The 72,089-nt window shown below is 41.3% G+C and overlaps 3 protein-coding genes across 4 annotated transcripts in view; 2 read left to right on the top strand and 1 right to left on the bottom strand.

The window, feature by feature from the left end:
* The window catches only part of sntb1 (syntrophin, basic 1), a 46,674-nt gene extending 40,424 nt beyond the window's left edge, over positions 1-6,250 (top strand). Inside the window, exons 7-8 of one of the 2 annotated variants that reach the window (XM_036596316.1) lie at positions 3,863-4,050; positions 5,507-6,250. In XM_036596316.1, coding sequence (XP_036452209.1) covers positions 3,863-4,050; positions 5,507-5,596 — 278 coding nt within the window. In that variant the 3' untranslated portion in view covers positions 5,597-6,250. Of the gene's footprint in view, positions 1-3,862; positions 4,051-5,503 lie in introns of both variants that reach the window. The other variant, XM_036596307.1, reaches the window with a different exon arrangement.
* A 6,589-nt stretch (positions 6,251-12,839) lies between these two features.
* On the bottom strand, positions 12,840-53,355 carry LOC118825599 (MDM2 binding protein). Its single transcript, XM_036596282.1, has 22 exons — positions 53,058-53,355; positions 50,987-51,070; positions 50,802-50,875; positions 50,430-50,572; positions 48,802-48,860; positions 47,666-47,804; positions 45,620-45,734; positions 43,696-43,806; positions 41,686-41,780; positions 37,897-37,963; positions 36,593-36,710; positions 35,944-36,114; positions 30,753-30,869; positions 28,730-28,894; positions 27,857-27,944; positions 26,585-26,743; positions 22,687-22,782; positions 20,169-20,417; positions 16,879-17,113; positions 15,870-15,983; positions 14,478-14,543; positions 12,840-13,128 (listed from the first exon to the last, which is right to left on the bottom strand). The coding sequence occupies exons 1-22, from the start codon at positions 53,119-53,121 to the stop codon at positions 13,093-13,095; spliced, it is 2,565 nt and encodes an 854-aa protein (XP_036452175.1). The 5' UTR covers positions 53,122-53,355; the 3' UTR covers positions 12,840-13,092.
* A 57-nt stretch (positions 53,356-53,412) lies between these two features.
* mrpl13 (mitochondrial ribosomal protein L13) lies at positions 53,413-70,674 on the top strand. The gene is made up of 7 exons (XM_036596295.1): positions 53,413-53,544; positions 54,823-54,946; positions 55,569-55,662; positions 58,549-58,609; positions 61,090-61,176; positions 61,451-61,572; positions 70,567-70,674. Exons 1-7 carry the CDS (start codon positions 53,518-53,520, stop codon positions 70,589-70,591), a joined length of 540 nt encoding a protein of 179 aa, XP_036452188.1. The 5' UTR covers positions 53,413-53,517; the 3' UTR covers positions 70,592-70,674.
* Positions 70,675-72,089: the final 1,415 nt, after the last annotated feature.

Here is a 72,089-nt window from a genome sequence, read left to right as displayed (position 1 = left end):
ACTGCATGATTGCAGTACTGCATCACCACATGTACATCACTGCACCTATTCACCATTACATTGCTGCATCACTGTTACTGCATCACTGCATTACTACGTACCCGTGCCGATGCATTACTGCATGACTGTTACTGCATCACTGCATGACTGTTTCACTGCACCCATTCATCACTCTGTCACTGCATTAGTGTGTCTCTGCATTACTTTGTTACTGCATCAGTGCACGACTGCGCCGTGGCACCCATGCATCACTGCATTGCTGCATTACTCTGTTATCGTCTCACTGCATGAGTGCGGTACACATAACTGCACCCATTTATCACTGCCACTGCATTCACTGTCCCTGCATCACTGTCTTACTGCATCACTTCATTATTACATGACTGAACCAATGCATGACTTTGTTACTGCATGCCTGTATTACTGCTTTACTGCATCCCTGCATCACTGCATGACTGCGCAGGCCGGCGTCGTTACAGAAGCCCCGCTCTGTAGGAGAGTCCTCTGCTCGGCGGGTTAATGGAGGGCTTTTGTGTCGGGCTGAAAGCAGCAGCAGTAGTGAGTTCTCCGTGGTGGTAAAGTGAGAAGATCCAGGCTTTCAGGTGGAGAGTGGGACCGCAGAGCTGTTAAGCAGAGCCGAAGAACGAGGAGGAGAACTAGAACACTGTCAGTGCAGATCTGCATCAAAACAAGTTAATGTATGAACAAAGACAATCACTCAAAAGAAACTGTTTCAGTTACTATTCACTTCTTTAGCACTTTACCATAAAACTACCTTTATAAAGGGTTTATAAAAGGTTTTAAATTGTTAATAAGCAGAAGTTATGAGGAGTGTTTCAGTCTGGACTGCTTTTTGAATGAGTCAGCAATCAGAATGGTACTTATTTACATATATCAATCTCAAAGGCACAGTAACAAATACGGCCTGTCGTAAGAGATAAAAAGAGGAAAGAAACATGTAGAAATGAAAACCACATAAGTGGAGCTCAGAATACGTGAAAAATGTCTGATATTGGCTCTTTAATGCAAACTTAGTGCTCATTTTAAACAGTGAAACACTGAACAGAGGCTGTAATGATTGTGCTCCTCTAATATTTTGCCTTTAAGCACAAAATAATGCCAGAGATTCTGTAACAACCCTTATAACTCTATTATGATATTTGATTTTAAACCTCAGCTGCTCGCATGTAAAATCCATCCCAGAGCTCTGCTGTGTGTCCAGCCTGTGTTCCCATGATCCCTCTGTGCCTGTGCTGTACAGTACGTGCTGAAATCAGCTCTATTGTGAGTGTTCCAGTAAATCTACCTGCTCGGCTCCTCCGCTCAGCCTGAATCTCTCGCTGAGGGACTAATTGCGCGGTTTCTTTTCAGAGCGCGAGGCTTTGTGTGATCTCACGATGTCAGAGTTACAGCGCTGCTCCGGACATTCACACATTAAACTGCCCCCACACCGTCCAGGAGACCGTTCTGCTGAACAGAACACAGACGAGCAGGTTCTCCTCCTCATACAGAGACTCATGACTTAAAGAGACCGTTTCATACAGTTTTCTGTTTTCCCTCCGGAGCTCCACTGATGTTGTGATTATATGTATCAAAAACTGTCATCATTCATTTCTACATTACCATTTTGCATCTCCTCTCTGTCCTTTACACTTAAAATAGAGAGGGTGGGGCTAAACTGATATAGGCTGAATGGGAGGGGCTAAATTGCTGTATGATGAAGGGGCGGGACTAAATTGCTTTAGGCTGAATGGGTGGGGCTAAACTGCTGTATGATGAAGGGACGGGGCTAAATTGCTGTAGCTGAATGGGTGGGGCTGAATGCTGTAGGCTGAATGGGTGGGGCTAAACTGCTGTATGGTGAAGGGGCGGGGCTAAATTGCTGTAGGCTGAATGGTGGAGCTAAACGGCTGTGGCTGAATGGTGGAGCTAAACTGCTCTAGCTGAATGGTGGAGCTAAACTGCTGTAGATTGAATGGGTGGGGCTGAGTGCTGTAGGCTGAATGGGTGGGGCTAAACTGCTGTATGATGAAGGGGCGGGGCTAAATTGCTGTAGGCTGAATGGGTGGGGCTAAACTGCTGTAGCCTTAATGGGTGGGGCTGAGTGCTGTAGGCTGAATGGGTGGGGCTAAACTGCTGTATGATGAAGGGGCGGGGCTAAATTGCTGTATGATGAAGGGGCGGGGCTAAATTGCTGTAGGCTGAATAGGTGGGGCTAAACTGCTGTAGCTGAATGGTGGGGCTGAATGCTGTAGACTGAATGGTGGAGCTAAACTGCTGTAGACTGAATAGTGGAGCTAAACTGCTGTAGACTGAATGGGTGGAGCTAAACTGCTGTAGCTGAATGGTGGAGCTAAACTGCTGTAGCTGAATGGGTGGAGCTAAACTGCTGTAGCTGAATGGTGGAGCTAAACTGCTGTAGCTGAATGGTGGAGCTAAACTGCTGTAGACTGAATGGGTGGAGCTAAACTGCTGTAGACTGAATGGTGGAGCTAAACTGCTGTAGGCTGAATGGGTGGAGCTAAACTGCTGTAGACTGAATGGGTGGAGCTAAACTGCTGTAGACTGAATGGGTGGAGCTAAACTGCTGTAGCTGAATGGTGGAGCTAAACTGCTGTAGCTGAATGGGTGGAGCTAAACTGCTGTAGCTGAATGGTGGAGCTAAACTGCTGTAGCTGAATGGTGGAGCTAAACTGCTGTAGACTGAATGGTGGAGCTAAACTGCTGTAGACTGAATGGGTGGAGCTAAACTGCTGTAGACTGAATGGGTGGAGCTAAACTGCTGTAGACTGAATGGGTGGAGCTAAACTGCTGTAGCTGAATGGTGGAGCTAAACTGCTGTAGCTGAATGGGTGGAGCTAAACTGCTGTAGCTGAATGGGTGGAGCTAAACTGCTGTAGCTGAATGGTGGGGCTAAACTGCTGTATGATGAAGGGGCGGGGCTAAACTGCTGTAGCCTTAATGGGTGGGGCTAAACTGCTGTAGCCTTAATGGGTGGGGCTGAGTGCTGTAGGCTGAATGGGTGGGGCTAAACTGCTGTATGACGAAGGGGCGGGGCTAAATTGCTGTAGGCTGAATGGGTGGAGCTAAACTGCTGTAAGCTGAATGGGTGGAGCTAAACTGCTGTAGACTGAATGGGCAGAGCTAAACTGCTATAAGTTGAATGGGCGGGGCTAAACTGCTGTAGGCTGTAGGATGTAAATCAGTGACCTCTTAACGATTCAGTTCAGCGATTCAGTGAATCATCAAATCTGTTGATCTCTCTGCTCGGTACAGTCTGCAGACGGTCATTCGGAGTGTTTTACAGATGAGAAATACACACATAATTCACATTATAACGTAAAAAGAGGTAGAATAGAAATCAAAAACATGATTAAAACAATAGATTTAACAGAGAAGAAGTTAACATTGAATTAAAACTCATATTAAAGCTGAGATGATTATCATAGAGCGGCGTTAGAGGAGAGAAGAGCAGTAGAGCTAACAGTGTTTAAACTGAGCTGAAAGCTGCTCTAACAGGATCGTTTTCAGGCTGGTTTAAAGTGTCCAGTGTCGGGGCTCTTCTAATGCTCTCTGTCCACTGGGTCCATTTAAGAGCAGCACAGTATCTAAACGCTGCTTCTCCATGTTTAGTCTCCACCTTCGGCAGGACTGACTGACCAGTTCCTAATGATCTGAGAGTTCTGCTCGGCTCATATCGCTGCAGCAGGTCAGATAAATACGCTGCTCCTGACCATTCAGACATTTATAGAGCAGGAACAGCTCCTTAAAGTCTAAGTGGGGGTCCTGGTGAGTCCTAGTGAGTCTTAGTGCTGTTTGATGGTCCAGTTAGAAGACCAAATCCTTACTGTTTGTGTTTCAGGCTGCATGTATAAAGGTCTGGACTGCAGGCTGGTCATTCATTATGAGCTGGGCTTCTCCGTGCTGGCCGAGGGGGACGGCTCTCACGGGCAGACGCTGTTCAGTTACCCCTTCGAAAAACTCCGGATGTCCTCAGATGACGGAGTGCGGATGCTGTATTTGGATTTCGGAGGCAAAGAGGGTGAAATCGTGAGTAAAATTATAATAAACGATTATTTATTAAATATCTAATGAGCTGATATCAGTACAGCCTTATACAGTCTTCAGTCTGGCTGGACTTTTTTTATAGTTGATTTGATTCTCTGAGTGTAAATAAGTGAACACACTTAAATACGGCATTTTTCTGCCAACTTTAGATCACAGTTTCTGTTCATTTGCTGAATTTGTGCTCAAACTTCTGCACAGGCCACACGTTGTGTTTTATTTTCCCCCAATATGTTAAATTCAGTAAATAAACAGTAATCGAGTGTTAAAATGTGCAGACGTTTGTCTCTGGAGAGGAAGTGTAACTTATTTACACTTCAAATCAACAACAACATGGACTTTGACCAGGGTGCTCAAACTTTTGAAACATTTCTAGAAGTATATGATGTCATTAATTACTAATAATGTTTTAACCCAAACAATTATTACTTTCTATCTTGCCAGTATTTTGACATAATAAGTTATCAGTTCAAGTTATTAACTCAACATTTTCAGAAAATAACTCAATTTGACAGTTGGTTATCTTGAGAAAATGTCATTTTGTAAAAATTGAGAAAATAAATTTTTGAGAAAATAAGTCATTATTAAAAAAATTAAGACAAAAAAGTTACGTTAACAAACTGGTGGTTTTTGAGAAAATGAGTAATTATTGAAAAAAAACAGGATTTTTTTTGAGAAAATGTCTAAAAAATTTAAGACTCCTTTAAAGAAAATAAATCATTATTTAAATTAACTAAGACTTTTTTGAGAAAATAAAGTCATTATTTAAAAAAACTAAGATATTTTCTCAGAAAATGTAATTGTTTTAAAAAATTGATGTTTTAAAAAATGTCATTCAAAACTAAGACTTTTAAAAAAGAAGTCATTATTTAAAAACTAAGACATTTAAAGTCGTTTTGAGAAGTTTTTATTGTAAAAAACAGCCTTTTTTAATAATGTCATTATTAAGACACTGAGAATAAAAGTCATTATTTAAACTAAGGGATTTTTGCAAAGAAGGTATTATTTGAAAAAAAAAGATTTTTTTTAGAAAATTTGAAGACTTTTTTGAAAAAAAAGGGAATATTTAAATAAATATTTAAAAAAAAGATATTATCTCAGAAATGTCATTGTTTAAAAAACTGATGTTTGAGAAATAAGTCATTACTAAAAAAAACTAAAAATAAGTCATTATTTTAACTAAGATATTTTCTCAGAAAATGTCATTATTTTTTAAAAATATTTTTTGAGAAAATGTCATTTTTTACAAAAAACTAAGACATTTTGAGAAAATAAGTCATTATTTTTCAGAAGTCCCAACCTTGCCACACTGCTGCCGTGAAAGGAGAGATCTGATGTTGTTCCTCCTCTGTTTGTTTGCAGTAAAGTGATGTCAGAGTTTCTATTCTCCTCAGTTTCTCTTTAACCTGCAGAGCTTCTGTTTGTGTTGTGTTCACAGCAGCTGGACCTGCATTCCTGCCCCAAACCCATCGTCTTCATCCTGCACTCCTTCCTCTCCGCCAAGATCAGCAGACTCGGCTTAGTGGCCTGAGACCACCTGAGACCATCTCAGACCACCTGACCAAAACAGACTGTAATCAGACCATAGGAGGAGGAGGAGGAGGAGGAGGAGGAGCTGAAGGACTGTAGAACAAACAGCTGAGGAGCTGAACGTCTCACTTTTTAGCAGCGATCTAATTCGTATATTTTACAGAGATGTTAATTACAGTGAAACACAATCATTTCCACATTCAGTGATTTTGCTAAGCAAAAATAATCAAACTCAGAATGAACACTAACTCGAGATCGGGACCAGAAGAAGTACCGTGTATTTACTCTAGAGTCTCTGTTCTGCACTTAACCTTAACTCTGATCTCACAGCGCAAACCGAGGGAGGCTCATCTGTACCACAGCTGGAGAGTGACAACATCTGTATTAGAGAGAGAGAGAGAGAGAGAGAGAGAGAGAGAGAGAATGATAGAGAGAGAGAGAATGATAGAGAGAAAGAGAGAGAGAGAGAATGATAGAGAGAGAGAGAGAGAGAGAGAGAGAGAGAGAGAGTTTCCTTGTAAATTCACATGTAAATCTCACAGTGTGGAAGAAGGGCTCTGTGTTTTTGTGCTGGGGTCTTTAAAGGACCGATATTGTGGAAAACTAAGCTCAATTTTTTGAATAAAAGTTTGATGTAGTAACATTATGATGTAAACATTGTTAAAGGTTTGAAATGTACTGTTTACAACACACACAGACCATAAACACGCCCACTCAGTCTACAGCAGTTTAGCTCCACCCACTCAGTCTACAGCAGTTTAGCTCCACCCACTCAGCCTACAGTAGTTTAGCTCCACCATTCAGCTACAGCAGTTTAGCTCCACCATTCAGCTACAGCAGTTTAGCTCCACCATTCAGCTACAGCAGTTTAGCTCCACTTGTTCATACTGAAGTTATACAGTGTTTCAGTCCAGACTGCTTTCTCAATGTGGCACAGCCAATAAGAACAGAGCTCATTTACATATATCAGTCTTAAAGGCACAGAAACAATAATAAGAATAAAGAGAGTTTAGAAAATGAACATGTAGAAATAATTTAGTAGGTTTTGGTACATAAAACTACATAAACATGATCTGTGGAGCTCAGAGGGAAAACACCAGAGAAATGCAGCGAATGGGACTTTAATTCCAGAGTGTTGAGCTTTGTTCCTCCTGTTCTTTTGGGGTAAGTGGTCAACAAGGACATTCTGAACACTCATCAAAGGGGCGTGTCCACATGCTGTCCATCACGTTCACACGGCCTTCACGTCCAAAGAGAGAAAAAAATCAATGCAGAGCTTCAGAAACATCTGCTGTAACACAGAAACGACAGCACAGTCGTCGACCACACGCCGAGCTCTTTATCACAGAGAGACAGGGCTAAAATGTGGCTTTTGGTTCCTGCATTTACTTCCTGTCTGCTGTGTTTATCACCAACCTGTACTCAGATGGTCACTGATAGATATCAGCATGTAAACTAAATATAAAGGCTGGACGCTACAGCACAAACCTTGCTGTCCTCCAGGGCATCTGAACGAGACACGATAGTTTTTTCGAGGTTTGTGAAAGTTGGAATGGACAAATTGTGTCAGCAAATCACCGAGTGTGTTTACATGCACTCAATAATCCGATCAGAATCAGACTTCTGCAGTTATCCGATTATTCAAATGGTCATGTAAACACCGTACTCCAATCTAGAAATCCGATTAAGAAATCGGTCCCACTTTATATTGTGTATCTAACAACTATGTAGTTACACATGAATAACCTATGCAACAGCACTGTAACTACTGATGATTTAGTCAGTGTTACAGATGGATTACAGAAGTACAGCCTATGTAATTACATGTGTATCAACTTCAGTTTTGCCTCATGTAATTACACATGTGCATCTTCTGTAGTGCAGTGTTAGTTACACTGTAAAGTAAGTGGACAGTTCCTGTGTAGTTCTTATGTAGGTACTGTGTAATAATGGAGTGGTAATGTAGACGCTGCTTTGGAGGAAATTACACGTGTAATTACATAAGGTGTAATTCTGTAATCTGTAACAGTGACTAAATCATTAGTGGTCACATTGTTGTTGCATATGTTGTTCAACTAACTACACAGTTATTATAGACACTTAATATAAAGTGGGACCAAGAAATCTGATAAAGAGGCTGGATTTTAGCTCAGTAATCAGATTTCTCAGTGCATGTAAACTCTTACTCTGATTTCTTTCGGATTTCTCAGTCTGAGCATGAGCAAGATCAGACGGTGGATGTCGAGAGACGCAGCAAAACACTGTTGGAGCGGCGCTGAAACCAAACAGGAAATAAAGGATTTAAATATTCTTCATCTTCTAGACGATGTTTGTTCATATCTTCAGGTAAAGTGGTGCAAAAAAAAGCCACTCATGAAGTTTGAGTTTTACGTCTCGTCTTCTTCTGTGAGTTTATTGGCTGGTTGTAAAGCAGAAATCTGATTACTGTCTGATTCTTGTAGACCTGGAGTTTCCCCATTATCTGATTACTCAAGTGCATGTAAACACGTTAATCATACATTATAAGGCAGTGTAGGTCTGCGCTGTTTATCTCTATGGGGAAAGTGAACAGTGTTGTCATTATAAACGGCTGCCGTCTCACTCTGGGGTGAATAAACACTCCAAACATGATACCTTTTGTCCTGCGTCCAGTTTCCCCCTGTAATGTATTCAGATCCTCTAAATTATGAGGTTGTTATGGAGTCAAAATGCTAATAATGCTACATACATGCTGCAGTTATGCATGAAAGTAAGTCTACTATTCAACTTCAGCACTATTACATACCAACCACAGCTCCTCAAACTGCAGAGTTCAACATGTTTTCATGTGGGGAAAAAAAGACATAAAACGTGGTCTGTGTAAAAAAAGAGGGCACATTTTCTTTTATATCGCTGTTGTTGGAACAAAACCTCGTATCTCCAAAATGGTGACTTTACAGGAGAAGGAAAAAACATACTTTACTTTTAATGAAAGTCAATGGAACCAGAGTTTTTTACAAGTCATTCTGGATCATTTCTTTTGGTCCATTCATCATGAAATTTACACACAATGTAAAGGGGAACAGGTATTTCCAAATTATGGCAAAAATGGAGATACAAGGCTTTCTTCCAACAGCAGTGATATTTTTATATATAAATGTTTTATATTTTTATACATGAACATTAACTGAGAATTGAAATGTGCAGAACAAAATGGAATTAGCTCGGGGCGCCTAAAGTATTGCACACGACTGTAGTCCTACCCTCTAAAGGCTGTCGCCCGCAGGACGCACCGTGTCGACTCGCGCAGCGTCTATAAATTTGAAACCATTGTTTTTAATGGAGAAATATAGCGAGTATAGCGCAGAAAATAAATAAGGCCAAAAATTCTTATAAAAGCTGTAAACAAGAATGAAAGAATACGAAACTTTAGGACAGCTAAGATTAACAAATCAATCAATTAAAGCCATTAGGCACATTAGTAATAAGAATAAATAAATAGTACCGATAAATAGACCATAAAAATTATAATAAAAACAACAAACAAAATAATAAATCAGCAAAGAAAACAACTAAAAAACAAATGAACCATCGCACAGTCAGAAAAGAGTATCGAGATGGAATTAATCGCAATATCAATAATATCGTAATACTGTGTGCCTGTGATATTTCTCTGTCCTGGAGTCCAGGTGGTGGAACGAACTCAGACCGGCTGTCCGAACAGCAGAGTCTCTTCAAATGACTGAAGACACGTCTCTTTATGTAACACTTAAATGAGCGCTGAGTTAAGTACTTAAACGTATTGTTTAACTCTGTTCCTTTGCTCTGGGGCTCAACATGGGCAACAGGGCTGGATTTCTCTCTAACCTCTTGGTAACTAGCAGAGATACTTGCTCTGAGTGACAACAAAGCACTGTCTGTCAGTCGCTCTGGATAAGAGCCTCTGCTAAATGCTGTAAATCTAAATGTAAATGATATGAATGAGGATGGTCAGTGAGGAGTCAGTGGGCAGGTCGCTCCCAGAGAGCTGCTGGACAGTTTTGGGTTTGGGGCCTCTGTGTGACGCCTTTGTCCCGCTGTAAACTGTCGCTGCCGCATTCCTGAGGACCAGACAGGCTCTTACACGCCTCTGGCCGGGTCAGCGGAGGCCCAGGGGAACCGCACAGAGATCAGCTTTCTGTGGCGCAGTGTCGGATTTCTGAACCCCTCATTGTGCTCTGTGAATAGGAGGCAGAGCGGCCGTGTAAACGAGGTCCCTGAAGCAGCAAATCGAGCTGTATCAGGTTCTGAGACGCAGAGCACAGCGCTGTTCTGTTCCACAGAGAAAAACAGATACAACCATAAATCCGTACGCCACCACTGAGGGGGCATTTCTGGTCTACTGTGTATCGTCACTGTCCAAATAGAAAAGCATCTCAATTTGTTGCAATTTTTGTTTTTCTGCATAGTTGGAGCTCAGCAGTGGCCCTTCACACTGTGTGAACAATTCATGATGAACGGACCAATAGAAATGCTCCAAAACTGCTTTGAATTAAATCTCGTCATTAACTTACATTGAAAGTGAAGATGGTTTTGCCCTCTTCTGTAAAGTTACTAATTTGGAGATATCTGGGAATCTTTTGGACAGCAATGATAAACCCATTGCTAACAGGTGTATAGAATCAAGCACCTAGCCATGCAGTCTGCCTTTACACACATTAGTGAAAGAACGGGTCTGAAGAGCTCACTGGATTCCAGCGTGATGCTGTAATAGGAGGCCACCATTACAGCAAGTCAGTTTGAGAAATTTCTTCCCTCCTAAATTTTCCACGATCAGCTGTGAGTGTATTATTGAAAAGTGGAAGAGTTTAGGAATCACAGCCACTCAGACACGAAGAGTCAGACCACGTAAAGTTACAGAGCGGGTCGCCGAGTTCTGAGGAGCACAGAGCATAAAAGTCTCCAACGCTCTGCTGATCAATAACTGCAGAGTTCAAACCTCCTCTGGCAGCAACATCAGCACAGAAACGGTTTCCATGGCTGAGCAGCTGCATGCAGGCCTTACATCACCCAGCACAATGCCGAGCATCGGATAGAGTGGTGTAAAGCGCCACCACTGGACTCTGGAGCAGTGGAAACGTATTCTGTGGAGTGACCAATCAGCTTCTCTATCTGTCAGTCTGATGGACGAGTCTGGCTTTGGTGAACCCTTAGTTCCAGTGAAGGGAATCTTAATGCTTCAGCACCAAGACATTCTGGACAGTTGTACATCTTTGTGGGAACAGTTTGGGGAAGAACCTTTCCTGTTCCAGCATGACTGAGCCCCAGGGCACAAAGCAGCTCCATAAAGGCCGGACTGGGCGAGTTTGGTGTGGAAGAACTTGACTGACCCTCACAGAGCCCTGACCTCAACCCCATCAAACACCTTTGGGATGAACTAGAACGGAGATTGTGAGCCAGCCCCTCTCGTCCAACATCAGTGTCTGACCTCACAAATGCTCTTCTGGATGAATGGGCAGAAATTCCCACAGACTCTCTCCAACATCTTGTAGAAGCTTCCCAGAAGAGTGGAAGCTGTTAGAGCTGCAAAGCGGGGATCAACAGCCTGGAATGAGGCACAGCCAATAAGAGTAGAGCTCATTTACATATATCAGTCTTAAGGGTAGAGTAATAGCCTGTTCAATTGTAAGGAGTAAAGAGAGGCAGGAAAACGTTATTAGTAGAGCTCGGAGGGCAAAAGTAAAATACAAGAGAAATGGAGGACGTGGGCCCTTTAAATACCTAGCCTTAATTAACTACTTAATCAGAGCTTAAAAAAGGCCACACAATCAAAATGGGCTTAAGGGAACAATAGTGAAGCACACAGAGGCTTCCAGACACTCCACAGTGATTTGCTGGACAAATGTGTTCATAAACGTTTCATTAATCAGGTGAATATTAATGGCCGATTTGTTTTTAATCGAGTTTATTTGAGTAATTATGACAATGAAGTGTTTATTTTAAACAGTCGTCCGGTTTGGAGTCTGTCTCAGTGAGGTCACTCTGTCTCTGAGGGTCGTTCGGGCTGCCAGCGTGTGGTGTGACTCCCCGTTTCCCATCACCCCTCCGGGCGCCCAGCGGGGAGAGAGAACAATACGCCTCTGTGGGGATGGAATGTGCCCACCGGAGCTGCCAGGAGACCCCCAGCCTGCGCCGAGCCCGCCTGCCCTGACCTTTACTGTGAGAACCTCACATCAGTGCTGAAACCCTGACAGCAGAACCGCAGTGGAACCTCTTACAACATCCAGCATGTCTGAGAGAGACTGAAACTGGATTCTAAGCACTGACAGACCAGACTGCACCCATATTCGCATGTTATCATATTCTAATATTATGTTCTAATATTCTTTTATGTTGATGCAGCTGGAAGCTCTGAATGTTCAGACTGTTAAACTGTTTCTCACTTCAGCTTCAGATATTTTACTTAACTTTCTTATTTATTCTCCATGAACTTAAATTTATTTTAAATTAATTCATTCCTTCATTTTCTTTAACTTTTCTTTCTTGTTCTTGTTTCTTTCTTTCCATCCTTGCTTCTTTTCTTTCTCTATTCCTCCCTTTTTTCTTTTTCTTCCTTTCTATTTTCCACAGTTTCCTTTATCGTTTTTCTTCTCTTCTCTTTTCTTTCCTTTCTACCTCCTTCTTCCGTCTTTTCCTTCTCCCAGTATTTCGTCTTTCTTTGTTTCCTTCATTTCTTTCTTCCTTCCTTTTTTCCTACAGATTAACCGTTCTTACCTACCCAGCCAAAAAGTGTATATTACTGCTCTGGTCTAAGACTGAGGTGAACCTCAGTGAAGAAGCAGCTCACAAAGTTACCTTATCTGGAAAAATTATCGTATGATATGCATCAAAAATCCTCTAAATTCTAGAAGATTTGGACACCTCTGTGGCTACACTTGGACAAAGTGATGTGACCTGTGTTGTAAGTCAAAATCTCTCTTTTCTCTTTTTTTAAACTTAAGGTGGCGCCTCACAGCAAGAAGGGTCTGGGTTCGATTCCCCGGCCGGGTGACCAGGGCCCATTCTGTGTGGAGTTGAATGTGAGTTCTGTAAGGACTGGTTTGGTGAACCATGATTATTATTGTAACCCTATGAAAACCCATAAAAATAAAAATTAAAAAATCTAGTTCACAGTGGTGGCGACGGGAACCGGATGTCAAAATCTCAGTGTGAATCAAAAGGGCAATAAAAATGTCATTGTTTTGAAATTAAAAAGTCAACATAAGTTCTGCTGCCAGAAACAGATGTTTAGTTTAAATCTTTAACTAACGATGAGAATCATTAGTGTGTGGATGAAAAAAAGAGCTTTTCATAAAAAAAAATTAAAATAAACTTTAATGCATACTGATATCAAAAGTCAGCATATTAGAACATATAAAGATAAACACACAGAACAAACGTGGGACGTTTATAACAGAACCTCCTCTGGTGCTGTTATTGAAGAGGAACTGAGGAGCACTCAGGATTTAAACCCTCTTCAGATCTTCTGTGTTCTTAGGGTCACTTAGAGTTTCTCTCCACAACCCAGTCGATGACCTACAGAGCACAAACAGTTACAGCACAAACTCATTCACAGCAGCAACAGTCCACAGAGTGAGCGCTCAATACGTCAACTAGCAAATTACAACACAATCATATCAGAATCAAATAAATATCAGACATTTGTTAAAAAGAATCATCAGACAGATGTTTAGATCAGGTCGATATTCCAGACTGATATGTGATGAAGAGCAGAGTGTTTTGGTGATTATGGGTTACTGCACTAAAATATTTGTATTTTACTGTATATTACAATATGCAGTAATATATATATATATATAACACAAAAATAATAATTATAAAAAAACAGAGAAACAGGTACATGTATCCATAAAAATGTTTATATAATCCTTAAAATTAGAAATTGATTGAAAAAAGTGATCAGTTTTGATGCTTTTGTAATATTAGATATTCACAAAGGTCCATATATAATTATTTTTATATGACAAAGAAAAGGAAGCCAAGTTCGTTTTTTATTTTGAGTTTATTTATTGCTGTTACACATATTAAACCCACCGACAACCAGTGCTGTGCAGTGATGGAGGAGGGGTGCATAGATGGAGGAGGGGTGCAGTGATGGAGGAGGGGTGCAGTGATGGAGGAGGGGTGCATAGATGGAGGAGGGGTGCAGTGATGGAGGAGGGGTGCAGTGATGGAGGAGGGGTGCATTGATGGAGGACTGGTGCAGTGATGGAGGAGGGGTGCAGTGATGGAGGACTGGTGCAGTGATGGAGGAGGGTACAGTGATGGAGGAGGGGTGCATAGATGGAGGAGGGGTGCATAGATGGAGGAGGGGTGCAGTGATGGAGGAGGGGTGCATTGATGGAGGAGGGGTGCAGTGATGAAGGAGGGGTGCATTGATGGAGGAGGGGTGCAGTGATGGAGGAGGGGTGCAGTGATGGAGGAGGGGTGCAGTGATGGAGGAGGGGTGCAGTGATGAAGGAGGGGTGCATAGATGGAGGAGGGTGCAGTGATGAAGGAGGGGTGCATAGATGGAGGAGGGTGCAGTGATGGAGTAGGGGTGCAGCGAAGGAGGAGGGATGCAGCGATGGAGGAGGGATGCAGCGATGGAGTAGGGGTGCAGCGAAGGAGGACTGGTGCCGTGATGGAGAGGGGTGCAGCGATGGAGGAGGGATGCAGCGATGGAGGAGGGATGCAGCGATGGAGGAGGGATGCAGCGATGGAGGTGTGCGCCCCTCCCCATCACCGTTACCCTCCTCATTCACTGCACACCTCCTGTTTAACGTGGGAGTGGGGTTGTTTACCTATTTAGCGGTGGTGGGGGAGTAGTTTACCAGTTTGGCATGTAGAGGGCGTGTTGTTTTGGGGGTGGGGGGGTTGCTTACCTGTTTAGCGTTCCTGCCCGCTGCTTTCTTCATTTCCTCATGCAGACCTCGAGAGGTTTTCAGATCCTGTTCCAGAAAAACACAGTTAATAAACAGTCACAGCTCTAAATGAGAGTCTAATCACAGCTGGGGGGGGCAGCAAAACGCTAAAATCACTTTTCATAATTGGAATAAACACAGAAAAACATTCATATCTTTACAGCTTAATTAACACGTCTGTTTTTCTTAATACAATCTCCTTCATTCAAATGCAGGTACAGTATAACCTGCTAATTTAAACAAAGAGCTAAATTCACTGAAAACAGTGGAAGTTAGAATATTGTTTGCCAAACAGCAGAACTGAAAACGTATATCTGGATAAACACTTTCTAAACATAAACGGAGAGACGTGGACCAGAGTGAGCGTTGGCATGTTAACAGTGTTCAACATTAGTAGTGTTAATAATTCATGGCACTACTTTGAAAGTTTGGAATCAACATTAAAAACAATAATAATAATAATATATATTATTTTAAATGCAACAATAACTTATAGACTGTGCTTTAAAATATTACAAACTATTTGCCAAAAGGTCATTTTTAAATGTTTTATTTAACATTTCAAAAACCTAAAACTGTTTTCTTTCTAAGTAGGTTAATTTTGCTCATGTGAGCCACAAAATACATTTTACTGTTTTCCAATTTCCACTAAATGGCTGATGTATTTTTCCAAAATTCTCCTCTTTTGATGTAAACTGCACAGTCCTAATCTTGGGTAGTGCTTTAAGTAGGCAACGTCCTCACCAATCACAAGGCTGATGCGATTTGCCCCGCCCACACAGCTTTAAAGCTTTAACAAAACTGTGTTCAGTCTCTCTGTGTTTGAGTCAGAGAAACTTAGAGAGAAAGCTAACCACCACGCGAAAGCTAACCACCACGCGAAAGCTAACCACCAACCTAGATCCTGTTTCACATTACTCAGCTTCACTCATGCTATCGTGTTTAGCTGTGTTTCAGTGCTTTAGCAGGCTGCAAGTGTTAGACTGAGAGCTGTCAATCACACAAAGTCATTAGAATATATGGCCACACCCCTCAGTTCACAGGTAGGTCTGGTAAGCACATTTTTTCTTTTAATTTAAACCTGTTTAATGTTTAGCATAACACTCAGATACCTGTCTCAAGATTTGAGCTCCACTTCTGAAATACGGTGAATTTTGGATACTAATTTTTATTGCAAATGAATTCTGGATATCAATTTTACTATTTAACGTCTTCCTTGTATGTTCTGAATGTGTCGTGTATGGAGCTGAAGGAGATCCACAGTAGGAGGTTTAATGTCCGATGAGGTGTGGAAACTGTAGAACGTTTGAGAACGTCTGCTCTAGTGGACGTCCGAGTGACTGCGACCGATACCTTCAGATAAAGCTTAGAGACGTCGAAAAGCCTCCGACTGCAGGCCTCGAAACACTCGTGCTCAATGGAAATCCCATGATGCTTCAGCGTCTTCAAAACCACCTCCTTCAGCATCTGAAAAAAACCAGCACAGAATTTCAATCACGCCATCTTAGTCCTGCTCCAGGAGACGAGCCTCGCTACGGCGTAATAACAGCACCGTGTGGAAGATATTCAGCACCTGGACGATAAGGATCTGCACTCTCAGTGGAAAACACAGCGTAACGCTTCTTTACAGTGACTAAAACCTGAATCTCATGCTTGAATTGTTTGTTCTCAGAAATGTTTAATATTTTCCACAGTTCAGCCTCAGTGACTAATTACAGAACCAAATGTGTGGCTGAGTTAAACCACCTAACCACCTCCCCACGCAGACAGCTCTAACAGATAAATCTCAATTTAGACTTTCAGAGAACGTCAAAGCAAGAAAACAGCCTCCGACAATGAGGCCTTATAATACAGAGAAGCTCTATAATGTCCATATGATTCACACAGTCACTCTGACAGACTGTAATACACTACAGGAAGTGTAGGGGGCGATATGGCTTCTACTGTTTCATTTAAAAAGCCTCTATAATGTCCATATGATTCACACAGTCACTCTGACAGACTGTAATACACTACAGGAAGTGTAGGGGGCGATATGGCTTCTACTGTTTCATTTAAAAAGCCTCTATAATGTTCATATGATCCACACAGTCACTCTGACAGACTGTAATACACTACAGGAAGCGTAGGGGGCGATATGGCTTCTACTGTTTCATTTAAAAAGCTCTATAATGTTCATATGATCCACAAAGTCACTCTGACAGACTGTAATACACTACAGGAAGTGTAGGGGGCGATATGGCTTCTACTGTTTCATTTAAAAAGCTCTATAATGTTCTTATGATCCAAACGTGAAGTATAAGAACTGATTAATCAAATAAAGTTTGATAAATGATTTGATAGGTGCTGTTTGTGTTCTCACCCGGTTGTGTTTCTGTGAGCGGGACTCGGCTTGTGGGCGGGTCTCGGCCTGTGGGCGGGGCTCAGCCTGGCTGTGCTTCTGACCGGCATGCGTTCGGCTGTGCGTACGTGTAGCTGGACTGGAGGTGGACAGGGAGCGTCCAGCCTGCTGCCGCAGAGCCTTTACTGCGGGGTGAGTAACGCTGCCCACACTGCAGTGTGAACCCACAGACTCGCTGCTCTCAGACTTCACCAACCTGACGGAGAACAACACCACAAACACATCAAAACAACACCGGAACACACAAAAAGCACGTAAGAGATTCTAACCTATGGGCCGCGGACCACCAGTGGGCCGTGAAGCACCCGCTAGTGGTCTGTGGGAGGAAGTAATTCGTAATGGGCCGGTAACGTCACTGTGAGTCATAAAAACATTGGTGGAAAAAAGATTGACCTTATAATTAAAACTCTAAGAATGAAACATTTTTACATTATAACTGATATAAATATTAATAAAGTTGTACAAATAAAATTGTCACAGTAGTGGCTAATTAAACGTCATCAGTCTGAGACGGTGCAGCCGCAGGCTCGCGCTGCAGACAGCGAACCAGTCATGGGATTGGGTCTGCAGCAAACAGCTGAACTGGTCCAGTAAAACCCTGCAGGTCTCGGTCCGCTTCAAACCGAGCCCTGTTCGGTTCGCTGCTGATGGAAACGTGCTCTGCAATCAGATGAGGGAGTTCATCTCTTCTGGAGGCACGACGGCGCCGTACAGTCAGCATAACGACTGTTTTAACGACTGACTCTTTACAGACTCTCAGCACCAGCTGCTCTTAAAAACAGACATACAGTAACAGCGATTTCAACTCATCGACGTGAGTGCTTGAACTCACTGCTAGAACAATGACAAAGAAGCAGATATCAAGTAAGATTCATCATTATTGCTTATTGTGACAACACTAATCCAAAAGCCCAGTGAGTGGAGTTTGGTTTATTTCAAATGAATCACAAAAACCCTCAAAACTAACATCCCGAGACCACATAACTACTCATGGGAAAGTCCACATCTACCTCATATATTTCTATTGTTTTCCCTCCTTTTTAACATCAATACAACCATGTGTTCAACATGTATTATGTTTTTTAACATACTTGAAAATTTTGCGAACCTACTGACAACGAAAAATGGCCATCCTGATCTTTTTCAGGCCCTAATTTTCAGGTTTTTCAGTGTCAGCATTTAAGAAAAGAAAAATAAAATTGTATTTAAAGAGCTGATTTTAGTTTTCCTGTGGGCCACTAGGCTTTGTAGGTCTAGACAGGTGGGCTTTGGGGTGGAAAGGTTGAGAACCCCTGGTGTTCGTTACAGGTGTGATAAGACTAGCTACATTTCTGAGAGCCCTACAATATTTCATCACCCACACGCAGAGATTGATATTCACTGCAGCGCTGCTCATTTTCAGAGCAGTGAATTTTTAATCTGCAGTTCATTCCAGTCTGTCTGATAAAGTCATCAAACACGGATCTGTATTTGATTTGATCAGGAGCACCGCATGGTGAATCTTAATGAGGTCGGTATGGAACAGGGTGGAGAAAATCTTCTCCACACGCCTGGAGAGGTCAGTGGAACGGCCGGTGAGGGTCACTGAGGGTCTGGTGAGGAGACGCTGGTGGAATATGAAGGAAGGAGATGAACCTTTTCAGAACCAGCGCGGTTTCAGTTGCAGTCCTGCACCGTTTATCCAATCACATGCATTACCATTAATGACTTTAGGAAAACAGAGACCAGCTACAGAACCAGATATCAGATCAGAAAGAGAATTATTTTAACTAAGCTTTAATAGATTTACTTATTTATTTAACTTTATTCACCGTTTCTGATCTCGGTAATGAAGCAGTTTGGTAAAGAAGGAAAGCTGACGTTTATAAACAAATCAACCAAGAACTCTGAGTTTTCCTCCCTGTTTGGTTACAGCCTTGACACAGAAGACCACTGAGAAGAGTAATTCCACCAACTGTTTTCAAAACTGTCTGCATAATTAAATGGTTAAGATGTAAACTGAGTCATTCAGAGTGGTTTGGTGTGAAATGCCCAGAACTGTTCACAGTGGTGGTGATAGGAACCAGACGTCCACCTCTAAAAGAAAGTTCCTACATGAAATGGTTATGAATTCACTGCCTGATGACTGAGACACTGTTTTATGATAGTTTAGAGAACTTAAACTCCATTCATGGTGGAGGGATACATGCAGGGCGCTGTGAGGCAAAATAGTCCCCAAAGAAAACTGATTATTTCAGATTTTCCACTATTTTCCATCATCAACATTCCATATAAACTCAGAAGACTCGTGTAGGTTCACTGGTGGTTCTGGATAGTAAATAAAATGTCTATATTTGTGTTGTAGTCATGGCGACCCCTGGTTCCTATCACCACCACTGTAAAGACATCTGAACCATTTCACACCAAACCACTCTGAATCTCTCTGATTACATCTCATGAATGAGAAGCGACTTCAGCTTTGTCATTTTTTAGTGTTTGTCAGTTTCTCGTTGCAGATAAAACGTATCAGGAAACCAGCTGGAGTGATTCTAAACACAAATAAGTCCATTTGTCTCTAAATTATCGATGCTCATCTTAAATCTCTCTCTTTGTCATTTCGTTAGCTACTAGCTAGACGAGACTGTTGTCTGTGTTGCTATGGTGACCAGCAGTCTGTGCTGATCTTCAGGGTTAAAGGGTGAATCAGCAGTTCTACATTAACTCCAGAGTTTAAGACCATTTATTGTTAAACTGTGTTGAACGATCAGCAGAGCTTTATTTTACTGTAAAGGAGGATTATTTTATTTTTACCTACTAATCTGATTCAGCTGTGGAGCAACAGGACAGTAAAAGAGCCACATGTGGCTCCGGAGCTGCACGTTGGCGACCCCTGCTCCGTGGCAATTAAATTTTCAATTTAGTCTTATTTCACTTTTATTTGTTATTAATAACTGATTAATCAACTGTTATAATCTTAACTGATGTTTTACTATTTTTTTTTATTTTACTGCTTTTACTGATTACCAGTGTTTTTGAGACTCTTAATGCATCTGCATGAAAGTAATGGAAGCTTACCCCCCACCAATTAGCATGGCGCTAACTACGTTGTCTAAATCATCACTCACCTCATACCATGTGGAGCTGTTCAGTGATCTCTATTAGACTTAAGTGGTTTCTGACACTGCAGGACGTTATTAAGGACTGTATCTGGATGATCAGCATGTAAACGTTACACTTTAAGTTTTAAAGCGATGAATGCAGGACGCTCTGACCTCTTGTGCTGGTGGGTGTGCGTGTCTGTTTCTCGTGAGCGGCGTTTGAGTTGCGGTGGATCGCTCTGCAGACTCTCTCCGTCCTCAGAGGGCGCGGCGGGCGAGGGCGTGGGCGCCGGACTCAGTGCCAGCGGCAGCGGGCACGGCTCCTTACAGCACGTCGTCTGGGTCTCGAAGCGGATCAGCCGCGACTGCAGCCGGACAAAACCCCGATCCCTCTCCAGAGCCTTCCGCTCGTCCAGACAAAACCTGCCGGACACACACAGACACAGACGGCAGATTAGAGAAGCATACACACCCGCAGCAAGCTGGACCCACAGTGGAGCTGATAAAAGGACACACTACAGGGCCGTAAATGTGCAGCAATGTGTCGTCATAGTGATTCGACTGGATGCATTTCTGAATTAAATTATTAAACTGAATATAACAGCACTTAATATAAGTACTTCAAAGTATGCATTTATACATTTTTTTCTTTTTTCTTTCTTAATTTTAGTTGAACAGTTACATGTTACATTTTCAGGTCTCTTCACTACAGTTGGGCGTCTCAGTCAAATTTGATAATTTGTATTGCAACATTAAAAATATTGCCTTTATGTCCACCTCTAAAAGAAAGTTCCTACATGAAATGGTTATGAATTCACTGCCTGATGACTGAGACACTGTTTTACGATAGTTTTGAGGCGATTTTGGCATTAAACTCCATTCATGGTGGAGGGATACATAATATGTAGGGTGTTGTGAGGCAAAATAGTCCCCAAAGAAAACTTATTAAATAAAATAGCTTATAAAATAAAATAGCTGCAATAGTCTTTAGACAGTATGTGGTAGTCTTTAGACAGTGTGTGGTAGCCTTTAGACAGCTGCAAAGGTCTTTAGACAGTGGGCGGTAGCCTTTAGAGGGCTGCAACGGTCTTAAGACAGTACGCCGTGGTCTTTAGAAGGTGTGTGGTAGTCTTTAGATGGCTGCAGCAGTCCTAAGACAGTGTGCAGTGGTCTTTAGAAGGTGTGTGGTAGTCATTAGACGGCTGTAGTAGTCTTTAGACTGTGTGTGGTAGCATTTTGACAACAGCAGTAGTGTTTAGATGGTGTGTGGTAGCCTTTAGATGGCTGCAGCAGTCCTAAGACAGTGTGTGGTGGTCTTTAGAAGGTGTGTGGTAGTCTTTAGATGGCTGCAGTAGTCTTTTTACAAAAGACAGTGTGTGGTAGCCTTAAGACGGCCACAGCAGTCTTTTTACCGTAGACAGTGTGTGGTAGCCTTTAGACGGCCACAGTAGACTTTTTACAGTAGACAGTGTGTGGTAGCCTTTAGACGGCCACAGTAGTCTTTTTACAGTAGACAGTGTGTGGTAGCCTTTAGACGGCCACAGTAGTCTTTTTACAGTAGACAGTGTGTGGTAGCCTTTAGACGGCCACAGTAGACTTTTTACAGTAGACAGTGTGTGGTAGCCTTTAGATGGCTACAGTAGTCTTTTTACAGTAGACAGTGTGTGGTAGCCTTTAGACGGCCGCAGCAGTCTTTTTACAGTAGACAGTGTGTGGTAGCCTTTAGATGGCTACAGTAGTCTTTTTACAGTAGACAGTGTGTGGTAGCCTTTAGACGGCCGCAGCAGTCTTTTTACAGTAGACAGTGTGTGGTAGCCTTTAGACGGCTACAGTAGTCTTTTTACAGTAGACAGTGTGTGGTAGCCTTTAGATGGCTACAGTAGTCTTTTTACAGTAGACAGTGTGTGGTAGCCTTTAGACGGCCGCAGTAATCTTTTTACAGTAGACAGTGTGTGGTAGCCTTTAGACGGCCACAGTAGTCTTTTTACAGTAGACAGTGTGTGGTAGCCTTTAGATGGCCGCAGTAATCTTTTTACAGTAGACAGTGTGTGGTAGCCTTTAGATGGCCGCAGTAATCTTTTTACAGTAGACAGTGTGTGGTAGCCTTTAGACGGCCACAGCAGTCTTTTTACCGTAGACAGTGTGTGGTAGCCTTTAGATGGCCGCAGCAGTCTTTTTACAGTAGACAGTGTGTGGTAGCCTTTAGACGGCCACAGCAGTCTTTTTACAGTAGACAGTGTGTGGTAGCCTTTAGACGGCCGCAGCAGTCTTTTTACAGTAGACAGTGTGTGGTAGCCTTTAGACGGCTGCAGTGGTTTTTCATTCACTGGACTAAACAGATTAGAAACTCGCTGCCCTCTGGTGGAGGACAGAGTTCAGATGCAGTATTTTCAAATGGCAATGAGGGGGCTCGAGACTCTGCTTCAGCACAGAGCATTAAAGGTTTTAAATAACAAAAAATATCAACATTTATAAATCATTTTGTACCAATTTATTGTTTTTGCATTCTATCCCAGCCCTATCTTTGTGTACACAGCTCCTACTCTTGTGTATTTAATGTATTTTAAAAATAACTGTAAATACTCTGAATCAATCAAACTGCGCTGGAATGTGAGACTGCATGATGCACTATATTGTTTCTAATAGAATCATAACTGAACCGAATCGCTGAGAGGTGGAGATCTGCACTCACTCGATGCCGTGGTAGTGGCTGCTGGCCGCCTGTGTGAACGGGAGCTTGGTCACTTTTCGGGGAGTGAGCTCTGAAGACAGCTGGAACGCGTTCTCTCTACAAAACAACAACAATAAACAATAAGGCGTCCCATTCAGCTGAACAGACCACATCAGCAGCAATTAACAAACACGCTTAGTCCTTAAACACAATCAGTCATCATAAGCAACTGGAGCATTAACATCTCAATGAGACAGTAATTAAGTTTCAGCGCATGAATTAAGATGTAGGAACCACAAGGAATTTTAATTAAGCCGTCGCCGCGGCCAGGAAACGTCACAATGGAACCCAGACGAACAGAGCGGCCGTAAAAGTGTAGAGGAGTGTCTGCGCAGGCAGCCAGATGGAGGCATTAACTTTCCTGGCGTCGCTGGTTTTTAGAGCTGGCCGAGCGCTCGCGCCTCCGACTACAGCGAGAACAGATTAGCGTAGCCGCGCCATGTTTCCTATCGCCGAGCCATCTGCCTGAGAGGAACTGCAGAAGCATTGTTCAAACTTTAATGCACTACTCTAACATTCACTCTGCCGAAAGTAACGCATGTGGGTCGTTCTCCATTTGGAGTGGGAATTCAGGTGGATACAATTTTAAAAAAATCAATTTCTTTCATCCCAAAACTAAATAATCTTAACCCTCCATTGCATGCAATGTGAGAGCAATGTTTAAAAAGTGTTTCATTCACTTTTTCGCATTAAAGAGACCTGATTATTAAAATAAACAAAAAATTAATAATAATAATGTGTGAATGGATCTTTTTAAGGTATGTTGCCTTGAAGCAGTGTCAAGAATTTTTTTATGAAATAAAAATGAAAAGCTACACTTTTTTAAAATACGAAAAAGGATCAAATGTCCTTTCCAATTTCCTAAACAAATAAAAACCCCAAACCTATTTTATATGCTTTATATGTTATATGTTTTCTATGTTCACTCATGTGGCTGCTTTGTTTACGACTAGCTAAATCCGTTCCACAATGTTGCTTCTAGGCGACAAACATATTTCAACCATTTCTACATATTGCTTATATGGTAGTGAATATAAAGTAAATTAATTTTAATAGGTGTGAATCGTTTTTTTAACTGGTGAAAATTATGTTTTTTTTCTGAGGGAGATCTGGCTGGTGCAGTAACGTGTCGACCAAAAGCTGTACCGCCCCAAAAAAGTTTCAAAATGTCCAAAAGTGACCAGGTACGCAATTTTATTGGTTTGTTCAATCTGTTCCCTTAAGTATTAACCATTTCATGATCAGTATATACGTATCATGTCATTGTAAAGGGAGTTAAATGAGTTTGTTGCCCTGAGGCAACATCATGCGATAGAGGGTTAATACGTCCATTAACATCTCCTATTATCATATATGCAGAAAGGAGCTGAATGTTTTACAGTCAGTGGTGTTGTATGAATATGGTGTAACACCAGTGACGGTGACTCCAGTGACTTTCTGGTTAAAACTGAGGTTTTTGTAACCTGGCTGACTCGTTGGCTGATCAGGTGACCTTGTGCAACTGTTTAAAATCAGTAATAAAAACATAATATGGCATTATTTTTATTATCCAGCCATTAAAGCACAAAACACCGGTGGCACATAGACGTTATGAGCTGCCTGATAAACAAAACTATTAATAAATGAATGAAATATAGTGAGCGAGTGTGACTCGCCTTCTCAGGCCTTGAGCTGCTTCCTCTCTGATGAGCCTCGACCCAAAGAGGCAGTTTAATAGAGCTGAAAATACTGTGTTAAAATGTAAAATAAGAGTCCTGATAACAGCAGAGACCGAAATCTCTGAGACAAATTAATTTTTACAATAAAATACATATTTTTTTTTAAATGTAGTAAAACGTTAAAGATATAAAAAGTAAACATGACTCTATTTTATAAAAATTCCTAAGTTAAACCTCTTAAAAATATTGTTTTATATTAAAAATGGTTTGAAAATTGTTTATGTGAGGAGCGAATATGAAACAGAATAAAAGAGAAAAATCAGAGAATCATAAGAGAAAAGTGTTATTTAATCTCAGGTCACCTGTGTAAATGTACATACTGACTTTTGGAGCTGAGCCTGATATTTTAAGCATCTTTTTAAGCCCTGAATCTTTGTGACACGGTTTCCCCCTGCGGATGGAGAGTGACCCATGCCTACTGTCTGACTGACTGTGTATTTACAGAGCAGGACTGACCGTTAAGCTTTAATTCTCTGGAACCGATTCTACGTATTCTGTTTTCATCAACCTCAAGTTCCTAATTCTGTTTCTTCCTTTATTGTGGTGAAGCCAAAAGAGAAGTCTGTACGCACTTCCTGTGGCGTGACACATCAAACCACCAGCCTGCAGTTCTGTAGCTTACACTCTTTAAAAAGATGGTGCTTTGAGGGTTCTTTGGTATAGGAAATGATTCTGTATAGAACCATGAACACTCAGAGAACCCTTTGCTTGACTAAAGGGCTCTTTGCATCGTGAAAGTGTTCTTCAGATTGATGAGGAACGTGCTGTGGACAGATCTATGTTTTCAAGCCTGACACTGTAACAACAGAAGAACCTTTTTGGGTTCTATATAGAACCATTTTCAAAAAGGTTCCATATAGCACCCAAAAAAGGTTCTTCTACTGTAACAAGCTTGACACCATAACAATAGAAGAACCCTTTTGGGAGCTATATAGAACCATTTTCAAAAAGGTTCCATATAGAACCCAAAAAGGTTCTTCTATTGTTACAAACTTGACACTGTAACAATAGAAGAACCTTTTTGGGAGCTATATAGAACCATTTTCAAAAAGGTTCCATATAGAACCCAAAAAGGTTCTTCTATTGTAACAAGCTTGACACCATAACAATAGAACAATCTTTTTGGGTGCTATATAGAACCAATTTTCAAAAAGGTTCCATATAGCACCCAAAAAGGTTCTTCTATTGTAACAAGCTTGACACTGTAACAATAGAAGAACCTTTTTGGGTGCTATATAGAACCATATTCAAAAATGTTCCACACAGAACCTAAAAAGGGTTCTTCTATTGTTACAACCTTGACACCATAACAATAAAAGAACCCTTTTGGGAGCTATATAGAACCATTTTCAAAAAAGGTTCGATATAGAACCATCTACAGCACATTATTCATCAATCTGAAGAACGCTTTCATAATGCAAAGACCCCTTTAAGCAGGGAAAGGGTTCTGTGAGTGTTCATGGTTCTATACAGAACCATTTTCTTTACCAAAGAACCCTTGAAGCACCATCTTCAGGAGATCTTCATTTAGATGATTCCTCCAAACTGGTCTACAGTTAAAAATTCGGCTGATAAATATCAATTTTCAGTTTAACGGCACTAAAGAGTCTGAGATTCAGTTTGGATTCAGTTTCATGTTTAGGTTAAACAGGATTTTTCCAAAATTCCCCCATAATTCAGTGTGTGAGATGTAAACAGAGAGATTCAGAGTGGTTTGGTGTGAAATGGTTCAGATGTCTTTACAGTGGTGCTGATAGGAACCAGGGGTCGCCATGACTACAACACAAATATAGACATTTTATTTACTATCCAGAACCACCAGTGAACCTACACGAGTCTTCTGAGTGTATATGGAATGTTGATGATGGAAAATAGTGGAAAATCTGGAATAATAAGTTTTCTTTGGGGACTATTTTGCCTCACAGCGCCCTGCATGTATCCCTCCACCATGAATGGAGTTTAAGTTCTCTAAACTATCCTAAAACAGTGTCTCAGTCATCAGGCAGTGAATTCATAACCATTTCATGTAGGAACTTTCTGTGAAGGAGCTTTTAGAGGTGGACGTCTGGTTCCCATCACCACCACTGTGAACAGTTCTGACTAAGTTTGGAGGTCTGAGAGTGCGTGTGATTGGTTGGTACCCTCTGATCACAGGCAGGGGCTGCAGCTCTCCTGCAGGCAGACCATCGGGAGTGAAGTGTTTGAGGAGCTCTCTCGCGTCCAGCTGTGCACAGCTGCTCTTCTGACCATCTTTAGGACCCATCAGAGACTCCGAGGAGCCACTGGTGAACAGGCTGGACCTGCAGAGGGTGGACGGAGATGATTACTGATAAAACATTCGCACCAGATCACTGCGCCTGACCGATATGGAACTTTTTATGGCCGATAAAAATGTAAGGGGCAAAAAAAATTCCAGCAACTGATGACATTTAATGGAGTAATACAGTTTATATTAATATAATAAAATAATATAATATAAAAATAAAATAAATAATAGAAATTTTATCTTTAAATGCCACAGAACGTGTTTTGATTGGTCTGCATTGGTGAAATTTTGTACAGCTGTACATTGGATGAACATCTAGCAACACACATCTGAATTTTTGGGATTACATTTTGAATGTTATTAAGTTTATTTTAATTTATTTTATTTATATTTATGCACAACATTAAACATTTCTGTAAATGCGCCAGTTTTGTTCATTTTTAACTGTAGTCCCTGGGCAGGTACAAAACGACAAAAACACTCATAAAATGACATAAAACATTAACAATACAATCAACAATGCTAGATAAGGTACAAAATAAAGTAAAGCACAATGCCAGCTGTTAACGAGATATAACAATTATGATGACATTCACAGTCAAATTAGGATTTTATACTGTTTTGTTTTGCAAATTCAAAATTTCAGATATTCACTTTGAGGAGTACAGCTCACAGTTTCCTGGCACAGTGTCTATTTTTATCCTATACAGTAAAATGTTTATAAAATGTTTATCAAAATATGGCGCACATTTTAGTACAAATATTAATTCTTTACTTCAGCGTTTAACTTGTTTTTCTTTTGTTGTTTCCTTTGTTTTTACTGTAATATTACTATTACTTTTATGTTCTTGTTAGCTGCATTTTTATTGTTTTTTTCTTTTATTTTTTACCTTTGTTGTGCTTTTGAACTGCATTTATTAATATATCCATTTTCTGCTATTCATTGCTTGTTTATTATATTTTGTTTTTGTATTATTATCTTTTTTTCTTCTTCCTCTGTTGTTTTTACTTTGTATTGTGAAGCACTCTGAGCTGTATTTTTAATGTATGACAGGTGCTATATAAATAAACATTATTATTATTAATGATAACCTGTTGTGGAATTGCTGTAGTTATGGGTAATGAGGGGTAAATGACGGACGCTGACCTCGACCTGTGCCGAATCTTCTGCATGTTCTCATGGTTCCTCAGGACGCTCCTCTCAGGCCATTCTGAGTGGATCACAGGCTTGACGACTGCTGGAGAGAAACACAGCGAGTGAGACGAGTTACTGTTATGAACACAGCTGCTGTTATCCTCCAATAACCTGCTTATAAATGTCCATCTATAAACAGATCACAGCAGAAATCCCCTGTAGGCTGTGAGTTATTATGGTTTTCTGACCTTCCAAACCCGAAATACATCAATGTTCAATAAATAACTTCATATATTATTAATAATTATTACAACACACAGTTCGTCCGCCAAGCAATACAACTCTTTAACAGTAGGCTACGGTTGCCAAGCACTGTAAAGGTCTGTGTCTCTTTACTGTTCAATAATAAAAACATAAAAAACAAACTAACAAATAATAAAAATAAACATAAAACCGGACCCGTCAGTAATAGAACCGAAGAATATGTCTAATATTTCTCACTATGAGATTGTTGAGAGAATATTACAAGATTATTGAACTTATTACTGGAGATTTTTAACATTTTTAAAGTGATTTTAATCAAGCGAAAGTGTTTTATTCCATTAGCAGATCATTTTACTTGTTTTGAGAAATAGTGGAGATGATTTATTGACAAAATTACTTTAAAAAAGTCAAAAAAAACATCAACAAAGAAGTGAAATAATCCTGCAATCTTCTTACAGTGATCTCATAATGAGAAATATTAGACACATTAAGACATTTTCACTTGCTAAAATATCATTCAGCTCCTGTTTTCTGGTGCTAATGGTTCCGCTACTGTGTGCAGAGGAAAATGTCCATGGATTTTAGAACCAGAACTATCTGTTCTCTAATTTAAACGCTCACTCTGAGTAACAGAAGTGTGGTTGTCCTTCTTGGTGGAATCGCACTCGGACGCTTTGGGCAGCGTGGAGTTCTGCATGTTCAGGTACTGTTCTCTGGCCAGGTTTAGCAGAACCTTCAGGTCATTCAGAGGCACTGCTGCAGGTTTCTGGGCCTGCTGTCTTCGCCCTGACCACAGAAAGGGGAACATCCAGATATATGTTTAAGAGATGTAGATATACATCACTGAACACCATAATAAGACACACTGAGATGCCTCAATGTCAAATTAATGCTTGTCTACAAATATTTGAATATAATCCAGTAATTACAGATGAGAAAAATGCTGAGATGTGCATCAATTCCCAAATTATAAGATAAGATAATCCTTTTTTAGTCCCACTAATCGTTAATTACTTAACAAGGTTACAGTTTGTTATTTGAAAGTGTATAGACAATATATATATTAAAAAATATAAACAAAAATATAAACTCTATCCTTCACATAAACTCTCACAAAAATTAACAATATAAACAATTCTAAATAAAAAAGCAACACATATTTAGACTATAAGGACATTTTACCGGAATAGCACATGAAGTATTGATTATATTACACATGGAAATGGTGATGAAAAACATTATAAATAGAAAAAGCAAGAAAATCTTTAAACTATAGTGACATTTTACCCATATTTGCACATTGAGTATCAATTTGAGGCACATTTGAAGAGTAAGTATCCGCGTAAAAGGTGTTTTCACTGCTTTGAAAGCTATGAGAACAACTTAATATAGCCAAACTGGTATTGCTGAAAGAGTACACAAACAATCTTTCTCAAAATCACCCTTAAAAACAATATTCAGGTTTCATCATTTTAAACCTGGCTGCTGCTGCAGTGCAGTATATATCCACTAGATGGCAACAGCGTACGCCAGGTTGAAGCCCGGCTGCAGCGCGCCGTATTTACTAAAGAAGCCCTCTCGTTCAAATCAAATACAGCTTTTAAGAGTAACACAGATGTTAAGGGTGTATAGAAACACAATTATCGTTTTATTTATCACCATTTTAGGTTTTAGTTTGCTTCAATTTGATGTTTTTATTTATTTGATTCGGCTAGTAGCCAAAGTAGCAGCCCGCTAGCTGGGCCACTAGCCCTGCCTGCGGTGTACTTCCGTCAGTCAGCTGTGTCACTCAGCAGTGGGGTCTCGCGGCCCGTCACTTCAACCAAGCCAGAAAAAACAATGACAGTCGCTGATACGGTGATATTTACTCAACTGACACTCAGAGACGCAGCGCGAGTAACCAAGACACACATACAAGACAAACGACTCGAGAAATTTGGATGGGAAACAACATTCAGCTCTGTTTTTGAGCCAGAGAAGCTGCTGTGTGCTGATGTATAAACACCACAGGTCTCATTACTAATTACGTAATAGTAAATACTAAATAAATACAGCCATCTAGCCAGGCTGAGTGTTTTATTTGTGACACAGAACACAGATTTTACCAAAATAAAATATTCTAAAATATAATCGCATAAATATCAGGACTTCTAGGTAAGTTAGGTTAGACAGAGTTAGTACTGGTATCGGTACTTGGTATCGGCCGATAACAAAGGATCAGGTATCGGCATCGGAAGGAAAAAGTGGTATCGGTACATCTCTAATGTTCATCAGCATAATGTTGATTCTGACATCATTTGAGACCTGAACATCGAGCCAGACCTTCTTCTTGAGTCTGTGTGAGCAACGTTAACGCAACGATGGATGATGCGGTGCGGAAGACGTCTGATGCGACACCTCTGACTTTTAAATGCGCACTCTCACCACACACCAGCCTGTTTTTATTCTCCTCCCGCAGTAACGACACTTCATTCAGATTTAAGTAAACAATCTTACGGAGCGCAGCTTCGACTGAGCACCCAGGCAGGACCTAATTACGTGAGACTGAAGGAACGTGGCTGGTCTTCTCCACCTCAGAGCCACTGAGGATGTCGTGTGAATATTTAAGAGTGAAACGCTGGCGGTCGCCGTGGCAACCACTTACGGAGGCATTCCTGGAGGACCTGGACCTGCACCCTGTCCAGACTCCTCTCCTGGCGCAGGAGCTGGTCTCCACGGAGACAGGGCAAGGATCGCAGCCAGTCCGGGGTGCGCGTCGTCCCTGTGGAGAGCAGAGAGGTTAATGGAGTTCATCCTGCAAGGTCCGTCCTGCACATTCCCCAAGAACCCGAAAATCAGACTAGAGTCACACAGTGAAAAGTTACACCATAGCATGACATTATCACCATTCTTAAAGGGAAACTCCACCAATTTTCCTGAACTTCAGCAGAATTAACTGGTTAAAGTGGTTTGGTGTGAAACGCTCTGTTCTAGAGAAACTTACCGAGTCAGAACTGTTCACAGTGGTGGTGATAGGAACCAGACGTCCACCTCTAAAAGCTCCCTCACAGAAAGTTCCTACATGAAATGGTTATGAATTCACTGCCTGATGACTGAGACACTGTTTTATGATAGTTTTGAGAAGATTTTGACACTGAATCGTATTTTTTTGGCAGATGGGTCCACATACAACAAAATAGTCCGCAAAGAAAACTTATTTCAGATTTTCCACTATTTTACCATCATCAACATTCCATACACTCCCAGAAAAAAAGGTAGTAAACTGTCTCTGGATCAGTTCCCCTCCTGTCACTGAGGTGGAGCCTCAAGGCTCCATCTCAGTACCTTTAGTCAGGGAACATAACTGAACCATAATCCACTGAATGATATGTTCTAAGCTGTACTGACTCCACACACCCCGTCTCGACTCCAGGCTTTTATTTTACTGTTCTGTTTTAAAACATTCGGTTATGAAAAGGTACAAATACGAACTTTTCACCTGGAAAAACTTATTTAAGGTTCACAATCAGACCTTAAACCACTGTTGGAGCTTTGAGGGAACATTTACACTGTTTGTACCTTGATGAACGAGAAATGTACCTGAACAGAACCTGTATTTCAAACAGTGTATAAAACTCAGAAGACTCGTGTAGGTTCACTGGTGGTTCTGGATAGTAAATAAAATGTCTACATTTGTGTTGTAGTCATGGCGACCCCTGGTTCCTATCACCACCACTGTAAAGACATCTGAACCGTTTTACACCAAACCACTCTAAATCACTCTGTTTACACCTCACACACTGAATTATGGGGGAATTTTAAAAAAATGGTGTAATTCTCCTTTATGCCCTGATGTGGCTCAACTGCAACATTGAAAGATACTGTCTGTTAATCTGACTGCAGTCTTTTTGACATTCATATCACAAATCTTTTCAAAACTGTAATCGAAGCGTATCATGATTGAATCATACCGTGGGGCCGGTAGTGATTCTCAATTCTAACGTCCCATGTTCAAGTCCAAAAGTATCCGGACGCTCCTTCTAATGAGTGAACTCAGCTACTTTAAGGTCACCCGTTGCTGAAACAGCTTGTATAATCGCCATAGAAAAGCACTGACCAATAGAATTAGGCTCTGGAGCAGCCACGCATGAACCTGAGGTCACTATGTCCAATGCCAAGCATGGGCTAGAGGCGTATAAAACCTGAAATCACCGATTAATCCATTAGGATCCTTTTACGTTGTGATGTCAACCCATCAGGAAAAGCCAAAACACAGTATGAAACCAAAAGGAACCAACAGAAACACTGAGTGTTTTCTAGGTTTTTATCAGCAGAGGTGATGGAGCGCCATCCAATACCTTTGGGATGAGTTGGAATGACCCAGAACTGACCATCCAACATCAGTACCTGACCTCACTAATGCTCAATCAAATCCTCACAGCAATGTTCCAACATCTAGAGCCTTCCCAGAAGAGTAGAGGCTGTTACTGCAGCACAGACTCACTATTAACACCTTCATTTCAGAGGAAACGGTCTTTTGGAAGCTGTTGTACTTCAGAAGAGCCGAACAGTGAAACCCAGAGGAGATTCGAAACGCTGGTGTGAACACAGAGCTGAGCTAAATGCCAGATTCCTGCATCTTCCATAGGCTGCAGTCAGGCTGAGGGTGAACGGCTGAGGAACCTCGCCTGATGGAGAACAGTAATTTACCTCCTGCTGTGATCTTTAACACTTCCACAGATCACAAAGAGCACAAAGAGCTATTCAGAGAGAAAGAGCGCCATAGCATTACCATTAACCCACACGTAAAGCGCTCATCAGCGACGAAAGCCAGCGCGCAGTAAATTATCTGTACCTCCGAGCATATCTCACGCTATTTTTAATCAGACAGTTCAACGTGCTGCTCTTTTCAGCCTTTATCTGGACGTCTAGGGGAACACCTATAGCGAGGGAGCCACAGAGAGACTGCACTCCGAGCTCTTATCAGGGCCTCGGGTTGGTTCACTTTAAAACTTTTCGCCTACAACAGCAGGAAAGTATGAAAGTATGCGGTGCTCCTGCAGGGCTTAACTGTAAGGGCTGATAAACACAGCTTAATTCTGGACAAGCTGTTGAGAGAGGTACCCGTGAGGGACAGAAAAACAGACCGACTTTCACCTCCCAGACTTCACATTTATTGCCAGTTTTGCACAGATCTCGTCGCAGTATATGTGTGACGCGAACGGTGATGTCCAGGGATGCGGGGAGTGGGGGTGCTAAGGGGGCTGCAGCACCCCCAGATTTCAGGGTCGGTTAACTGCAACTTCTAAAAATAAAAAAATCTGAACTTGAAACCAATGTGAACGTAGTAAAGGCCCATATCTGCTTACGTTTCATTACAGTGAACTGAATCGCTTTCAGATCTGCGTAGCACAACAGTGTAACACACACACACACACACACACACAAAACACTTTGCTTAGCACACAATCATTTCTCCCACTCGCCGCCACATCATCAAGTCAAGTCAAGTCAGAGTTTATTTATAAAGTGCTTTTTAAAACATGTGTCGTCACAAAGCAGCTTTACAGGAAAATCCGGGTCCGAGCCCCCATGAGCGTCGCCAATGACGACAGTGGCAAGGAAAAACTCCCTAAGAGCAAGAGGAAGAAACCTTGAGAGGAACCAAGACTCAGAAGGGGAACCCATCCTCCTCTGGTCCACACCAGATAGAAAACAGCTTTAGTATAAAGTATTATAGTACAAATCATCAGGTTTGGTTATTCAACAGGATCTGCTGCTCTCTCTCCTGTCAGAGTCCTTTTCATCTGATGTCATGTTTATTTTAACTGTAAGATGCACACACACACACACACACACACACACACACCACACACACACAACGTTCTAGGTAAGACGTTCTTCTGTGGCATGTGCACTCGCTATTTTTCATCCTGCCTTGATCTGCTCCTCTCATAGGAGTGACACATTTGGCTGCAATAATGTGTTGCAGTGGCGCAGTGGGTGGCACTGTCGCCTCACAGCAAGAAGGGTTCGATTCCCGGCCGGGCGGCCAGGGTCCTTTCTGTGTGGACTTTGCCTGTTCTCCCCGTGTCTGTGTGGGTTTCACCCGGGTACTCCGGTTTCCTCCCACGGCCCAAAGACATGCAGTCAGGCTGACTGGACACGCTGAATTGCCCCTAGGGGTGAATGTATATGTCTGTCTGCCCTGTGATGGACTGGTGACCTGTCCAGGGTGTATCCTGCCTTCCGCCCAATGACTGCTGGGATAGACTCCAGCTCCCCCCGCGACCCAGAAGGAGAAGCGGCTTAGGTGTGTGTGTGTGTGTGTGTGTGTGTGTGTGTGTGTGTGTGTGTGTGTGTGTGTGTGTGTGCGTGCGCTGTGGAAAGTCACGTTTGACAATTTGTGACACACAGACAATATAACTTAACATTACTTTGTCAACTTAAATTTCTGGCTTCTAATGTTAGGCTAATGTTATTATGGTAAACGTGGACAAGCAAATCTGATCTTTTCAAATCCGACCTGAGCCACTTTCATATGTGGTCCTAGATCAGATACGTATCTGATCTGTGGTCATGTGACCTTAATGTGACGCTCAGATCGGAATTCGTACTTTTTTTCCACTGCGCCATCATTCAGCGTTACCATGGCAGCAACAGAAGTTAAAGCCTGTAAACGGTGGAAAAGCAGCTCATCTCACCTTTTTCTCCTTCGTCTCGCTCTAATAATGAAGCTGAGAGCTGATCAGAGTTAATGATCTTCTCAGCGAAGCTCGTTCTGCTCGTTAGTTTGTGCTGATGATGCTCGTGATTCATTCACGTGACGTTACTGAGTAGGATGAGCTCATGAGGGTCATTTCAGGACGCCGGTTCGTCACATTAATGACAGATTTGAGTCACTTACCTAAACGAGTGTGAACCATCGAGTCAGAGAGATCGGATTCGAGCAGTGAGGCTTGTAATGTGAACGTACCTTGTGTTATTTATGTGGTTGCCATTAAAAGATCAGTGTATTCATGTAATCCTATAAAAGGAATTGATATTAGTTAATCATTTCCATTTTTTGGATTGCATTAATTTTATTGGATTGCATAGTTTTTGATCATGAACATTACTGATTCACCAGTAATGTTCACCAATAATTTGACCAGTCAGAACTGGAACATAACTGCTCCTTCATTTTTCCTGTGAAACATGGTGTCCTTATTGTTTTCGGTGAGACTGAGTATGATTAAAGGTTCAGTTCACTGCAGGTGAACCCAAAAACTCTACTGGAGGTAAGTGGAAAGAAATTAATTAGAGGATGTGGGAAAGTCGTTCCTGTCCTTATTAACTCCCACATGTATCTGTGAACAGTTCGATTGTTCCCAACTACACAGACGTCCAGCTTTAATTACAGCAGCTTCAACATTAATGAAGAAGCTCATGTTCATATGTCTCAGATTTGCAATTGTGTGCTGTCACAATTATTTCATAACTGGCTAATCACAATTATTTGAGATTATTGTAATTATCCACAGTATTTTCCACAGTCATGTTGTGCTGCCACAAGCACACTGTGAACTGGGTGAGCTGGGTTGAGGCGAATAAATGTACATAAAAGAAAACAGCAAATGCCTTCATCAGACATGATGGGACTCCATCATGAAAACAATGAAATGTAGCTAATTCTAACATTGTCAGCATGTATGATGGCAGAATTTGGCCTTTTTTTAGGAGGCTTACGAGCCAATCTGGCAACTTCAGACAGAATTCTAATAGTTGCTGACAAGAAAACACAATTAAACTGTCGATCGCAAATATTTCTATGACAATTAATCGTCAGCTAACGATGCTGACAGCCATGCTCTCACCTGAAGGAGGCAGATCTTTTTCCCGGATGAGGCTGTTGAGCGTGGCCATAGTAACAGCTCCGTTGATCTGATTGGCTGAGTGTATCAGGCGAGCTCTGCAGCCCCCAGACTCCGCCCCCTGGACAAACAGGAGGTAATGTCCTTTCTCGCCTTTCACCTCAACATCGGGGGCTGAAATAGTTAATAACAGTTCATAAGTGTTTATAACACGCTGACAAATACAGAATGAAGTGTATTAGACCGTATAGCTTAGAGTATAATGACTGTGTGGATCATATGAACATTATAGAGCTTTTTAAATGAAACAGTAGAAGCCATATCGCCCCCTACACTTCCTGTAGTGTATTACAGTCTGTCAGAGTGACGGTGTGGATCATATGAACATTATAGAGCTTTTTAAATGAAACAGTAGAAGCCATATCGCCCCCTACACTTCCTGTAGTGTATTACAGTCTGTCAGAGTGACTGTGTGGATCATATGAACATTATAGAGCTTTTTAAATGAAACAGTAGAAGCCATATCGCCCCCTACACTTCATGTAGTGTATTACAGTCTGTCAGAGTGACTGTGTGGATCATATGAAAACTATAGAGGATTATAAGTGCAGTAAAAAGCAGTTTCTGGTGAAGTGAAAGTCTGTGCTCGTACCAGATAAGACTTTGGGACGTTTGGCCATGAAGTCTCTCCATTTGGAGGCGCTGAGCTGAGAGGCTGGGGGGAAAGCTTCAGCGCTGATCACACAGGACAGACAGAACAGAGCTCCAACCTGCCAGAAAAAGCAGAACTCCACTAACACAGCTCACAGTCTGAGGCTGCAGCTGCTCATACAGTCTCTGCGGTGTTTACAGGAACCGGACTTGGAGGAGAGAGCCAAAATTTCATTGCCATTACAGGCTCATCAATACTGATTTATTACATTCACAGGCTCATCAATACTGATTTGTTACATTTACAGACTCATCAATATTAATTTGTTACATTTCCAGACTCATCAATATTGATTCGTTACATTAACAGGATCATCAATATTGACTTATTACATTTACAGGCTCAAATATTGATTCGTTACATTAACAGGTTCATCAGTATTGATCTGTTACATTAACAGGATCATCAATATTGACTTACTACATTTACAGGCTCAAATATTGATCTGTTACATTTACAGGCTCAAATATTGATTCATTACATTAACAGGCTCATCAATATTGATTCGTTACATTAACAGGTTCATTAATATTGATTCGTTACATTTACATGCTAATCAATATTGATCTGTTACATTTACAGGCTCGTCAATATTGATTCGTTACATTTACAGGCTCATCAATATTGATCTGTTACATTTACAGGCTCATCAATATTGATTTGTTACATTTACAGGCTCATCAATATTGATCTGTTACATTTACAGGCTCATCAATATTGATCTGTTACATTTACAGGCTCATCAATATTGATCTGTTACATTAACCATACTGATTTATTACTTTTAGGAGGTCATTTGTATAAACTTACTAATTTTAGAATTTAATTCATATTAATTTACTGCATTTGAAGTGAATTCATATTGATTTATTACATTTAGCAGTTTATCCATATCACCTGACCTTTATTAGTGGCACTGGAAATAGCTTATGTAGATGTGTAAATTTGTAAAAGTGCACATGTGTATATATGTGTAGACACAACCCTGTTTCCAAACAAGTTGGGACATTGAGCAAAACATAAATAAAAATTAGAATGCAATGATGTGGAAAAATATATGCCCATTTTGAATTTGATGCCAACAACATATTTTAAAAAAGTTGGGACGGGGGCAACAAAAGACTGGCAAATTTGTGCAATGCTAAAAAAAAAAAAATGTATACACACATACATATGTATATATACACAGAAACATATATATATATATACATATTCGTATATATGTGTATATGTGTAAAAGTCACCTCTCCACGCAGAGTTCGCAGCTGGTCTAAAAGTAGTCTGGCTTTGGTGGATCTGCTGCACAATGAGCTGGAAGTGCAAGTTAAGGTAAATGCTAACAGAATGACATCATGCTAACCAGGGTCATTATCATAAATGAAAACTGTTACTAAAAACATCTATGAGTGGAAAAAATGAACTCATTAACTGCAATAAAATAAATTAAAAACATGCAAACTAAATCAAAATTATAACATTCATTGCAACAAAAAATATATATATATATATATATATTATATATATATATATATATATATATATATATATCAGAGAGAGAAACATATTTTAGTGTAAGGATGGTCTGTAAATGCAATAAATTTAATAAAACCTAAACTGAAACCCTTAATGTTCAGTAAGTAAAACTAAGATTAATAATGACTCTTAAAACTAACTGAAACTAAGCTAAAACTGGAAAAAAAACTTATGAACAATTCGGACGTCTAGTAACCCTGACGCACACATACTCAGGAGAGAGACATGAAGTCTGCGGTGAATGATTAGCTCTCTCTGAGTTCAGCTGCAGAGAAAGAGGCTGAATGATTGATCAGAGTTGCAGTCAGTAAACTGATAAAAACAGACGGCTGACCTTGTTTTCTTCAGTCTAACAGTAAAGGGTGAAGAGTAACTCTGCACAGAGAGATTAATGATTCCTTATAAAACCACACAGAGTGCTTCACAGTTCACCGCCGTGCCGTTATTTATTCCTGGAAGAGTGAATATTCAGCACGGATTATAATAAACATCACATACTCACCAGCAGTTTCAATATAAACACAACACAAAGTAGAGCTGAACAAGTTTGAGAGAATACTGCAGTTTTCTTTTGCGATTTTCTGACTGCAGTTTAAACTGTGATTATTTTAGATGAGCTGAACCATGTAGAACACATTCTCCATTCTCCAGACACAGCAGTGCTGCTGGAGTTTTTAAACACTGTGTCCACTCACTGTCCACTCTATTAGACACTTCTAACTTGTCGTTCCACCTTGTAGATGTAAAGTCAGAGACGATAGCTCATCGGCTGCTGCACAGTTTGTGTTGGTCATCCTCTAGTCCTTCATCAGTGGTCACAGGACGCTGCCCACAGGACGCTGTTGGTTGGATATTTTTGGTTGGTGGACTATTCTCAGTCCAGCAGTGACACTGAGGTGTTTAAAAACACCAGCAGCACTGCTGTGTCTGATCCACTCAGACCAGCACAACACACACTAACACACCACCACCACATCAGTGTTACTGCAGTGCTGTGAATGACCCACCACCCAAATAGTACCTGCTCTGTGAGGGTCCATGGGGGTCCTGACCACTGAAGAACAGGGTAAAAGGGGGCTAACAAAGTATCAGAGAAACAGATGGACTACAGTCTGTAACTGTAGAACTACAAAGTGCACCTATATAGTAAGTGGAGCTGATAAAATGGACAATGAGCGTAGAAACAAGGAGGTGGTCAGAATGTTATGGCTGATCGGTGTATAACTGATATTATCAACTGATAAACATTTTATATTTATATTTTAGGTGTTACTTTTAGTTGATCTGTGCTTTACTGACTGTCTGTTCTCAAACTACAAAGTTATTAAATTAAAATAAACACCAAAAACTCACACACTGTAGCTAATCAGCGCTAACCAGAACTCTTTTTGGTTTCTGTAATTTACCTCTTACTTTTCATCAGTTTTCTTATAACACAAGTTTTGTGTGTTTTGTTCTTCTGATGCTAAAGGCAAGATCTGGATTTTGCATGGTTGTTATTTCAACAATGACGCTGTTTAGTCAGTTTTACTGTGGGTTCTCTGCTAATCCTCATCCACACGTATCTAGATATTTTTATAATGTAGCTTGAGAAAAAAAAACCAACCAATTTTACCAAAGTCTTTTCATCCACACGAGACTGCTTGAGCATGCCAGACCAGTAGGGGGCGATAATGTCTCATAAAACATGATGTCATACATCTCAAGAAAAATGTGAGAAAAAACAGAGCGCAAAGCTGAAGGTGAGAGCAGTGATGGCGACAGACCATCAGACCTCCATAAGTCGATATTTCACACAGATTCAGAGTCCGATTACTGCCAGAAAATAAAAGCTGAAAAAGTGAAGGAAAGCTACTGCTCGCTGTTGTAAGGTTGTTTACGTAAAGACTACTGCACTGACAACATCCACACTATTCTAGATCTTCACTCCACATGAATTATGGATTTTAAATTCGTCTTTGGGTCCTAGAAAAGCGCTATATAGACGTCATGTTATTATTATATCATCATGATTATTATAATTGCCCTGCGATGGACTGGTGACCTGCTGGGATAGCCTCCAGCTCCACCCGTGACCCAGAAGGATAAGAGGCTTAGCAGGGGTGTGTGTGTATTATTATTATTATTATTATTATTATTATTCATTACTAAAATTATTACTAATTGCGCATTGCAAAGCACTATTATTATCCAGTTTATATTCTTCCTCTTATTATTTTTCTGTTTGATTTTTGTCCACTAACTCGTCCCACAGTTTCCGAGATATCGGCACTGTTCCGTATTCGTTTTGATCAGGAATAGTGTGCTTGTATACAACTTTCTGATCCAACGTACGGTTTCCGTTAAATTGTGATTTTTTTTCCCATAGGAATGAATGGGGCAAAAGTGGCATGCCCACCTACTGTACTTCTGCTCGACCGAAAAACTCCGTTTTGCATATGCTATCTCAGGGCAGGCCCCCGAGCACTAACTCAATGCTGTTCTGACCTGCACTCATCCATTTGTTATTTTTTTTCTCATCCCTCGTTTCTCCCATAGAGTCCTATTCAATTTACCCCCACACAAACTCTATTATTTCCTTTGCCCAACAGCCAGCAAACTGCATGTCCTCACTCAGGGCAGGTCCACAAGCTCTAATCCACAGACTGACCTGCACTCCTCTATGTGCTGTTTTTTCATCCCTTGTTCCTCCCATAGACTCCCAATCATTTTAACAACTAGCAACCACTCGGCAACCCCGTGTCCCAATTCAGGGGCTGCATCCTTGCGTCACAGCGGTGTGACTAGGCCGTCCCATTTCGAAGGCTCCTTCATATGCGGCTGAGAAATGTGGCAACGGGTGGATCCTTCACCAGCCAACATATCCAGAGGTTCACTGCGTGCCGGCGAGAATTCGAGAACATTGTGGCGTCAGCAGAGGAGCGAACGGCGGCTGAGGAGACACTGTACAGCTGTATTTCTTATATACACTGCTTATTAAATGCAAACAGCTACACGCATGAGTTCCGTGCACACAAAAACACTAAAAACACTGAAACTGGAGAGCGGTTTCATAAAAACGCGCTTTCAGTAACTGAAAACAACACCGTCGTGTGGACGGGAGGCCAGAACATAAAGCAAAAAAAAATATCTGGATGCGTACGGCGTCTAAAGTTTCACCCTTGGAGGCTGTGACCCCAAAAAAAGTCTCAAATTATTGCCACATTATCTGGATATTTCCACCAACATCAATAAAGCAGCAGGTGGGCAATATCCACTGATATAATTGGCCAACCCACACCGCTGTTGGGCACCCAATGACAAACACAATCATTCAAGCAGAGATGTTTGGATAATCACTGCAGAAAAACACAAAAACAGAAGAAACTATGAGGACTTCTTCACGCTAGTGACCTGCTGAAAGAACAGAGACATTTATTAGACACAGGTCATGCTTCCCGAACATTGAGAGCATTATGTTTCAACTAAAAAAGGAGCCGAGTGGAGACAAATAAGGATACAGCTCAAACTCAGTGCTGGACTGGAGGAGCAGCGGGAAATCAGTGATCTTCACCAGCTGAAGGAGCTCCAGCACCGGCTGATAATAGTGAAACACCTGTGTGGGGAAAACACAGACGACACGGTTATTACTGTTATTACGGTATTTAGAACTTCTGGAAATCAGTTCTGCACAGTATTAATGCAAATATGTGTATAAAATTTAAAGTAAATCAAGGGAGAAGGTCACATCAGCATTATAGAGGCTTTTGAAATGAAACAATAGAAGCCATATCGCCCCCTACACTTCCTGTAGTGTATTATAGTCTGTCAGAGTGACTGTGTGGATCATATGAACATTATAGAGCTTTTTAAATGAAACAGTAGAAGCCATATCGCCCCCTACACTTCCTGTAGTGTATTACAGTCTGTCAGAGTGACTGTGTGGATCATATGAAGTTCTATCTGGTCTGTTCTGTCTCTCTCACATATATGAGTATATACTCCATTTGTTCCTGCCTTTCTACGCCGTCCTGCCCTCTGTCTCATTTGTGCTCTCTCTTGCTTTCTCTCTGTAATAAGAGTGAGAGCATAGAGGGGGTCAGTAATGAGGTTTCTGCTCAATAGATGGATCACTGAAGCCGTGGTGGAGCTGCATCTTCTCTGAAAGAGCAGACTGAACCCAGAAGGCTGTTTACCCACAGCAGGATTTACTGCCCGCTGCCTGATTAGCACCATTAACTTCTCCTCCTGCAGCCGCCGCCTTTATGAGCGTTATTACTGCGATAGGCATTAAAATGTAATTCTTTCTTGTGTCTCTGTGTTTATGGGTTTGAGACATTATCTTCCATCTGCTGCTCAAATCACAGACAACTCTCACACACAGAAAGACATTATATACAAGTTATTGATTGTTCAGGAGATACTTGTGAGGAGATTAGATATGAGATAATCCACTTGTATAAGGAAGTTAAAAAAAAAAAGGAGTTTCCAAAACTGGAGCTCAAAAACTGATTAAAAGCTACAGAGAAAATGAGGCTCCTAACAACCACCTGGAAGAGCTGGTAGACACCAAAACTGTCCCTATCAGATAAAACCATGAGAGAACTATGAAAACTAAAAGGCTACGTTCACATTGCCAGGCTGAAGTGGCACAAATCAGATTTTTTGCCCTAATGTGACTCAGATCTGATGTTTTCAGGGCTGTGTGGACACAAATCTGATCTTTTCAAATCCGACCTAAGTCACTTTCATATGTGGTCCTAGATCGGATACGTATCTGATTCGTGGTCATGTGACCTTAATGTGACACTCAGATCGGAATTCATGTGCTTTTTCTCCACTGCGCCATCATTCAGCGTTACCATGGCAGCAGCGCCGAACAGAAGTTAAAGCCTGTAAACGGTGGAAAAGCAGCTCATCTCACCTTTTTCTCCTTCGTCTCGCTCTAATAATGAAGCTGAGAGCTGATCAGAGTTAATGATCTTCTCAGCGAAGCTCGTTCTGCTCGTTAGTTTGTGCTGATGATGAACGTGATTCATTCATGCGACGCTACTGAGTAGGATGAGCTCATGAGGGTCATTTCAGGACGCCGGTTCGTCACATTAATGACAGATTTGAGTCACTTACCTAAACGAGTGTGAACCATCGAGTCAGAGAGATCGGATTTGAGCAAGAAATCGGATTTGAGAAATGAGGCCTGTAATGTGAACGTAGCTAAAGAACCACTTTCATGCTTAAATGATTCTCTGCATCGTGAAATGGCTCTTTAGATTAATGGTGAATGTTTATATGGTTCTATCTAGAACCTTTTTAAAAATGGTTCTACGTGCCACCAAAAAGGGTTGTTCTGTTGTTACAAGCTTGACATTGTAACAATAGCAGACCCCTTTTTGGTGCTATACAGAACCATATACAACACATTCTCCATCAATCTGACGAACCATTTCACCATGTAAAGAACTATTTAAGCGTGAAAGCGGTTCTTTGAGTGTTCATAAAGAACTGAGACCCTACAGTGAAGGGCTACGTACCTCAGTGTGGAGTTTATGGTCAGCGCTGCAGGGTGGGCGAAGCATGTGTCTCCAGCTGGACCTGCTCTGGATCTTCAGGCTAAAACCTTCAAACAGCAGCTCAGAAACAAACTGCAGACAAAAACAGAGAAATCAGACCAGCGACTGATCACAGACACAGTACAATACGCTTTACACACCGTTCAGACTAGACAGTGCAATTCGCCAGCGTTTAAGACGATAACTCCAAAATGTAGTCGTGTTCTTTGTCGTTTTCCTCTTTAGTTTCAGCCCTGGAGCTAAGAGGCTAATGTAGCCAACAAGCAGAAGACACTGGCCCATACACTAGTCCATGTTTATAGATAACCGTGAGTTTCTACAGAGCCAGATAACACATAACCAACTCTATTATGTCTGTATAATGTAACACATCTCATTTCCAGACATGCTTCTTTAAAGAACCCTCCACTGAGAGGGTCTTTAGGGAGGTGGTCCTTCTCTGGCACCCCCTTTCTGTACCTTAATTCATGAGTGTAGCCCCCATAGGCTGGTTAAAGCTGCTGTGTGTTTAGTGAACTACACCAATCACAGGCTGCAGAGAGAGAGAGTCCACGGTTTTAATTACGAATTGAATGAGTTTGCTACAAGAGTGCCATCTGGTGGACAAACTGTGAAAACGTGAGGAGGCAAAGTAGAAAACAAGGCAGTTTATTTTATTTTATGCACATTCACTCAAACACAACTCCTACATTCTTTTGTATAAATATGTTAGAGGTGGGCGATACGGCAAAAAGGTAATATCACAGTATAATATCACGATACATGATATGCATCAACATTTTTAGTTTTTTTGAGACTGAGCAAGTTGGAACAGACAAAAGAGAACCTGTAGTGCCACATATATATATATATATACACACACACACACACAAACCGATCAGGCATAACATTCTGACCACCTCCTTGTTTCTACACTCATTGTCCATCTTATCAGCTCCACTTACTATATAGGTGCACTTTGTAGTTCTACAGTTACAGACTGTAGTCCATCTGTTTCTCTGATACTTCGTTAGCCCCCTTTTACCCTGTTCTTCAGTGGTCAGGACCCCCATGGACCCTCACAGAGCAGGTACTATTTGGGTGGTGGGTCATTCACAGCACTGCAGTAACACTGATGTGGTGGTGGTGTGTTAGTGTGTGTTGCGCTGGTCTGAGTGGATCAGACACAGCAGTGCTGCTGGAGTTTTTAAACACCTCAGTGTCACTGCTGGACTGAGAAGAGTCCACCAACCAAAAATATCCAGCCAACAGTGTCCTGTGGGCAGTGTCCTGTGACCACTGATGAAGGACTAGAGGATGACCAACACAAACTGTGCAGCAGCAGATGAGCTATCGTCTCTGACTTTACATCTACAAGGTGGACTGACAAGGTAGAAGTGTCTAATAGAGTGGACAGTGAGTGGACACAGTGTTTAAAAACTCCAGCAGCACTGCTGTGTCTGATCCACTCAGACCAGCACAACATACACTAACACACCACCACCACGTTAGTGTTACTGCAGTGCTGAGAATGATCCACCACCCAAATAGTACCTGCTCTGTGAGGGTCCATGTTTATATATATATATATATAAGGGTAACACAATTATTGTTCTTTACTGAATTTAACATATCAGAGGGGAAAATAAAATAGAAATTACTGCTCGTGCAAAAGTTATGGCACATTTTACTGTTTAGTTTCCAGTACGTTGAGCTCAGTAAATGAACAGAAACTGTGCACTAAAACTGGTACAAAATCGTCATATTGAAGCACGTTTCTCTGTAGAGGACGTGTCGACTTATTTACACCGAGAGGAAAAATAACATCATTATAACTGGGGGTGTTCAAACGTCTGCATACGACTGTATGAGCGCCAGGCCTCTTTAACTCCGTCTCTGTATTTACCTTCCTCTCTCTGATCAGCAGCGCTCCTCTCCACAGCTCTCGCTCATCAACACAGTCTAGAACCGCAGCAGGAGAACACACTCGGGCTGAGAGATATGAGGCGGCTGTGCTCCACCTGCAGATTGAAATATAAAACACAACCAATAAACTCCAAGTTTAAACGCAGATTTAATATTATAAATATTACAAATTTATAGGCTATAAACATAAAGTATCATAACCACGTATAAATTTAAAAAGGTTATTATTATTTTATTTAATTAATTGTTCTAAATTGTTATAACAATATATTGTTGTAAATGTATTTAAATAAATATGATAGAAAAAATCAGTTTGTTTCCATCAGGCTGAATAAAAAAAAAACTTTTTGCTTAATTGATATTAAAAAAATCTTTAATTTCTTATGTGTCACAGGTTCCCTCTGCTTCCCTGACCCACTAATAACCCGACAACAAGGACATTCTGTTTATTTTATTGCTTATTTTATGCTTTATTTAGTTATTTTTTTCCATAAAAGTCATGTGACAAAAACTAAATGTAAATTCATAATTTTCTCCTGAACAAAAGTTTCAAATGTCGGTTTTTACAGCATTTCAGGCATCACGAACGATTTGATGCTACAGTTGAACGGAAAAAAATTAATTAAAAAACATCACTGAGAATTTACTGTCGTTTCAGCAGCCAACGTCACCAAACTTCACTGAAGTGTTCAGAAAAATCCTTTGGATGAGAACAGTTACTGATACAAATAAACAATAATACATTCCTGTATTAATATAACAGCGTTAATCAGAGTTCAGATGTAGCCTAAACTTTAAAAAGATAAAATAGAGTAACACGACTCCATTAGCTAAAGATAAAAAATTGAGTTTTAAAGCAAGTATATGCAAAAAAAACATGCACTGGTGTTGAAAACAGTGGAATGGATTGCCATTTGAACAATTTTTGTTATTTTATATTCAAAAATAACTTAAAGTAGATTTAAATATTAACAAATGTTCACCAAAATGCATTTTTATATTTATATTTTATTCAATATTTCAAGAAATATGTGAATGAGACTTTTTTAAATTATAAATAATATGCTAGAATTATCTATTTACATCAATTCTTTCATTAAGTTATTGTTTAGATTTGCTCTCTGCTTTCAAAAAATGAAATATTCAGAAACTTATTTATTAAAACTTCAATATTGAAAATTTTTTTATTAAAACTTCAATATAATTTATTAAACTTCAATATTGACCATCTACAGCTTTCTCAGCTATTTTCAGAATCTCCTACAGCTCTGTCCATCATTCTGGACTCTTTATTTCTGTTTATAGCTGCATACTGATGACCTGAACACTGCAAAAACATTCAGGACGAGCAGATTACAGATAATCTAAGACATAATTAGTTTATTTTGGTTTTCTAAACTGCAAAAAATAGTGTCTTGTCAAGTAAAATTATCTTAAATATCGTTAATTAATCTAATATTTCTCCTGTTGAGATTATTGTAAGCTGAATTTAAGACTATTTACCTTATTTCTAGACATTTTTACCTGTTCTAAGTCTAGTATTAGGTAAAATTATCTCAAGAAATGAGCAAGAAATCAGCTTGAAACCAGCACAACTATCTGCCAATATAGTGAGATAATTTTATTAGATAAAATTACTCAATAAAATGACCCAAAACAAGTAAAAATGTCTAGAAATAAACGAGAAAATCTTATAATTAGTGCACAACCATCTCAAAATAGGGAAATATAGTATACATTACTAGATTTAAGATCATTTCACTTGACAATGTTCCATTACTTTGCAGTGTTTTACATATAAAACAGTGAACCTTCTGAACAGTATTGCATGTTTTATGCTGGACAATAACATAATTAATACTGTATTAACAACATATGGTATCCGGATACACAGTGACCCTGAGAAAAAATGACACCTTTAGTAAAATATACCTATAAAGACGGCTGATATTGATCTCCATCACCTGATATTGATCACAGCAGCAGAAGTGAAAGTGTGTGTGAGTGAAGCTGAGGATGCTGTTACCCTGTGCTGTGCTCGGTCACTATGTTCACGTGTGCAGAGTGCCACGCCTGCACGTGCTTCAGAGAGCCAATCACAGGCAGGAACTCCTTTAGCCCTGCCTCCTCTTCACACAGCACCATCACGTCCAGCAGCATCCTCCCTGTCAATCACAGCACTCACTACAGTTAACATCCACATACAGAAACTGATAAACAGCGGGCATCTGAATAGGTCAGGACCCCCATGGACCCTCACAGAGCAGGTACTATTTGGGTGGTGGATCATTCTCAGCACTGCAGTAACGCTGACGTGGTGGTGGTGTGTTAGTGTGTGTTGTGAGTTTTTAAACACTGTGTCCACTCACTGTCCACTCTATTAGACACTCCTACCTTGTCAGTCCACCTCGTAGATGTAAAGTCAGAGACGATAGCTCATCTGCTGCTGCACAGTTTGTGTTGGTCATCCTCTAGTCCTTCATCAGTGGTCACAGGACACTGCCCACAGGACGCTGTTGGCTGGATATTTTTGGTTGGTGGACTATTCTCAGTCCAGCAGCGACACTGAGGTGTTTAAAAACTCCAGCAGCACTGCTGTGCCTGATCCACTCGTACCAGCGCAACACACACTAACACACCACCACCATGTCAGTGTTACTGTAGTGCTGAGAATGATCCACCACCCAGATAGTACCTGCTCTGTGAGGTTTACATTAATAGTGTGGCCGTGAAAGTTTCCCCACCCCATTCACATTCGCATCCCTGTGTTTCCCCACCCGCTACTTTTGGGTCGCGCTGGGTGACGGTCACTATTTACACAGATTTGATGTCCAAACTCAGCTTAGATAGTCTTGCCAACCATTTTGATGGAAACAAGGATATCTGACAATGTCTCAGATGTTTCGTTGATAAGTGACAAGAAAGTGTTTTTATTAGACAAACAGGAAAAGTTCCAAGTGTACAGAGTAATGTGCTCTTACGTTAGCCTTAATTAATACTGTTGGATATCAGAATAATTTAAATATAATAATTCGAATAAAGTGTCTTTTTCAGGCACGGCAAGTTTGCTGTGGTTAATCTCATCACAGTGAGGAAATCAAGCCGACGTCTCACAGCTCCCCTCCAGTTATGACGGCTGGCTGCATGTAAACAGATCATTACCTGGGGGAGGGAGTTTATCTGCCAGCTGATGAAGAGCTTCAGCTGCTTCTTCAAACATCCTAGAAGGAGCACAGAAACCAAAGGAAGAGGCATGAATACATGACAAACAGTGCAGTCATCAACACAGCTTGCTGAATCAAACTGAATCTTTCTGCCCTGTCTGGGCTTAAAGCGATAGTTTGGTGAACAGTCACACCCCACCCCCCCAGATGTAGTCGGCCAAGACGTGTTCAGGGTCTGAAGTTTGCTTCTTTAGTTTTGGGACTGGAGCTACGAGGCTAATGTAGCTAACAAGTAATGGGAGCTTACACCCCACCAACTGAAGCTGGATTCCCTATTTGCCATCGTCGTATTTGAACTGTCCGTTAGGACTGGAGGTCTCTGTTTCTTCAGTCCTGTTCCTGGAAAAAATTCTAAATCATCTGTCCCACTCCTGACCATGCAGTTCTGTCAAGGTGAACTGACATCCGGTATTTCACACAGTCTATTCACAAAGACATTATTCTCTGGTAAAACTAAAACTCCATTTTCAAATGGGACGCTGTGCAAAATGTAAATAAAAACAAAATGCAATGATGTGTGAATCATTTAAACCATATATTTAATTGAAAATAGTACAAAGACTACATATCAAACATTGAAACTGAGAAATTTTTTGTTTTTTGAAAAATATTTGCCTATTTTGAATTTGATGCCAACAACACGTTCCAAAAAAGTTGGGACGGGGGAACAAAAGACTGGTAAAGTTGTGTAATGATAAAAAAAGCACCTGGTGGTTGATTGGCAACAGGTCAGTAACATGACTGGGTATAAAGAGCATCTCAGAGAGGCGGAGTCTTTCAGAAGTAGAGATGAGGAGGGGTTCACCACCCTGTGAAAGACTGCACCATCAAATAGGGCAACGATTCAAGAATAACGTTTCTCAACATAAAACAGCAAAGAACTTCTGCTTTTCATCATCTACAGTACAAAATATCATTAAAAGACTCTGTATGTAAGGGACAAAAACCAGTATTTGCTGGCCGTGATCTTTGGGCCCTCAGACAGCACTGCATTAAAAACAGACATGATTCTGTAGTGGAAATCACTGGATGGGCTCAGAAACACTTCTGAAAACCACTGTCTGTGAAAACAGTTCATCACTGCATCCACAAACGCAAGTTAAAACTCTAAAACGCAAAGAAGAAACCATAAATATACAGGATCCAGAAACGCTGCCACCTTCTCTGGGCCCTGAGCTCAATTAAAATGGACTGAGAGGAAGTGGAAAAGTGTCCTGTGGTCCGACAAATCCACATTTGAAATTCTTTTTGGAAATCATGGACACTGTGTCCTCCGGGCTAAAGACCACTCAGCTTGTTATCAGTGCACAGTTTAAAAGCCAGTATTCATGATGGTCTAGGGGGGCATTAGTGCACATCTGTGAAGGCACCATTAATGCTGAAGGATATATACATGTTTTGGGAGTGTCAGCTAGATGGGTGAAATATTAGATATATTGAATGGATTTAAGAGCATTTCACTTGAAACGATGGTAAATAGGAATCTACCTCCAGCTTCAACTGTGTGGAGTTGGTTAGAAATATCAAATAGACTTATTTATGTGGTTTCTGGCATAATCTACATACTCTGTAAGTGTGCTGGTCTCGGACTGCAGGTTCTGCTCCTCCTGTTCCTGCACAGCGCTGATACAGCTGTCCACTGCAGAGGACACCATCTCCTCACTGTCACCGCGCTGGACACACACCTCCTCCCACTCTACACTGCAGAACTGATCAAAACAAACCAGCGGAGGATCATAAATCAGCCTTCTCAAAACTATTGCTGCGTATTCAGATTCGCTTCCTGCGTCTGTGAGGGAGTTACGTCTGGTTCCCATCACCACCACTGTGAGCTGTTCCTGAGCAGAGCATTTCACACCAAACCACTCCGAATGACATTTAACCAAGCAGAAATTTTGAAACATGGGTGGAATTCCCCTTTAAACGTGGTTAAGTTACCTGTGCTGAGCCATAAGAGGCTTGAATAGCGAAGTAGCACTTCGGCAAGCCTGGACTTCCACTGAGAGAGCAGGCTGTGGAGGAAACAAGGAGAACACAGATGATTCAGTTCAGTTCAGACTTGTCTGTATGGAGCTTTTCCACAGCAGACACTGTTACAGATCAGCTTTACAGACTGATTTTACCAGGAAAGGGCGACACCCGCGACGAACAACCAGAGCTGGAAATCTCTTCAAGCCTGGCGTACAATTTTCTGGCCGTCTCAAACCCTGAAATACAACAGATTCTGTAAAGAAAAATGCTCTGAAATTGTCTTAGAGATCATTAACACATTTATCTAAGACACAATTTGTTTATTTTGGTTTTTAAACTGCAAAAAATGGTGTCTTGTCAAGTAAAATTATCTTAAATATTGTCGATAAATCTAATATTTCTCTTGTTGAGATTGGTGCATAAACACAATTTAAGATTATTTCACTTATTTCTAGACTTGTTTTAAGTAAATTAATTCAGCAAAATTATCTTACTATATTGTAAGATAATTTTGCTTGTTGTAAAAAAATGTGCTTGAAACCAGCAAAACTATTTGCCAGTATAGTGAGATAATTTTACTTAATAAAACAACCTAAAAAATGGGAAATTTAAGATCATTTCATTTGACAATAAACAATTTTGCAGTGTATTACCTATAAAACAGTGAACCTTCTGAACAGTACTGCACGTTTTATGCTGGATAATAACATAATTAATGCTGTATTAACAATATACGGTATCCAGATACACAGTGTTACTTTACTAAGTAAAATTATCTCACTATGTTGGCAGATAATTTTGCTCATTTTAAAAAATGTTCTTGAAACCAGCAAAATTATCTGCCGGTACAGTGAGATAATTTTACTTAATAAAATGACCTAAAACAAGTAAAACAAATAAAGGTGTATTCATAACCGTTTTATGTAGGGCTGGGCAATATGACAACATTAATCGTTATCGTGATATATTATATCACAATATGCTTTTTTTTTTGAGTACATCGAGGATATCACCAGTACTTAAAAAACTGAACAACTGCATGTTTGATGAAATAGAGCAGCTTAATTAGTCCTGTTAAAATTGATTTAGTGCAGAACAGGTGTGAAATTTTAAAATCACTAGTTTTTGACAATATTTTTTAAATGTGGCAACACTTTGTCTATTCCAAATCATCAGAAGCGAAAAAATGTAGATATTGTGGCATATCGTGTATCGTGAACATTTCTTAAATTATTGTGATATTACATTTTTTGCCATATCGCCCAGCTCTAATTTTATACAATAACTTTCTGTGAGGGAGCTTTTAGAGGTGGACGTCTGGTTCCTATCACCACCACTGTGAACAGTTCTGACTCAGTAAGTTTCTCTAGAACAGAGCGTTCCACACCAAACCACTCTGAACGACTCTGTTTACATCTTAACCAGTAGATTATGCTGGGATTTTGAAAAATGGGTGGAATTGCCCTTTAAGGTGACATTACTTCTGTGGTTAAGGAGCTAGGTTTGTGACTCAGAAGTTATATTTTACGTAAAAATGTACAGAGCCCTGCTGGTGACATCCTGTATAAATAAAAAAATGCGCGGCCACGCCTCATTAACAAGTGGGAACGAGATCCTAATGCATGGCCACGACTTAGTAAGGTGTGGGAATGAGATGATTAAGTCGTGGCCATGACTTAGTAAGGCGTGCAAACAAGATCACGGCTTACTAAGTCGTGGACACGCATTAGGATCTCGTTCCCACGCTTTACTAAGTCGTGGCCACGACTTAATCATCTCATTCCCACACCATACTAAGTCGTGGCCACGCATTACTTTTATTTACACAGGATGTCACCAGCGGGGCTCCGTAAAAATGAATGTTTTATATGAAGTTATATTAAATTCATCGCAGTGTTAAGGTGGAAATGGATCTACATGATACATATTTGAACGAGTCAAAGATCTGACGTTAAAAAGACTTTTATTTAGTAGTATTTGAGACTGAACTTTGCTGTGTGTGCACAGAAAACTGCCTGTATGTCACGACTTTTCCACTTTCAATAAATATGACCCAAGACTATGTTAATACTGAGACTTTAATTAACATATTTAAGCATGAAAAACATTTATTTGTCTCTCATATTTGACATTAAATACGCTCTTGTTATGGTGACTCTTAGCTTGCTAACATTTAGCTTGTTAGCATCAACAGAGAGCTGCGGCTCGGGGTGTTTTTCTTACCGCTGCAGGATCCCTCTCTCTTCGGCTGCGGATTAACCACCACCACAAGCAAATATCGATCCATATCAGATTTATCTTTACGTTGACAGAAGTTTAAAAGTGTTAAAATAATAAAATTCGCTCAGACCAAACAAAATTTCCCGCGCTGAGCGCCAGCTCTGACGCCGCAGTGACGCGCTGCGGCCTGCCAGAGAGGAGAAAAACGCTCATATGTGGGATTTTATTACTGCTAAATGCTTATAAAAATACTACACCGCTTACAGATGATGTGTACTATAAATACAGGACTAAGGTACAAAAAAATACCCACAATAAAAGAGAGAATTTCGTCATGTAGTTGCTGTGGGAACTGTTCTTTCTTCAGCAGTTCCGTTCAGGAACAGCAATGCTGTTGGACCGTAAACAGCACATTGGGGTCAAACGTGCGGGCTGATGTAGCGTTAGCTTAGCACGGCTAACAATGTCTAGTTTTTCCAGATCTGCCCAGGTAAATGTTTTAAACTGCGTTCAGTACAATTACAGCGCTGTTGTGTTGTAGTTCGTAGTGTTGTCGGGATGGCTGTGTTGTCAGAAATGTGCTTTTTAGAGCTGTTATGTTGTGTATTGTGCTGCTGTGAATCAGGTTGACCGGTTAAGGTGGAGAGGAATGACCTGAAAATGAGATCCATATTTATTTGTTTTGGACAAGACAACATACTAGTTTGGACAGCACCTGTACTGCCAGGCTAAAATAGGCTTAATCCAGGGAGAATTCTTATAAGAAGCCAGCACAGGTTGGGGTTCACCCCTCTAATACTCTTAAAAATATGATATGTAGGTTATATGATTATACACTGATCAGGCATAACATTCTGACCACCTGCTTATTTCTACACTCATTGTCCATTTTATCAGCTCCACTTACTATATAGGTGCACTTTGTAGTTCTGCAGTTACAGACTGTAGTCCATCTGTTTCTCTGATACTTTGTTAGCCCCCTTTTACCCTGTTCTTCAGTGGTCAGGACCCCCATGGACCCTCACAGAGCAGGTACTATTTGGGTGGTGGATCATTCACAGCACTGCAGTAACACTGACGTGGTGTTGGTATGTTAGTGTGTGTTGTGCTGGTCTGAGTGGATCAGACACAGCAGTACTGCTGGTGTTATTAAACACCTCAGTGTCGCTGCTGGACTGAGAATAGTCCACCAACCAAAAATATCCAGCCAACAGCGTCCTGTGGGCAGCGTCCTGTGGGCAGCGTCCTGTGGGCAGCGTCCTGTGACCACTGGTGAAGGACTAGAGGATGACCAACACAAACTCTGCAGCAGCAGATGAGCTATGAGCTAAAGAATTCCGTCATTTATGTGCTGTGGGATCCGTTCTTTCAGCAGCGGATCCGTTAAAATAAAATAAAAAGCAGCTCATGACCTCCCTGGCAATTCCTTCACACCCTAATAGGTTAGAATACCTCTGCCTTATAATTAAACAGGCTATTTCTGTTACTGTGCCTTTAAGACTGATGTATGTAAATGAGCTCTGTGCAGATTGGCTGTTTCCCGCTCAAAAAAGCAGTCTGGGCTGAAACACTCCTTGTAACTTCAGCGTGAACAGCTCTACAAACAAACAGTGATATTTGCTGAATTCATTGATACTGAAACGGACTATTAATCAGTGCAGTGCTGCTAAGATTGAAGTTTCCTGGTACACTATGATTAGTCTGCTCTCTGGGTTCATATACTAGATGAAATGTGTTAATATGGCTTATATGTTCTTTGTTTTTACAGCAGTGGGCGACCTTTGCAAGGTCCTGGTACTTAATAGACGCCCGAATGCAGCCTCCAGGAAAGATTGCCTCGATGTGCTCAGTGCGGCTTCAGGGGAAGCATAAGCCCATCTACCATGCACTGAGTGAGTCATCACAGTAAACACTGCATTACAGCTTTTAGCTTTACTTTAGCTTTAATTAACATCAGATTATGCATTTTTAATTTATAAAATATGTGCAATATGGCCAAAAAACTAGTATTGCAATTACAGAATGCCTCACAATATATTAAAAATATTCAAATCAATCAATAATGTTTGTGATTAAAGACTATCCTGTGTTATTTTAACTGAAGTAAACATCAAAACACTGAATAATCAGGATCACAGCCCACAGGATACAAATAATGTGAGTATAGACTTCTAGACCTTAGAGTGTGCTGTTTACACGACCATTTGAATAATCAGATAACTGCAGAAATCTGATTATGATCAGATTATTGAGCGCATGTAAATAGTCACTGTAATCTGTAGATACTCAAAACTGAGTGAACTATGTTCAGGGTGGTTTGATCTCTACTGTGTCCCTTTATCACCAACTCTGCAGCTGTACTGGTTAAAATATAGAGGAGTTGAGGAGTCGACTATTGATTTCAGCAGCAGAAGTCGAGAGTCGAGTCAGAGTCGACGCCAGAAAACCCCGAGGCAGATTCTGAGAGAACGTATTTTACTGCAGCAGAACTAAACAGTTCTGTCTTTCTCCCAGGTGACGTTGGGGATCACGTGGTGGTCATGAACACCAGACACATCGCTTTCTCAGGAAACAAATGGGAGCAGAAGGTCTACTCGTCTCACACGGGGTAAAAGAAACACTCTGTATTTATGTTCAGTGTCCAGTTTATCAGAAACACCTGCTTTTTAGCTTCACTTGTTGGCCACTTTATCAGAAACACCCATAGAGGAACACTTTGTAGGTTTTAGGGCCTGACCGATTTGAATGTTTTGTGACCGATACCGATTTTAAGGAGCTGAAAATTCTGATAATTGATAGTATCAGTTGATATAATTTAAGTGTAATATTTAGATTTTAAATATTATAAAATGTATATGCATATAAAAGATATGTACATTAAGGCTTATATTATCATAAATAGATAGATAGATAGATAGATAGATAGATGGATATAAAGGGTCTTATTATTATTATTATTATTATTACATTGACATTTATGGCAACCCAACCATTATTATTATTATTATTATTATTATTATTACTGTTTGTTATTGTGTTTTTATTTATAGAGTGGTGGCAGCTCAAAGTGCTTTACATAAAGCTTATTGGTAATAGGAGAAACTATGAGTATTAATTTAAAATCACGTTAAGATCAGATTAAAGAGATGAAGACCAAAGAGCTGCAGAGTTTAATGAAGCTCTGAGTTAAAGAGCTGCGTTTTCAGATGTTTATTAAAAGTGAGCTCTGAGCTCGACTGTCTAATAAAAGCTGAACTGAGCTCCACAGTTTAGAAGCAGAATAACTGAAAGAGTCTCTCCACGTTTTCTGTGTTTTACTGAAGGAGTTCAGAAGGTCAGAATCTGCAGATCTGAGGTCATAAACAGACGTTCAGGAGCTTTAAGGTCATTTAGAGCTTTAAAAACCAGCAGCAGAGCTTTAAACCCTCTCTAACAGATCCAGGCGGTCAGTGCAGGTTCTAAAGGTTTTGATTTAACCCTTGTTAGTCTGGAGCTGTTTTGGCTGTTTTTACATGCTTTTGAATGTTTACAGTGCCGATGTTTGGAATCACTTTTTTCATCACAACATCGCCACTTAAAAATGATGGTTCTTCAAGGGTTCTTTAGTAAAGAAAATAGGTCTATATAGAAACGTGAACACTCAAAGAACCCTGTGTGTGATTAAACGGTTCTTTGCATCATGAAATGGTTCTTCAGGTTGATGGAGAATGTGTATATGGTTCTATATAGCAACAAAAAGGGTTCTTCTATTGTTATTGGCTTGACATCATAACAGTAGAAGAACCCTTTATGGTGCTATATAGAACCCTTTTCAAAAAGGTTCTATTTAGAACTACATACAACACATTCTCCATCAATCTGAAGAACCATTTCATGATGCCAAGAACCCTTTAATCATGCACAGGGTTCTTTGAGTGTTCGTGGTTCTGTATAGAACCGTTTTCTTTACTAAAGAACCCTTGAAGAACCGTTATTTTTAAGTGTGTATATGACCCGACAATTATTTTTTGACATACTGTATCAACATACTGGACCCAAAAAACACACAAAACACATAAAATTGGATTTGAAAAATGATTGACATTTTTTCTGTTTCTCCTTAATTAGAGCAAAATGACGAAGATATTAAGATAAATGACAAATTTCTCATTGATCCTCGTCCCATTCTACTTTCATGCACATGTAAATATGATTATTTCAAATCTATTTTCAGCTAAAGTTGCTGGCGATGCTCACCGTGGCTTTGTTTTTGTTTGGTTATGTTACGACGTTTTAAATCAGGCGCATGATTTGATCACGCTGCTGTGGTCAGCGACTTGTGAGGGTTAATCCGGTAGTTTTAGATAAACAGTGCTTAGCTGACTGTAATTTGTACTCAGTGAATTGTTGAATATGATTGTTATTAATTAAAAGTTAAACATCAGAAACTCACAAAGTCTTCAGTAATATAAACATCATATCACTGGGTGCGGATTTGGTTTCTGTTGTTTACCTGACAATTTTTCGTCAATTCTCTATGTAAAAAAGCTAAATATTTCAGGATGTGATTGCATATTTAAATATTTGTGATACGTTAACTATTGTTTATGATGTAAATTGTAATATAATATAAATATAATATAATTGTAATATAAATCATTCCTCCAAAAGAAAACCAAACTTTGTAAATAGGGTAACACATCCCCTACATCACACGTGTAAGGCTCCAGTCCTCGCAGGCCAAAACACTGCAGACTTCTGCAGTATATCTTTTTCTATATTTATTTTATTTACTTTAATTGTATGTTGACACCTGAACAAGAGACAATCCTTGTACACCTGGAACTTGGCGAATAAAGATTTTAAATTCAAAATGTATTGAACGCGCCCAGCAGATGGCGCAGTTCTGCACTTTCCATCGGTCTCAGCAGAAGGAAACCATCTAGTGGATGAAGATAGAAATGCATGTTGGTAATCTATTAGTCTTACCATAGGATTAATACATATCAAGGATACAGTTAACTCAAATTAATATCAACACCTGAGGTCTCAGGTAAAACGTTAAACAGGTGTGTAAGCCTCCAATCAGCAGCTCAGTTTCTTAAGTGTCAGCGATGTGCTTGTGAATAAATCTGTGCATCATCAATATCTGCTGATCTTGTCAGCTAATCGGTATGTCAGTCAGGTGTACAGTGTATCAGCCCTCTCCACCCCACCCATCCGTGTAAAGGGGCCACTACAGGACCCCCACAGACCATTCCCAGTTCAGCAGTGACGCTGTGATGGTAGGGCGTGTTGTATGAGAGTATCAGGGTTTCTGTGTTTATGGTTTCGAACACAGAGCTCTAAAGCAGATCCACTCCACTCTCAGTGTCCTCCTGTTTAATGGAGTTCTCCTCTGGGCAGCTCTCTCCTCTCCTGTAAGCCCCTAATTAACCGCTGCATTATTTCCCAGCCTGTAGCCTGTTATATTACTCTTCATTACAGCTGAACAGTCCTCTGTTTTCTCTCACAGATACCCGGGTGGCTTCAAACAGCTCACAGCAGCCCAGATGCACCAGAAAGACCCCACCGCTGTGAGTACATCACCCTCAGATCAGCCCCCGCCCTCTGCAGTGATAGTTCGGTCTTATATATCTCAGTGTATTAAAGATATATCAGATATATTTCTTTAGGACTGGTCAGTACTGGTTATGGTAGATATAGAGTCTTTGAAAGATTCTGAAATGCTTTACTGATAAAGAAAACTGAAGCACACTGACTGTGAGAGTCATCTCACGCTAAACCTTTCAAATGTCACCACTTACAAAAAATCTCAAGTTTAAAAGTCCTTTTAAATGAAAGCTGAAGTGTGTGTGTGTGTGGTGTGTGTGTGTGTATATATATATATATGCACATATATGCACATTTAATATATATATTGTATGTAAACACATTGCTGTCAGGACAACACCTTGTATCTCCATTTTTGGAGAGTTTTTCCGTTTCTGACATAATCTGAAAATGCCTGTTGCCCTTTATATTGTGTGTAAATTTCATGAAGAATGGACCAAAAGAAACGACCCAAAATGACTTGGAAAGAATTCTGGTTCCACTGACTTACATTAAAAGTAAAGTAGGGTTTTTTCTTCTATAAAGTTACAAGGTTTTGTGCCAACAGCAGTAATATGTATATACATTTTATATATATATATATATATATATATATATATATATATATATATATATATATATATATATATATACATATATATATTGAATTTCAAGATAGAATTTCGCTGTTGTCTGAAGAAAATCTCGTATCTCCAAAATGGTAACTTTACAGGAGAAGAAAAAAACCTACTTTACTTTTAATGTAAGTCAATGGAACCAGAATTCTTTCCAAGTCATTTTGGGTCGTTTCTTTTGGTCCATTCTTCATTAAATTTACACACAATATAAAGGGCAACAGGCATTTTCAGATTATGTCAAAAACTGAAAAGCGACATATCTCCATTTTTAAGGTTTTCCTCCGACAGCAGCGATATATGGATGAGAATGCATCCTACAGAAATGAAACGTACCCACAGGCCCTGGTAGTTCTCCTGGGTGCCAGAGGGGGGCACCGTGGCCTCAGGTTCTTCCCGTGATGATGGTGATTGATGTGAACCTGATTATCTTTATTATTTTTCTGATTCTAACAGACTTGGCCTGTTGCCCTGGAGGTTTTAATGACCTTGGCTTCAGCTCCGCTTATCTGTTAGAACTGGGAGCAGGTCGTTATGCCTGCGATGAATATGTCGTAGATTTTTTTTAGCTGATGTTCTCAGGCTCGTATCAGCGCTGCAATTTCAGCGGCATGTATGCAATTCCGAAAGACAATGTTCCGGTTTGGGAAAGTGCAGCTTTATAACTGGAATCTTCTCTGCGTTTGTAGTAGAGCTTGTTTTGCAGCTCTGCCTTCGCTTCGGCTCGAGATTGTGTTGTGTCTGAGAGGTGGGGGGGGTTTCTGAAGTGTTATCTCGGAGCACAAACAGCCCCCTCTTATCAAAGCAGCAGCGGAGCATCTTCACTGATGCCTTTCTGCTCTCAGACATATTACACCTGTCCAGGTGCTGCATGTAATGAGGCGCCTTCTGTAGAATAACAACAGCTCCCAGTGTCGCCTGCCTTACAGCCAGCGCAGCAGGAGCTGTCTGACCGTGTTTACAGAGAAAACGGTACAAACACTGATCCAGGCCTTCAGTGATGTGGGAGGGGCAAACTGCTGTACGTGGAATAGCTAAATTGTGGGGCTATATTTGTTTGGGGACCTTGGAGGGAACCCTGAAAGGGAGGGGCTGTATTTGTTTGGGGGTGGGACTTTGCAGGGTACCCTAAAGGGAGGGACTGTAGTTGTTTGGGGGCGGGGCTTTGGAGGCAACCCTGAAGGGAGGGGCTGTATTTGTTTGGGGTAGGACTTTGGAGGGAACACTAAAGGGAGGGGCTGTATTTGTTTGGGGGTGGGACTTTGCAGGGTACCCTAAAGGGAGGGGAGGAGCTGTAGTTGTTTGGGGGTGGGACTTTGGAGGGAACCCTAAAGGGAGGGGAGGGGCTGTATTTGTTTGGGGGTGGGACTTTGGAGGTGGGTCTTTGGGGGGAACCCTAAAGGGAGGGGCTGTATTTGTTTGGGGGCAGGACTTTGGAGGGAACCCTAAAGGGAGGGGAGGAGCTGTAGTTGTTTGGGGGTGGGACTTTGGAGGGAACCCTAAAGGGAGGGGAGGGGCTGTATTTGTTTGGGGGTGGGGCTGTTCATCTGTATTTGGGGAAGGAGGCAGACTGTGAGAAATGTATTATTTTAACTTACCTGTCACTTTAACGCCACCCCCCCCTTCCCCCCTTCCCCCCTTCCCCCATCTAATGCCTGGACAGAAGGTGTAATAGTGCTGCTAGTGTTAAATTTCATTACAGTGAGCTCCACTGGTCGCCCTTGGAGACCCAGACAGTGACCAGATTTCTGTCCTGCTGTGAGGTTGTGTAAGACTTGACCTTTTCTTCTCTCTCTCTCTCTCTCTCCCTCTCCCTCTCTCTCTCTCAGATAATTAAACTGGCCGTGTACGGGATGCTTCCCAAAAACCTCATGCGGAGGACGATGATGCAGCGGCTGCACCTCTTCCCTGATGATGTAAGATCAGCAGCCAGTCAAAATGAACGTGTTAATGAGATCATTCATATTAATGAGCGATGCTCAGCACTTGTTTGGCGAGCAAAATGGAGCTGTTACGCCCAAAGAAGCCAGAGATAAAAATTACAGTAAAGAAGTAAAATGGAGTCACTCAAAGCAGGACTTCAGTCTGAAGTCAGTTTTAAGTCCCAAATGTGTTTACAGCTCTGACAGTTTAGAAAAGCATCCATACACACACCAGTAATTTCTGTGTGTGTGATTTATCCTGTTGCAGGTTCTTCCAGAAGATATCATGCTGAATTTGACGGAGGAGCTTCCTCAGCCTCGCCAGATTCCCCGTAAACTGAATGAATACACGCAGGAGGAGCGAGACAGCTTCCCCCAGCTTTGGACCCCGTGAGTCCTCTCCTCTCTCTCTCCCTCTCTCTCTATCATCCTCCCTCTCTTTGTCTTTATCTTTCAGCTTTCAAGTGGAGTCTGTAGGGTGTAGCTCAGGTGTGCTGCAGATGAGGGAGGTAAAGCTCCAGCCTGAGTGACCACTCTGTGAAGCTGGACTTTCTGCAGCGGGTCACTCTCTAATTCCCGTACTGCAGCTCTCCCGCTGATTTATGAGCGATGACTCACTCTGAGGTCACTCAGTTACGGAGGGATTTGGAGGGGTTGCTCTAGAGGACGGTCCTCACAGTCACAGCTGGACAGTGAAGTAATATGGACACGCCAATTTTCTTCATGATCAGTTGATTCGAGGAAGAGCAGTCCAACATTTTTCTTTTTTTATAGTGTTCAGTTATTTAGCGCTGTATGTTACTCTAGACGTGCAAAAACCCCTAAAAACACTCTACATGGCCGAAAATATGTGCTTCAGACACGCCCACTGCTAACTAGAGTATAAAACAAAGCACGTAGTCATGCAGTCTCCACAGACAAACACTGGCAGTGGAGGGTCGCATTAAAGAGCTCAGTGACTTTAAACATGGCTCTGTCATAGGATGCCACATTTGCCACAGGGCAGTTTGTGAAATTTTTGCCCTGCTACATCAACTGTAAGCGCACCTAGGAGCTACAACGTCTCAGCCATGAAGCGGTAGACCATACAGACTCACAGAGCAGGGGCTCCCATGTAGCTCTTAAAATCCCCAATCACTCACTACACAGTTCCAAACTGCCCCTGGAAGCAACAACAGAAGAGCTGAGCATCTGGAGCTTCTTGAAATGGGTTTCATGGCTGAGCAGCTGCACACAAGCCTAAGATCACTATGCGCAATGCCAAGTGTCGGCTGGAGGGGTGTAAAAGCGCCACCACTGGACTCTGGATCAGTGGAACCGTGTTCTCTGAGTGATGAATCAGCTTCTCTCTCTGTCAGTCTGATGATGAATCTGGGTTTGGTGGATGTCAGGAGAACGTTACCTACTGGAATGCAGAGTGCCAGCAGTAGAGTTTGGTGGAGGAGGGATGATGGGCAGGGGCTGTTTTTCAGGCCCCTCAGTTCCAGTGAAGGGTGATGTTGATGCTGCAGCACAAAGACATTTTACACAGTTATCTGCTTCCAGCTTTGTGTCAGCAGTTTGGGGAAGAGCCTTTCCTGTTCCAGCATGACTGAGCCCCTGAGCACAAAGCAGCTCCATAAAGACATGGAGTGACCAGTTTGGTGTGGAGGAACTCCAGTGGCCACACAGAGCCCTGACTTCAACCCCACTGAACACTTTTGGGATGAACTGGAATGTCGAGCCAGGCCCTCTCGTCCAACATCAGTGTCTGACCTCACAAATGCTCTTTTGACTGAATGGACACACATTCCCACAGACACTCTCCAACATCTTGTAGCTTCCCAGAAGAGTGGAGGCTGTTAGAGCCGCAAAGGGGAGGGTAACTGTAGTTTTGGAATAGGATGTCCACCAAGTATATAGGGGTGATGGGCAAGTGTAATCTGGGGTAATTATGTACTATGTCGATGGTGGTAAAATATTGGAAAACCTGAAAAAAATTAGTTTTCTTTGGGGACTATTTTGCCTCACAGCGCCCTGCATATTATGTATCCCTCCACCATGAATGGATTTTGAGGCTGAAATCTTCTCAAAACTATCATAAAACAGTGTCTCAGTCATCAGGCAGTGAATTCATAACCATTTCATGTAGGAACTTTCTGTGAGGGAGCTTTTAGAGGTGGACGTCTGGTTCCTATCACCACCACTGTGAACCGCTCTGGAAAACTGATGGAATTCCCTTGTAATTACTCGTGATGATCAAAACCTGCTGCCTTTTGAAAGTTAGCTTTGAGTTTGGAGATACGGTTTGATTTGCTCTGTGATTGTATCCACAGCTCCATATTTTCTTTACATGTTCTCTGAGGATTCTTCACACCCAGCATCTAAACCACGCTGAAGACCGTATGCAGCCAGTGAGCGTTACTGCAGCTGGGCCTTGTAGAAGCTCACAGCACAGAGCTGGGTCGAACAGGGTCAGTGAGTTTTACGGTAGTTTCCTGTTAGCTCTGAAAAGATCTGAAATAAATCCAGCCCGTCGCTGTATGATGGAAAAGCAGCGTAAGAGTGAGTCCGTACGGTCCCAGCGCTGCGGGAACGCTGTTTAATGTTCCACAAGCACTCCCGGTCCCGCCGTACTGTCCTCCGTTAAGCAGAGAACCGCCAGTGGTTTATGAGCCCCATGCATCAGGAGCTTCCAGAAGTTCTGGACCTTAAATGCTGAAGCAGAGCAATGTGATGCTCTTTCAATAAATCACACCTCACTTTCTTATTTATTAGGACTCACAGCCTGAGTTTCTTCTCCAAAACATGTCAGACGGCTGATGAAGACATCACTTTTGCTTAGGGTGCTTTTTCAACGCTGAGAGGTTTCGGGGGTGAGACCAGCACCGGAACACAGAGGAAGACATTCACAACTAGTGCTGGGCGATATGACCTCAAATCAGTATCACGATTAATCAAATGTTTTACCTCGATTACGATTAATGAACAATTATTTTGTTTTTGTTTTGTTTTTTTTGTTTGTTTTTTTGTCCTCATAGTTCACTGACAAGATTTGTACTGTAAATATGTTCTGCATATCTTAATGTAAATCGTCTCAGCAGCCAGATCGGAATTCACACGACTTTTACGTCAATCCAACTCGACATTCGTCATAATTTCGCGCTGCTGAGACTCAAAACATTTGGTCTGATGTTTCTGTACTAAAATTAAGAGATTTATCCAGAACCCTCCGTGTTTGAAGAGATTTCTAAAGAAGTGTCCGAACGCGGCTGCAGGAGAACGAGGCTGCAGCGTCAAAGAACAGTTAAAAGTCTGAAAGCAGAATTTAAAGAATCCGAGGACACGAACCAAAGAAGTGACCGCGCCCTTTTTACAGCTGGAACACATTCTGGGTGATGAGCCCAGCTGTCAGTCAGTGAAGCTTCATGATGGCTCCTGTGATGCTGGTGAAGATGAAGCTGATCCTCCGGGAGTGACTGGCGCTCGTTGGCGGTCGTGATTGTTTACCTCTGGATGAGCCGTGAAGCAGCGCGACGCTCTGATCTTTAGCGCATGCAGGCTCAGTTTAGGAGCTGATCTGTTCAGACTGATGATTCAGATCACATTTAGAGATAATCTGAACAGACAAACAAAAAAATGGATTTAGTGAGAAAATCAGATTTGGGCCACTTTTACCTGCTGTGTGAACGCAGCCTTAGCTTCCGTGTCGCACAGTGGACGTGGCGGAGTCACGTGACGACACACGCGGTAGTAAGTTTTGTAGGAGAGAGTACATGAACACAGAGTTGGGAAAGGATTAACAGAATTAAAAAAAAATTAAAAATAACCGACATGGGCAAGATCACATTGGTTAGAGGTTCTGAATGTCGACTTTGATTACTTTTTCGATTAATCGCCCAGCCCTATTCACAGCTATGAATATTTAATCTAGAAACACTAAAAAAAAAAAGAATGTGGCTACCTGCTGCCTGCGGCTCACTCTGTCTCACTGAATATAAAATGTCAAGCAGCACAGTGTAGGCTGACAGTAGGTTTATACCAGAACTGATCTGGCCTGGTGGCAGTGTTGTCAGAATGTTGCAGTGGTGTCAGAGTTTGTGTTGCGGTTGGCGTTAGCGTTAGGGTGGTTTTTGGATGTCATGTTGTTGGGGTGTTGTCAGAGTGTGGCAGTGTTGACAGGATATCAAGGTGTCATGGTGTTGTTGCACTATTGTGGTTTTATCGTGGTGTTGTCAGGGTACTCCAGTGTTGACGGGGATGTCGGGGTGTCACGGTGTTTGTCTGGGATGTCGCATTGTTGGGGTGTCGGGTTGTGGTATTGTGATGTTGGCAAGAGTGACGTGTTGGGATGTCAGGATGTGGTGTTGCAGTGTAGTCAGGAAAACGTTGCAGTGTCAGTGTGTCACAGTGTTGTCAGGATGTTGGGGTGTTGCAGTGTTGTCAGGATGATGCATGTGTTACATCATTGGGTGGGGTTGATGTGATGTGGCAGTGTTGTTGACATGTCATAGTGTAGTCAGGGCATTGCAGTGTTGTCCAGATGTTGCAGTGTCATGATACTGTCTGATGATTTTGAAGTGACCTTTGTCAGCTCAGGGCGCCTGGAGTGCTCCACAAAATAGAAGACGGCCACTCAAAAACAGTGAGCAAAACATTTTTCCATTTATATAAAAAGCTCTCACTCAGAAACACTGTGATGACCTGACCGTCACAGAGCTAGACCACTTTGAAGCCGCCCTCTCAGCGCAGTGAAGGAGCCTCGTTAGTTAAACTGAAGACGAGTTCCTGGCGGGGGTCACTCTGAGAGACTGAGATGTTCTCGGTGTGAGTCGGATGTTGTGTGAATATCATGTTGCTCCCTTTGCTGTCGTTGCTCTGTTAAATTGAAGGGCAGGTGGACTGAAGTAGCAGCAGCAGATAGGCTTTGATTTTCAGGCCAGACGAAACGCTGCTTTCGTTTTCACGGAGAATGAGTCTGAATTCATAATGCAAAACGGTGGAACCGTGTTTTACAGGCCACTGTGATCCAGTCCTGACAGTCCAATTCATTTTTGCCGTTCTTCATTCTTCTGAGCTCTCAGAGAGACGTGAACCTGATTCTGAACTGGAGGAGAGCTGTGGGCCTTTCATTATCTTCAGCTACTCCTCCAGAACATTCTGGATCTGTCGTCGGCATCTTCACCAGCTGTTCTAGTTGTTTGGAGTCGCATTGGAGGAGTGGCGTTGGAGGAGTGGCGTTGGAGGAGTGGCGTTGGAGGAGACGCGTTGGAGGAGTCGCGTTCAGAGAATCACATCCAGAGATCCGTGTTTGGGTAATTGCGTTCAGAGAGTTGCGTTCGGGAAATCGCGCTCAGAGTCATGTTTGAGGAAATTTGTTTAGAGACTCATTATTAGGGAGTCACGTTTGGAGAGTCACATTTAGAGAGTCGTGTTTGGGTAGTTGCTTTTAGGGGTTGTGTTCGTGGAGTTGCGTTCAGTGCATTATTTTCAGACACAGTCGTGTTCGGGGAGAGTCGTGTTCGCGGAGAGTCGTGTTCGAGGAGTTGCATTCAGAGAGTCATGAACAGAGAGTCGTGTTTGGAGAGTTGTTTTTGGGGAGTTGCGTTCAGAGAGTCGCGTTTGAGGAGATCCGTTCAGAGAGTCACGTTTAGGGAGTCGCGTTTGGAGACTCGCATTTAGAGAGTCGTGAACAGAGAGTCGTGTTGAAGTTAATAGTGAACTGCTTTGAAAACGATGTTCTGACGTTTCTTCTGCTGGCCACCCATCGTTCCGACTCCTGAAGGTAGGAGTGATGTAACGATGCAGTCAGTGCGGTAATGCCATCGGGAGCTCAGAGTCCAAACCAGAGAACATTCAATTTACACCTTTAAATATTTATGACACACGTTCCTCTGAGTGCTGCCTGTAATTTCTGGTAATAATTTTTTCATTGCGTCTGGGATTCGTGGATTAAGAGTAAGACACGCGACAGTATGCAGGAAGCGGTCAGATTCAGTCTCAGAGTCTTCAGAGTGAAGCTAAACATCTGAGGATTCAAACGTACTTAATTTTAGTGTCTGTCCATCAGGCTGAGTGCAGATTGTAAACGTCCGGTAGTGTCCGTAAGCAGAAGAGTCAGCAGTGCAGACTGGAACCTGTTCATACTGAATGGAAATGTGATTCATTATGTAAAAATATACATTTAAGTTATGATTATGTAAAAACATTGAAATATTTAACGTACTGTAACGTACGTGACTGTGTAGCTGACAGGACTGACTCTGAACTCTGAGGTGAAGCAGGTGTCGGACTCCAGTCATTCTGGTCTGCAGCTCTAATTAATTTGATTAGTTTCAGTTGGTTGTTTGGTTTGTTTGGTTAGTTTCAGTTGGTTGGTTGGTTTGTTTGGTTAGTTTCAGTTGGTTGGTTGGTTTGTTTGGTTAGTTTCAGTTGGTTGGTTGGTTTGTTTGGTTAGTTTCAGTTGGTTGGTTTGTTTGGTTAGTTTCAGTCAGTTAGTTTGGTTAGTTTCAGTTGGTTTGTTTGTTTGGTTAGTTTCAGTTGGTTTGTTTGGTTAGTTTCAGTTTGTTTGTTTGTTTGGTTAGTTTCAGTTTGTTTGTTTGGTTAGTTTCAGTTTGTTTGTTTGTTTGTTTGGTTAGTTTCAGTTTGTTTGTTTGGTTAGTTTCAGTTGGTTTGTTTGGTTAATTTCAGTTTGTTTGTTTGGTTAGTTTCAGTTTGTTTGTTTGTTTGGTTAGTTTCAGTTTGTTTGTTTGTTTGGTTAGTTTCAGTTTGTTTGTTTGGTTAGTTTCAGTTGGTTTGTTTGTTTGGTTAGTTTCAGTTTGTTTTGTTTAGTTGTTTGTTTGGTTAGTTTCAGTTTGTTTGTTTGGTTAGTTTCAGTTTGTTTGTTTGTTTGTTTGGTTAGTTTCAGTTTGTTTGTTTGTTTGGTTAGTTTCAGTTTGTTTGTTTGTTTGGTTAGTTTCAGTTTGTTTGTTTGGTTAGTTTTCGTTAGTTTGCTGTCAGAGAATTCAGATAACTCCCACAATGCTCTGTTTCACCCTCCTAACTCTGAGTGTGTGAAGCTGTTGGAGAGCGAGCTCAGATGGAGAGTTCAGTCCGGGGGGCCGCAGTGGAGCGCTGAGGGTCTTTAAGGTGTGGTGTTGTTCTCTGGTGGTGTCGGGCGGCGGTCGCTCTCTCGCTCTGAGCGCTGTGGGGCGTGTAATTAAAACAGTGGAGGGAAGTGAGACGTTAATGAGATAATGAGATGTTCAGCGTCGCTCTTATAATTAAATCTGACAAAAGAAGATGACGGAGGATTTCCCCAGGCCTGCTGCTGCTTTACTGCTGACCAGTGAAGGAGTCAATCCCCCAAAACTCCCCCCAACTACCCCCAACCCCCCTCCCACCACTGTGGCTGCAGCACTGCTGTAATGAAGTCGAAATCAGATCCTGAGGTGAAATAAAAAGCCATAAACGTGTCCTGCTGGGTGTTTATGTGGCTCTGAGTGGAGAGCGGCTCATTAGGAACGTCGGGAAAGAGCCCGAGTTACTCGGTCACAGGGAACTACGGCTGGAACCGAACCAAAGAACGCAACCCTCAGCTCACTCGTCACTCAGAAGGCTCTGAGGTCGGTCCTGGACACAGGTCTGATTTAATCAGAGCTCTGTAAGCAGAGCTGTTACTGATTCAGTCTGATGGAGTTACAGATACGGAGGCCAGGAAAGGGTCCGATTTTCTCCAGGAGGCTTTACTGTGTGATGCTGGTTCAGTAGCGTTACTCTGTGTATCTGCAGAACCTCCAGCACAGATACAGCCGCTCGGCTCTGCCTCACTGTCCTCCAGTCATCTAAGGAGGGAAAACATCTCTGAAGTTCAGCTCCACCACACAGAGCGTTCACAGGAAGCTCTGCTGCTCATAAAATGGCTCCATCTGGTATCTTGTCAAGTGAGATGATCCTAAATCTGGTCATAGCTAATATTTCTCATTTAGTGGTGGGTCATTCTCAGCACTGCAGTAACACTGACGTGGTGGTGGTAGTGTGTTAGTGTGTGTTGTGCTGGTACGAGTGGATCAGACACAGCAGTGCTGCTGGAGTTTTTAAACACTGTGTCCACTCATTGTCCACTCTATTAAACACTCCTACCTTGTCAGTCCACCTTGTAGATGTAAAGTCAGAGACGATAGCTCATCTGCTGCTGCACAGTTTGTGTTGGTCATCCTCTAGTCCTTCATCAGTGGTCACAGGACGCTGCCCACAGGACGCTGTTGGCTGGATATTTTTGGTTGGTGGACTATTCTCAGTCCAGCAGCGACACTGAGGTGTTTAAAAACTGTCTTAAATTGCGATTTTGATGTAAAACGATGAATCTTCCAGCTTCACTGTAGTGTTTATCTAAAGATGTAAAGTGTGTGTAAAATTTACATTCACTTACTTTACAGTCTGGATGAGTTTCTGAAATGATGCTGATCGTTATTAAAGGAGAATCAGCAGCTCAGAGACTCTCTGGCTGTTTGGGGGCTGGACTGGCACTGAGACGAGCTTCAGATTGATTCAGATTGTTCTCATTGATCAGATTGATCTCAGCTGTTTGTGCAGATTGTCAACAACAGTCCAGCAGCACTGTGCTGATGTGTTTACTGACCAAAAGCACTTAAAGGACTTTGCTTTTGGTTTGTGTTTAAAAACAATGCAAAACACTGACTGTTTCAAAAGTAGCAGAGAGAAGCGAATAGAACGGATTTCTGTACTGAAAGGATTTCTAACACAGAATAATAATAATAATAATAATAATAATAATAATAATAATTCAATCTTTTATAAGAGTGAGTGGCTGCTGGTGGAGAGAACGCAGGCTCTTATCTGAGAAAGAAGCAGAAAGGTTATGGTGTGTTGTGGTCATTCAGTGGACACTGCATATCGAATGTGTGACCCTACCTTCATTCTTACACTGGCATCTGATAGGAGTTGTTGGAACGGCGAGACTGTTGTCATGGTAACAGATTCTGTGTGGATCATATGAACATTATAGAGCTTTTTAAATGAAACAGTAGAAGTCATATCGCCCCCTACACTTCCTGTAGTGTATTACAGTCTGTCAGAGTGACTGTGTGGATCATATGAACATTATAGAGCTTTTTAAACGAAACAGTAGAAGCCATATCGCCCCCTACACTTCCTGTAGTGTATTACAGTCTGTCAGAGTGACTGTGTGGATCATATGAACATTATAGAGCGCTTTTTAAATGAAACAGTAGAAGCCATATCGCCCCCTACGCTTCCTGTAGTGTATTACAGTCTGTCAGAGTGACTGTGTGGATCATATGAACATTATAGAGCTTTTTAAATGAAACAGTAGAGGTTTATTGATCATCTCCAAAGATGAAAGATAAAGTGTTACCAAAGCTTGTCTCTGTTTTCTCTCTGCAGGCCTGAGGACTACAGGATGAAGTGACCATCACAGTGTCGGTGACCCCTGCAGTTTAAATATGTTTTTGTATTGTTGTCTGTCTAAAATAAAATGTGTTGGAAGTTTGACATGAAAGACTCATTACTAAATGTCTCTGAAATAAGTTTTCAAATAAAGTTCCTATCAGATTTTATGAATACACATCAACACTGAGCTTTCATGTTAAAAAATAGCCTGAAAATTTTATTTCAGCTTAAAAATTAGCTCACGTCTCAGACTCTTTTAAAGATTTATAACTAATCATAATGGAATGAATTACCATCAGTCTTGATGTTCCAGAATGACCACAGGTGAGTCAGCACCTTCAGACAGATAAATCATTTTTACAGGTGTGGTCACTGTGCTGGACAGATGTAGCTGTTTCTGAAATGTTCTGTGTGATATGATGTATTTGTTCAGTGATCCATGTTGAGAGGGGTTTTTGGGAACCTCATTAACTCAGTAAAGACTGTAAACAGTATTGCAGAGCAGATTCTTTGGCTTTCGCTTTTGGCCACAAATGGATTTCGCAGGCCGCTCTGAAGCGCAAGCTCGTCTAATTCAACCTGCGGTTCAGCGTTTATTGACTTCATGTGCTTATAAGAGTCTGCTGTAGTGCTGCTTTACCCTTTTGAAGTGATCTCAGTCTCAGGAACAACATTATGCTGGAGTTGGGAATGAAACCTCAGTTTAGCTGTCGTTTTGATCCTAGAGGGTCAGTGAGGCCAGTCCAGCTGTACAATGTCGCTTCATTAAATTTATATTATGTTTCACATTGTAGTCACACGAGAGCCTCTGTGATCTCATTTGTAATGTTCTGCAGGATCCTGAAAGTCTTAACCCTCTGGGGTCCACAAACTCACCTGCACCATGTTTCTGTCTCTGTGTGTGTATCTTTGTGATGATCCAGCTCAGAAATCCAGTTCAAACACTTCCTGAATCTGTAGAGTCGCCCTTTCCATTCCATCTTATCACGAGATCATACGAGACTCACATCCGGAGTTATGAGCCTATGAAGAGGGGCTGAGATACACGTCATCTGCCTCTCACCATGTGGAACTGGTGGATTCGTGTGTCCGTCTACATTCTGTGTGAAACTGACCAATGGACACTCAGGAAATCACTAAGGACTGACCATCACGCCAGAAACCCTTCATTCTTCATTCAGTCCACATCAGAGACTCATGTGAAACGGCGTGCAGAGAGTTTACAGCTGCTGAAGCTGCTGCAGCGGGTTTGGAAAGTAGTGATGAAGATAACGGAGCATTTAGATATAAAACATATGAGGCTCATGATATATGAAGAGTCTTTAAAGGAGAGTTTAAGAGATGAACAAATCGAGAAGATGCTCTCAGACCACAGAGGGTTAAAGGCCTTAAGTATTCAAGTGTCAGATTTACAGACACGTGTAGAAAAGTATCAGGGTCCTGTAATACTTTCAATACCTCAAGGGGGCTTTAAGTTTACTTACTAAAAGTATTAATACTTGTATTTTAAAGTAAGT

Source organism: Colossoma macropomum, unplaced genomic scaffold (assembly GCF_904425465.1).
Source record: "Colossoma macropomum unplaced genomic scaffold, Colossoma_macropomum, whole genome shotgun sequence".
NCBI lineage: Eukaryota > Metazoa > Chordata > Actinopteri > Characiformes > Serrasalmidae > Colossoma > Colossoma macropomum.
This window is presented reverse-complemented; position numbering and strand designations above follow the sequence as displayed.

Bases quoted from the DNA above. Each gene is read 5' to 3' on its own strand.
- LOC118825599 (XM_036596282.1), bottom strand. From the start codon at position 53,121: ATGGATCGATATTTGCTTGTGGTGGTGGTTAATCCGCAGCCGAAGAGA. The intron at 50,876-50,986 runs GTAAAATCAGTC...TTTCCTCCACAG, and splicing joins GCGGGTGTCGCCCTTTCCTG to CCTGCTCTCTCAGTGGAAGT. The intron at 17,114-20,168 runs GTCAGAGCGTCC...GTTCTCCGTCAG, and splicing joins CACACCCACCAGCACAAGAG to GTTGGTGAAGTCTGAGAGCA.
- mrpl13 (XM_036596295.1), top strand. From the start codon at position 53,518: ATGTCTAGTTTTTCCAGATCTGCCCAG. The intron at 53,545-54,822 runs GTAAATGTTTTA...TTGTTTTTACAG, and splicing joins GTTTTTCCAGATCTGCCCAG to CAGTGGGCGACCTTTGCAAG. The intron at 54,947-55,568 runs GTGAGTCATCAC...TCTTTCTCCCAG, and splicing joins GCCCATCTACCATGCACTGA to GTGACGTTGGGGATCACGTG.